Below are 60,139 nucleotides of genomic sequence, written 5' to 3' on the forward strand. Positions count from 1 at the left end.
TAAAACAGATTATACTATACTATATCATCTACAGTATAATCAATTTTATTTTGAAATAGTTGGATTGAATGCAAACTATTGTGTAAAGAAAGGCTATCTACATGTTTTAAACAATTTTATTTATAAGGTTTTTTTTACAGTGCAATTATAATATAAAACTGGACAATTTATTTTAAATTTCAAATTGTGTTGTAGCTGTTAATAACAGGTTTTCACTATTCAATTGTCACCACTCCAACTTGTAATAGCCGTACTTGTTGATAATCATTTAGGCCTACTGTTTATTAGTGTGTGTTTTGTGTGTAGGCATTTCTATTTTATACACAATTGTTGACAGTGTAAATCATAACCTCACATTTTATTCACAATTATTTAGTATATATTTTCTATCATATTATTTTGTCGTGTATAAAATATATCTAATAAAAATTTTAAATCAATAAAATTAATCAATTAAAACTTAATGTCTTTTATAAAAAACATTGTATAATACTAATTTTTAGCATTGCTTTGATATACATTTAGGATCTATGAAATAATAACAGACAGTATGTTATCATAATCATTGAAAGAATAACAATTATTATTGCTATTATACTATGTTATACCGACTGTAGTCAAGTACTAAGGAAAAATTAGATAAATTAGGCCTGAACATAACATACTAATTATGTGCCAGTTAAATGAACAAAAATTGTTTAAGCTTTTATTGTGATTATTTGCCATCATTTATAATAAGTTTAATTTGTTGATTCAGTTAACTATTTATTAGTGTATATAGTGATAGTATGTCTTAATTATATTATCACAATTATTATGAATTGTAATGTATACCATCTACCAGTCATAACCCTAATCTATTTTATTCCAAAAAATTAAATAAGATTATTATAGTTATACACAATTTTTTTTCTTGTGAACTAGGTTTGTTTATTATCACTTTCACAGTGCTAAAATATTTATAAAATTATCTCATAAGGTTGATTATTTAGTACATCCATCGTGAAATAAATTAATCCACAAAATCCCTCTTGATTCTCTAAAAGAATGAGGATAAACATAGTTCTTGGTATCGATTTCTATAGTTTATTTACAATGTGCCTACTGTGTAGAGTTCACCAATAACTTTAAATATTTCAGAATCTGAAGGAGTTTCTCATACATTTCAAAACTAAATTTCAAAAACACAACATAGACACAAACATGCAGTACAATAATAAATATAGAACAAAGTGATAGTAGACTAAAACAACATTATATTAAATATCATTTTTATACAATTTTTAAAATGTTTAGAGGATTAATGTTTAATATATTAAGATTTGAGTGTCATAAGGACTAAATATCAAACAATTTATTTGTAATTTAAATATTCTTATGTTTCCTCATCATTATTGTTTCAAATTAATTAATCAAATTTCAGCATATCACCGGGCGGTTTAAAAATCATGTTCTAAGCCTGTTGTGGTTTATCTTTCTCTCATGTTGCTCAATCTTAAGCTATGTCTACACTATCACTACATAAGTTTGACAAAAAAAGTGTGCTCTATGCCCAAATATCATCATCACACACCATATATGTGTGCACATCACATTTATTTCTCACATAAAGTTTGATAGTGGTAGACAGAGCTTTATAATGATCTACAGTAGTTCAAAATTTTGAATGTTATGTAATATTATATAATGGGTGTGGCTTAAGTAATGGCATCATTATATTGTTCAAATTATATTTTATATAGTTCCGTGGTTTTGTACATGTCAGCTTTAATTTAATACCAAACATGCCATATTATTTGATTTCTTAAACTTTCCCACGAAGTTATGTAATATATAATAACGTCATTATATTGTGAAATTATATTTTTCTCATGCTAGAGGTATTTTACATGTCATAAGCTATGATTTGATAACAAACTTGACATATTTATGTAATTTATATTTTTTAGATATTTTTACATAATAAATTATGACGTCATTAAATTGTTCAAATTTGTGGGCACCCTTCTAGAATTGAGGTCTAAAATAGGTCCTAAAGAAGGTTTCTGCCAAGTTTGGTGCTTTTGTCACGAAGTGCACAAAAAAAGTGCTAAGCGCCTAAATTGTCATCGCCTTTTTAGAAAACGCATGGACAATGGAAATTAACAATGTACTGTTCACTAATTTAATTAAAATCGCCGCCTAAAAATCCTACCTAGGCTAGGCCTAGTAGGAGACGACACATGTTAGTGGTTAGCCTAATTTAGCCGGACGAGACGACATCGTGCACCGAATAGACATCGGAGTGGAGTCTAGTTTCGGCGGCCTAGGCTTACGCTAAATTATTTACTCCTACCTTGGCTTAGCAAATTATAAATAAGCCGACGTAAACATAAACAAAATATATGCAAAATCAATATATTCCATGTTAAGATTTAACATAGGCTAGTCCTAGGCCCAATTATTACGACATGTCACTGTGTAAAGAAAATGGCCCTAGTATTCTGTAGCTACGTATAGGTACTGTTAATTTGGAGAGAGAGTATCGCGTTTGATGTCATGAGACACAAAATCTTCGTCGCGTTTTCCAGGCCTGCCATAATATGAAAAAAAAAAATTCTAGGTCTGTGCGCGATCGACGTTCCGATAACTATATTTAGAATGTTAACGATCTTTTGTTGTCGGCATCGTTTCTGGTTCGACTGGACGTTTTATTTTTAGAAGTTTGCCTAAGCCTATTTACTACTACTAGTTCATTGTGGTTCACCGTGTGGTGCCATAATGCCTCTACCGTGGGAAATTTCAATTTATTTATATATTCGCCATCAGTCGAGTAGATAAAAAAACATTTAAACGATTAATAATATTTATTAATAAATGCTTCCGAGTAATTTACAACTTGGTCCTCTGTCAGTCAAAATTGACTCATTAATTTTGCACACCTTGTTACCTCACAAAAAACATCGTAGGGTTGTCTACGAAATGCATTTTTCCGACCTTATTATGAAATGCGTGGGTTTGGCGCTGACCACCACTCATGACATGCTTGAGCTGATAGGGTTTGATTTCAGCCTCAAGAAGCAGTGGGTAGTGCACCAACATGTTGATAACTACTACAAGTAGTTTGTGTCAATATCTATATTAATTTGCATGATTGGTTCATGACGTATATTTTAAATAGGGAAAATGTTACATGTCAATCATTAACATTGATGACTGTCATTTGCCTCAGATGGACATTGATGTTCTTATTCAATGGAGTAACATGGAAAATTAATTTTCAAATTATTTCTATATCACATTCTAAACATCTCATCACATATTTTTATCAGTTGAATGGTTGTATCTTTGAGAGAACACTAACTGATCTTGGTGTCAAAATAGCATCATCAGCTTTTAATATGTTGGGATGATCATATCAACAAAATTGTTAATAAATCCCAGAGGCGGATCCAGCCTTGAAAAATAGGGAGGGGAAAAGGGGTTTGTGACAAAGTTTGAACAATCGGCCTCAGGAACTGGTGGGGGAGGGGGTAGCAAAAGGCCTCCAGTGTTCTACCATGTTTTAGGCTGTTTTATTTAAAAGTGGTTAGGTTTTGTCAATTTGTTAATGTTATGGTACATTTTATAAGTGGACAATTGAATTGTTTGTTATGGGCCCACCGTTTCAAACTGCTGTGTGAAATTCGTTCTTTCATATAACAAAAATACAAAAGCCGATGAGCTAAATTACTTGCCTTAAAAAAGTAATCTATTTTCAAAAGAGAGAGAGAAAAATAGGTAATATTTGTTAATATAAGCATGAATGATAATGTAGGACTTCAATTTAGTATAGAGCTGAATAATAGTGTGTGTCGTACTATTTCACATAAACCATCATACCTATTTTCATGTTACAATCAGTGGCTGATTTAGAGAGAGAAAAGCGTGCAAAGCACAGCATGTGTAATTATGGCCATCTATGATATTCATCTTGATAATTTTGTATAATTTAACTTTTCTTCTGAAGGCTACAGGGTTACCAGAACTGCATCTGTTTGTTCTTATGTCTCTTTATAAGTTTCATTCAACATTTATTTATTTATATTTATCAAGAAATAAAAGAAGCATACATTTACAATAACTTAAATGGTAACATTAAATAAGAAGTCTGTGAAATGTAAAGCTAAATCCCCTAAATTAATCATATTTTTCAAAGGATTATTCCCATTTGGAATCTACTAACGTTTTGTATCAGATCGAATAATATTCCACAATTCATTAAACTATATGTAAACTTTACAAGAGAAAAATTGTTAAATAACTTTGACCCTGACAATACATGCACATGGGTATTACCTTTTCCCATTGTAGGTATATTATTTATTATTATTTATTCAAGCAAAAGATACATTTTACAAAATATAATACAAATCAACAAATTAAACAAACACGATGCAAGAAGAAAATATAAAATCATAGTCACTAGCTGCCAGGAAAGCACAAAAGCAGCCTAAGCCACTGTCACCAATTAGATGTGTACCTACATTATGCTTGTTGTGGCCAGGTCTTAAATGTTGCGCTTTATATATGAAACTGAAAATAGTATAATTTCAGCTATTTTTATATCTTAAATGTTTGTGTTTTTATGTTTTGTTATTTGTACAAGGGGTCCAATGTGGATAGAAGTGCTTGCCACCTGTTCATAACTTTTTTTCACTGTCTTGTGCCTTGTATTTTTCTTTCAGTGATAAAGTTTAATAAATGAAAAGTATATATTTCTACTACTCTAGTATGATGTTAATAAAAGTTTGTTTAGTTATCAGATTATTATTATAATATTAACAGATGAATAATTATATCATCGTTCAGATTCTGAAATTAATTACAATTACAGGGGATTGGGTTACCAAGCCATTATTCAAATCCGGTATTAGCCAATCAAATTGTCTAAGCAAATTGTACTGAAAGAAAGAGTACTCAATTATATTGACAAACCATCTAACAGACAGATAAGATAAGATATAAACACACAATATACTTTTTAAAACTAAAAACTGAAAAAGAAAGAAGTGAAACAATTATGTTGAAAAAAAAAATATGATGCTTTTAACAATCAGTGTGAATGTTTACTGCAAATATGCAACCAGAGAACAATTATAAAAGATCTTAAAAGATCTTAGTATTGATGTACTTTAATTAGTAATTTAATGTTGTATATCAAATTCATTACAAAGGAAAACAAATTGATGTATACCTGGTCCTGGCTATTGACAGCATTGTTGCTAACAATGAAATGGAAAATTTCTTCAGCAGTTTTTTCCTCTGCAATCTATGAAATAAATCATATAGATCAATATGCATTCAGTTACATTTTTCATTAAAATACATATAATATAGTAAACATAGACAACAACATACATTCCATGTTTTATTAAATTACAGTCATTATATTATAATATTATCATAATAATAATAATATAAGATTGCCCAAATAAATATTCTAACTTTTTTTCTTCTTGTTTTAACTTTTACATTAATTTTGTAGACATATTTTTATAGGAAAATGGTAATGAAATTAATTGTTTATTTTATTTATGAGGGGTAGCTGGTTCATTAGAGTTACAGCGATGTATTTTGCTTAAGCTGCCCTTTCCTAGCATTTTTCATCCCTATGTAGAATTGTATGTTATTGTATATTGTATTGCTACATTATGCTTGTCAAATAAAACAATCGGATTAAATGAGCCAACAGTGCATAAACACTACAGTGATTATTTTGATTCATTGTGCAATGTAAGTTGTTGTCACTATTTAATTTATTTAGTTACATTTTTTGTATCTCTTTTGTTTCCAGCATAAACAAGCTAGTATTGCTAGTTAATTGTTGTTGGTTAAATTGTATTATACTAAAACAGTGTAAACTTGCCTACCTGAATGCCATTGAATGCACAAATATCAAGAAGGTCTTGTTTGAAGAGATCCATTGCAATTCTGCTAAATTGAAAAAAGGGCAGAAACAATGTATAATGTTTAAAATGAATTAAAATAAAAACAATTTGTCAATTCAAAATTTGTAGGGTTTATATTAAAGTAACACACACATTAAAAAATAGATGATTACGAGTTACTTGAATATTAATGGTAGATACTTAGTGATAACAGCTCATCACAACAGCAAAGGTGATGAAGCAACATATCATTAGAATCATCTACAAACTGTTATGGCTTTAAACCACCTCTTTCCTAAATAAAAGCATCCCTCCCTCTAATTTTGAAAGTAACAAATATAAATATGGTACAAGTACTGAACATGATGTTGAAATAGAGTAAATATATAATACAATGTCTCCTCTATCAACAATTTCCTCAACCAATGCTTCCTCTATCAAATAATGTTATAATATTATTTAGACCTAAAAGTACTACATACACTTACAGTACAGTGGTATAATGCTAAAATAAAAGAAATCCAAAAAATATAATGCAACGTTTCCTCTTCAAAAGTTGAATGCAAGTGGTTGTTGTACAGAAGACCAAACACTTTTATATCATTATTTATATAGTGATAACCAGTGCAATTCAATGTATTCTATACAAATTACAACATAGCGTGACTTAGTGTTTGCTTTGTTCTTATCATTTAGTTGATTAGAACTACAAACCAACGTGAATTTCCATTTTAGGTAAAGCAAACACGGTGTATCAAGGCACGCCAGGTAAACTCTAACAATGATTAAATAAGATCTTGGAAAAATTATGCAATATATTTTTACTTGAAATTAGACAAAATACTATAATACATTAAATGAGACGAGGATCATACAAGGTATTAGTAAATAAACATTATTAATGATATTAGTACAGTAATAATAGGAACTGAGTATTTCCATATTTAGTTTTACAGATTATTGTTTCTTAAATTAAGATAATGGTTACAACATGGAGGCAGCGGCACAAACAATTTTGCAACACACTTTTTTGGCTATTCTGTATGCATAATCATAAAACTTCCTCGCGATCTGTGTGAAAACACCCTCTCAACCGTGACGAGTTGTAAACAATCCTAATTAGCATCATGCATAATGCATACTCATGGTTTGAAATCTTTGTTTACTTTCGCCAACGACGATTTTCCAGACAAAATGTAATCAAATTAATTTACCTGTTAATTACGTAAACTTTTTGTTTTTGGCTCGAATTTTCGACTTAAAGTGAATAACTTTTGATATGGCCAATTTAAATTTAGAATATTTTGACCTTCATATTTTTTGTTTCAAGGGACAATACATCTTTAAACAAAATTGTATGTAAAGACAGAAGACAAACTGAAAAAAGTTTATTGTGAATTTTAGAGTGTTTATAAAAGTATAAATAAACATACTATATTTAATGCTACAATAGTGCAACAAAGCCTGGTTTAATAATTGCTGTAAGTTTATCAGATGATATTACTAAGGGGAATAACAGGGTGACAAACAAACAGTAAACTAAGGCAAAGGTTAGTAGATTATTGTAGTTTAAAGCCCGTATTCTTAAACCGGACTTTAGCCGTATTTCGAAGTTCGACTTGAAAATGTCGTAGTTTGAGCTATTACTTCAAATTCGATTCAAAAAATGAAATAGTTCGACTTAATGAAGTCGAGCTTTTAGTCGAGTTATACACGCCTGGGTAACAAAGGCTATACATTGGCCAATGACAAGAGAGTATTTGAGGAGCAGACGAAATTTTGCGCATTGATATCACAATTTCCATTTTCTTACAAAACTGTTTATGCATCAGGACTATACATGAAAAATAATTTTAATCGTTTAATTAATTTAACAGTGAAACAAAATCTTCAAAATATATTTAGGAACCATGGCGGTACGGTAACTTTCATATTTTCTAGGCCTCCAACAATGTATGATCGCGACAAACCACGCACTTCATAGCATGACAAGAAAGCGCTAGGCCCCCTAAACATTCCATCGCGTGGTGAATTTCCGCATCTGCCACTGTCGCTATGGCGTGACGTAGTTCAAGTCGGACTTGCGCGAAGAAAATAATTCATTCTTCAATATCTGGCCAATATAACAACTCAATGACTGTTAGGTTTTTCATAAACATCGTTTAAAAATCATTTAGTCGACCATTTAGCCTGCCCCCTCCAGGCCTAAAAAAATCGATCAAAATCCGTCTCGATTTAGTCGAGGTTGGCCTGAATTAGTCGGCGATTTAGTTGAAGTTCGGTTTATGAATTAAAATGACGTCATTTTTAAAGGTTTAGCTCGAACTACGACTAAAGTCCGGTTTAAGAATACGGGCGTAAGTTCAAACAACAGCCAGGGCCAACAGATGAACACAAAATATAGTTACTTTACATCATGTTTGCCACAGTTCATTAAAATAGATAGACCAACCAACATAATATAAGAGTTAAAAACAATACTGTATTTGATACACTTTATTAAATAGAAAGCCACAGATAAACCAACATAATATAGGAGTTAAAAACAATACTGTATTTGATACACTTTATTAAATAGAAAGCCACAGATAAACCAACATAATATAAGAGTTAAAAACAAAACTGTATTTGATACACTTTATTAAATAGAAAGCCACAGATAAACCAACATAGTATAAGAGTTAAAAACAATACTGTATTTGATACACTTTATTAAATAGAAAGCCACAGATAAACCAACCTGATATAAGAGTTAAAAACAATACTGTATTTGATACACTTTATTAAATAGAAAGCCACAGATAAACCAACCTGATATAAGAGTTAAAAACAATACTGTATTTGATACACTTTATTAAATAGAAAGCCATAGATAAACCAACATAGTATAAGAGTTAAAAACAATTACTGTATTTGATACACTTTATTAAATAGAAAGCCATAGATAAACCAACATGATATAACAGGTATAAAACAATACTGTATTTGATACACTTTATTAAATAGAAAGCCACAGATAAACCAACATGATATAAGAGTTAAAAACAATACTGTATTTGATACACTTTATTAAATAGAAAGCCATAGATAAACCAACATAATATAAGAGTTAAAAACAATACTGTATTTGATAAACTTTATTAAATAGAAAGCCACAGATAAACCAACATAATATAAGAGTTAAAAACAATACTGTATTTGATACACTTTATTAAATAGAAAGCCACAGATAAACCAACATAATATAAGAGTTAAAAACAATACTGTATTTGATACACTTTATTAAATAGAAAGCCACAGATAAACCAACATGATATAACAGGTATAAAACAATACTGTATTTGATACACTTTATTAAATAGAAAGCCATAGATAAACCAACATGATATAACAGGTATAAAACAATACTGTAGAATGTATTTGATACTTTATTAATTAGAAAGGAACAAATAAATTCACTTTAAAATGTATAAGAATGTTTAGAAGTTTAAAAGTTTAATGTACATTTAATGTTCAATTTGTTCATTTAATTACTTTTGTTGTTGTTTTTGTTTATTCTTTTTGGATGCACTGTGTGACACCAGTACCACTGATATTAATGACGGGAGGTGAAGGGCGCCCCCGTGGATTTGAGATGTTTTGTGCGGATGAGGAGAACGCACGAGAGGGGAGATGAACACGACGAATGGAGTTGAGTGGACGTTTCCGAGTAATAATTGATGTTTATATTACTTGTTAGTTAATAATTTGATGTTTAAGAGGTATAATACGACGTTGGAAATAGAATTCGAGTGTGAAGATGTTTACTGTAGTTCGAAATATACATCGGTTGTAAAAGATTTCATAGATTTGAAGTAGATTATTAGACGAAAAGTTTCAATGTTTTCAATGTTATAACAGACCAAGATCGTTGGAGTTTTACCGATATTGGGATTGTTTTAGTTTCAAGACAAAGAATTGTTGATACTGTTGAGTACTTGCTTATTAAACTGTTGTAAAATTGTATACTTATCGTATTCACTTTATTTGGATTCTTTACGATCTGAAGGGGATATACATATTAATAACCCCACACCCCACATTACAACAAATGGCGACGAGGATGGGATGTAGCAGTTTTTAATGACAGTTCGATGACATTTGTTTAATGACAGTTCGGCGATTGTGAAGTGCGCCACCTAGTTACGATTGGACTATAGTATTAATTCTAATTTGGAATAAGAGATCGAGTTACGTGTGGATATACTTTTGTGCAGATATTTTGATTGTGAAGGACGCCACCTATCAAGATTTGGACTATATTATTATAATTTGGAATAAGAGATCGAGTTACGTCTGAATATACTTCTGTGCAGGTTATTTTGATTGTGAAGGACGCCACCTATCAAGATTTGGACTAGTAATACTGTATTGTTGAAGCTAGAACTATTTTGACTTTTAAGCACTATATTTATGAAACATTTTTATTTGTTGATTGATTGGAATTATTTTGATTGATTGATGGTATAAGTGTAATATTTATGGTAGAATAAGGGTAAAAACAAAAATTATATACATTACCCAATAGATGTTTCTTAAGATTTTGGTGCATTAAGGTACATGTTAGAGATAAGCTCAGTAGTATATAATATTGTGTAAAAAGAATTTATTTGTACTGTAAGAGCTCAGTCTGCAATTATGGCAGAAGAACCAGCTGAAGATCAAGCGTCCATGCAGGGGATGATGCAGGCTTTGACTGATATCCTACAAGGGTTAAGAGTTCAACAAGCTCCACCTCCGGTGAAAATAGCCAAGTATAGAGGGTCTACAAAAGCAGATGGAGATTTGTCACTAAAAGAATGGTTAGATGACTTTCAGAGTTATGCCAACCACTATAACCTGACAGGAAAAGCAAAGGCGCAGTCATTATTGGATCATCTAGCAGGCTCAGCGAAAGAAGAGATTCTTTGCAGAGAAGGAAACGTGAGAGAAGACTATGACCAAATAGTGACAGTGTTAAAGTCTTTGTTCGGACCAATAGAAACAGTACCTTCTCTAACTCGAGAATTCCACAACCGGAACCAAAAAGATGTTGAATCGCTAGCAGATTTTAGTCGTGTTCTAATGAGATTATATACAAAGTTGATAAAGAGAGCTCATGAGATAGTGACGAGCAGGCTTAAAGAGGCAGCAAACCGAGAAGCCGCACGACATGATGGTCGCACTACAGACTTTAAATTGGAGGTTGGGAATAGAGTGTTGTTGAAACGAAATGTGTTTACTGGACGTCATAAGTTATCAGATAAATTTCAAGAAGTAACTCATGTGATTATAGACATGAATGAAGAACAGGATATTTATGAAGTTAGACCAGCAATGGGTGGAATCTCCAAATGGGTAAATCGACGTCAATTGCACCTTGATCCACGTGGCCAGGAATCAGATGCCTTGGAAGATCATCTTCCTATATTTGTATCAGATGAGAATAGTGAGGGTAGTGAAGAAGGAGATGACGAGGGTGATGCTTTGTTACAATTAGTGTTTACTCCTTCTGTAGAAAACAAAGAGATAGACAATATGATTATTTCTGTAGAAAACAAAGAGATAGACAATATGATTACTTCTGTAGAGAACAAGGAGATAGAAAATTAAGTTAAGAATATTGAAGATAGGGATAAAGGGTTGAGACGATCAAGTAGATCGAATAAAGGGAAACATGGAAATCCATGTCATTTGCCGACATCGGCAGTAGGGGTTCATGATTAAAATTGTATGCTACTCTGTTAGAAGATCACTTGAGTATTAGGGATTAGCTTGAATTATCTTTAATAGTTGTTATGTTGATATTGCAGATAATTTATGAGGTTTACGTTACATAGATGACAAGTAATTTGAAATTTTTTTTAATTTGTTTTTTTGTTAAGTTTTTAGAGAAACATTTTTTTTATTTGTATTGTACATTCGGGGACGAATGTTTTTCAAACAGGGAAATTGACGGGAGGTGAAGGGCGCCCCCGTGGATTTGAGATGTTTTGTGCGGATGAGGAGAACGCACGAGAGGGGAGATGAACACGACGAATGGAGTTGAGTGGACGTTTCCGAGTAATAATTGATGTTTATATTACTTGTTAGTTAATAATTTGATGTTTAAGAGGTATAATACGACGTTGGAAATAGAATTCGAGTGTGAAGATGTTTACTGTAGTTCGAAATATACATCGGTTGTAAAAGATTTCATAGATTTGAAGTAGATTATTAGACGAAAAGTTTCAATGTTTTCAATGTTATAACAGACCAAGATCGTTGGAGTTTTACCGATATTGGGATTGTTTTAGTTTCAAGACAAAGAATTGTTGATACTGTTGAGTACTTACTTACTAAACTTTACGATCTGAAGGGGATATACATATTAATAACCCCACACCCCACATTACGACATTAAGGTATCATTTTCAATAAAGACAAGAAACAACTGGGTAAAATGTAAAACTTAACTCTTTACTGTACAAAATGTTTAACATACTAATAGAATGTAAAGACAAGCAGGTAAACCAACATGACAAACAGCTACAACACAAATACTCTATAATGAACATTTTACTTTTAAAGATATGAAATGAAGACCAATACTGGACAAGAATTGTTAAACAGCTACATCACAAATACTCTACAGTGAACATTTTACTTTTAAAGATATGAAATAATGAAGACCAATACTGGACAAGAATTGTTAAACAGCTACATCACAAATACTCTATAGTGAACATTTTACTTTTAAAGATATGAAATAATGAAGACCAATACTGGACAAGAATTGTTAAACAGCTACATCACAAATACTCTATAATGAACATTTTACTTTTAAAGATATGAAATAATGAAGACCAATACTGGACAAGAATTGTTAAACAGCTACATCACAAATACTCTATAATGAACATTTTACTTTTAAAGATATGAAATAATGAAGACCAATACTGGACACGAATTGTTATAAATTGTCTGCGTCAATCAAGTATTCAAAGTCGCATGATTTAATGTTTGCTTTGATTTTATCATTGCCCTACAATTTCAAATGTAATGTAATATAAAAGACAAGGTAAAATAAATAGAAAATCCAAAGGTCATAATATCAGATAATGTCAATGTCAAATAAATTGTTCTCTTATTTGTATCATGTTTGTTTCTTGTTATCCTGATTTGTTAATTTTGTATAGATTTTTCATTTTGTATGATTTACCATTTCAACTATTTTTTACTATTGTGAAACTTTACTTCCAATTCTGCCGTGTGCTATAATGACATTTTAATAAAAGCATCTTATACTACAGATGCATATTGATTTTTCTTTTTGATCATGTCACATGGTGAATAAATTAATCAAATAAAATGTTTAAAAATGAATTTAATGATTTTATTGAAAATTGATTGAGTGATTGTATAGTCACATGACAGCAAAGCTCCAAATGTGCAAATTACATAATAGTCAATTGTTTACAAGTCTGTATTGAAGGAAGTTCAATAACATTGGACTTTGTGTCATACAGTAGCTACACTCACTCACACCCTGCAAAATAAATATGAACAGTACAAAGTAATCTTTTAAAACGTTTGACCAATTAACAACACAATTCTTAATAACGCCCTCTAGGCCAAAAAACAAAATAATGAAATGTTTTTGTCTGTAATACTTTATCAATAAAAGAAGAGATTTCCCCACTTTCTGTATCCCTTTTGTCCATTGCAACTCTCTTAAATATTCTTTTTTAATGTCATTCCAGCCATTTGGAAAAATCTCTCAATTCACATTCGTAACTTTGTTAAATCAATTTAAATTTGCAACCTATCAATTTCTTTCAGCAAAACTTTAAATAACAATTGAATTGAAAAACTTCCGTCTAATTTAGACATGTGAATAAGCTTTAAGAATCCTTTGTATAATTTAAGTAAAACAGTATTAGATTAGGCTCAACACTGTAGGCAGAGAATCCATAAAAAGGTAATATTTACACTTTAACCTTTGTATTGATTACAAATATAGAACAGCAAAGATAACAAATAAGCTTACATTGGTGGCAGTATTTATAAGAAAGAAGTGATCTCAAATGTTGGGACACTGGTGGCAGTATTTGTAATCTGAGTTTAAATTTATTGATTTAAAGACCCCTTACCTGCAATTTTGGACGTTTTTTGGAAAATAATACATATATATCACTTTAAAAACATTAAACCATGTCATTCCTTGTCTTAAATGTACGTTTTATGGTAAATTATGATAAAAAGTGAGAAACAATGCACTACCTAAGTAGCTCGCGGTGATCGATCTCTCGTGGACGGTCTTAGGCCTAGCCTAGCTAGGCTTAGTTTTGTAGGCCTAGCTGGTAAACATCGGTAACGTACGAACATCGTACGCTAGCTATATACCTAGCCTGACGTTGTATAGTTGCTGCATTAATTGTCTTTCTATTTTTGCTAGACTCCGTTGATACAAATTGGGGAAAACCCGGTATTTTCGCTGAAAAGTTAGGAGTCTTCCATTTGTTTTGGCCTCACGATCGATTGAAAAGTGGGCGAATTATAGGTGAAAAACAAAAATATCAATCCGCGCGCAATGCATTTTGGGATTTATAGCGGGCCGCTATAATTATTGGAATCGACTTATTTTTCACATTTTTAACCGTTTAAAGACGAAAAAAGTTATCGCAATAGGACCATATAGTATTATTTTTACATTAAATATAGTTTGTGATCTTAAATTAGATATAAAAAACGTAGGGAAGGGGGCTTTAATTTATTTCATTAAGTGAATTTTGTTTCACTCCACAAATAATGTAGGCCACTATGTAATTTTGTGTCATTTTTTTGTTAAAAGCAAAATTCCAGCTGATTTAGTGTCTTTAGGATGTAAAGTAATGAAAAAAATATGTTGCCATTTTTTTAAAGAAGCTTAAGGGTATCAAATCCAAGATGGCCGCCAATACGTAAAATATCCAATATTTGTACCATATTGGACAAAGTAACACCCATTATGAATAATATTTTAAGTTCATATGGGTTCTCTGCTATATAAGAATTATTATAAACCTATATTCATTAGTATTCTGACATTTTAAATTTCAAAATGGCCGCCATTTTTTTAAAATGGATTAAATTTCTTATTAAAACATGTGCAAGTTATGACGTTGATTGAAATCACATAAAATGATAGGCCTATGACAACAACATTGGTGATTAACACAAAATGGTGGCCATTTTGAATTTCAAAATGGCCGCCATTTTAAAAAATGGGTTAAATTTCTTATTAAAATGTGTGTAAGTTAAATAAAATTAGATTGAAATACACAAAATGATATGCTTATGACAACAACATGGTGATTAACACAAAATGTTGACCATCAGGAGGTCTATAGTACTGACAGTACACTTCTTCATATTAAAACATCTCATAAACTTCTTCAGTTAAATGACAACTAACTCTGCCAAAGTCCTTCAATGAAATATTTCTAATCTTGAATGCAATACAGTAAGTTGACCTTCCTTCGTTTTCTACTACTGTATCCATCAAACTTCAACAGACTGATCTGCAATCCCAACAAGCTTGTTCAGAAACAAATTGGCAAAAGTACTGCAATACCTCATTTCACCGCCAAATAATCTCTATAGGAGTCCTCTTTTACTTTGATAAGTTTGTCACCTGTATTCACCGTCATATATATGTTTTGCCAATGTTCGTCTTATCTTAGGATCCCATATAGACAGTTTGCCTTCTACAAGACTTTTACCAATGCCTCAAACATTTTCTGTCCAATTTCATCATCATGCCATGGCCAACAAACACCTTTGTGCGAATTGTAGCATTCTTCATTAATCGGGATATCATCTCTCTTTAAATGTTGGCTTTCAAACTCATCAACTAGATTTTCCAGCTCTGATGAAATCATTACTTTATGCTCAATGACCCTGATCAATTGATGTAAATCCAGCAAGTCCCACACATACATGTCCTCTCATAAACTCCAATATCTGTAATTTGTTTCCGTAATCTGTTGAAATTGATACAGCGGAAGTAACCGGTCGTAGTTCAGGTGGTCATGAGCGAAGAAATATTTGATAAAAGCGTGTGTACTTTCCATGTGTGCAGATATCGTTTTCTTGTGTCTTCTCGGACATATATAGGGATATAGTTTAACCACATCATTTAGATTTCGTCGACTCTCTGTATTCAAGTTAATATCTTTATGATCAGCCTCTTTCAAACAAAATGATACTTCACTTAGAATCTCTGTCTCTGTCTGTATTTGTAGAAGCAAGTTGTAGAGAGAAAGCAGAATTAGTGTGCGTCTGTCCTTTAAAGATGTTTTCCATTTAAGATATTTGTGTCACTGATTGTATAGGTAATACAAGTTCAGTTTCAACAAAAGCACTGGCCTCAACACTATTTTCACCATGCTACATGTCCAAAAGCCATATAGTTCACCGGGTTGACATAATAATTGCTTCTTGATGTCATCTCTGTCCACCTCCACTCATCTCGGGCAAGAGTTACCAGGCATTCTTGTCTTTCCCTAGTACAAGAGTTTTTAAACCACAACCATGTGCACTCATCAAACCAGTGTATAATGGTGGTCTATCTGTAGGTGGTACATATCTAATGAAATCGGTTGAGATTGTAGAAGATGAGTAGTAGGAGTTAATGCTGCCTATGAATCTTGTGAATGAGCTGTATCTGTATTGCCTTCAAGCTTCTGCCAAAGGTTGACAGGTTGAAAACTTACCAACCATACTGGTGACTATGGCCCTGAAGGTTCAGACATTGAATTACATAGCAATAACGCATTTATTATTTAACATCATATTTATACAGGATTTCACAATAAGGTATAAATGCACTTGTTTTATATTGTGGTCCTGTCTCCTGTCAAGTTTCAGTTTCATGAAAAGAAATGAAATCTGTAATTTAGAATCTATATATAAATTATGGTTAATTCTGACATAGGCAAGCACAATGGAAAAACTTTGGAACAAATCTCTGCCTTGGATACCTACCTGAACTAGGCCTATCCCAGATGTACCGCGAAATGTAAAACAGTTTTCACAATTACGATATTGTTCCATATTTCTATCTTAGGAATATATTATAAAAGAGTTTTAAAACTTTTCTGATTTCATCGGTAGAATTTCAATTGTACGCGGTCAAAGTAATTTCCAGGTTCACGATGAGTTCACAGGTTCACCTTGCATCTACCTGGTTTCAGTTAAGTTGGTCGTTAGTGTCTATAGCCATTTTAGTTTTTTGTTTATTTTCGGATCGGACCGTGCGTGTGAAGGTACAGTAGTAAAAAAATAAAATCCCGATAGCCGAGTTTTATTGAGTAAGCTGGCAGGAATAACTGTAGGCTATCTGTGTCCCATTAGGGCCCATATTGCAAGCCATCTAAAACATCTTCCTTCTTGGGCCGAAACGGCCTACACTGTCGCGGAAGTTAGTTTCAAAAGATGTTTAAATTAAATAATGTATTATGAGATGGTTTTTATTTGAATAAACGCCTCCCCAATAAAACATCACTTTGAATAATAATCGCCTACACCCACCTACTCAACTATCTAATAAACGCCCATCCACATTTATACACACAATATTGTATTATATTTATAATAACACAATTATACTATTTGTAATAGAATTCATCACACTGTTAACTACAATTTACAAAGCATTTGTTATTATTTTTTATTTGATTATAAATGTTACGATATTATTAAACTAAAAAATCCCTCGAGTAAGCATCTCCCTCTAATGAACTCTGCCTCCCCACCTCCGCCCTATAAGGGCCCTACCAAACAATAAATAGTATACTTTAAAGTGTTATTAATCATCTAAGACACTGTGAAACAGAGTAGGTTTAGTTTTTCGAATGTCAAGCATTTTCAATAATGGTGACCGACAGAAAACGTACAAGGAGAACGTCCTTCTAAAACCTTTTTACCCGAGTCATTATCATTCCGAGAACCATCGTTTACACTTCCTAGAGGAAAGCGAGCGAAGCGAGCTCACCCTCTAGTTAGACGTAATTGTTGTTGAATATTTGATATAAATTGGTAAGTTGTTCCATACTTTTGCAACTCCAATTTTGAATGATTATTTAATTTAAGAGTCATAGTGGGGTATTATATATCTGTTATATAGAGAACATTGACAACTTTAGACAGCCTTATATTTAGACAATCCTGTGAGAAGTGACAATTTTAGAACATTGTGTACAAACAACAATTTATGCACACATATTTAAAAAAATGTATTTAAAGAATTTAATTTTTAGTGGCGGCCATTTTGAAATCCAAGATGGCCGACAGATTATCGCTTTACATAGTTAAGATTGCATAATGGGTACAGTAATACCATCAAAACGGACTTGTTCCACATTCATAATTTGTATTATTGGTGATATTCTGATTTTTAATAGGGTTATTTGAATGTTGGCGGCCATCTTGAATTTGGTCCTTTAAATGTCTTTTGAAAAAATGGCAACATATTTTTTTTCATTCCTTATATTATCAAGATATGAAATAAAGTCAAAGTTTGCTTTTAACAAAAAATATACACGACATTCATATAAACGACATACCAGCCTACACTAAAAGTGCATTTTATCATTTCATTTACAGTGAAGGTGGCAAAATCTATATGATAAAGTTACAAATTTAAACTGTTATGATCATTAATGATGTATAAGAAAAAAAGTAATGTATACAAATATTTATTATGGTTGGATAACAAACCATCAAAACAAATATAACACAATTACTGTATTGACTTATTTACTATGTTAATAAATATTTATATAAAATTTGACAAATTCTATATATGAGTGTTTATAATAATGTAACCTTATTTTTAGGGATTTAAAAGTTAAAAGTTAAAAAGGTAAAAGAGAAAAACAAATATTATTAAAATCAATCCAGATGACATGATCAAACCCCAATAAGCTGACAAAGGCTATGAAATGATGATGATGTACACATTGTGACTTAATTTTTTATGTTGTTTTTCTTGATTTACAGTTTTTAATATTTTTTTAAACCATATTTAATGAGTGTGATCCATCCAGCAATTGCTGATCATTAGGGACCCTCAGAGGTTCACAAGACAAACATATACACAAGATGCTCTACATAAGGCCGCTGGAAATACATTACATGGTTCTCGTCACCGCCCGCTCGCGATTTTAGGCCCCGCACCAAAAAAGTTCATCTTTCATCTTTGTGTATTTGTTAAGAAAAAACAGGGGTAAATATGGGAAAAGTACAAATTTTGTTATATTTTCTTTCATGAAAATCCAACTCACCTCCCGTCGATTGTGAACGCTCAAACCATTGTGTGATCGCACGATTTCGCAACATAAAGTGTGTATATGAATCGTTGCGGACCGACATAAATCCGTATTTTGAGCCTATTTTTGTCCGGGCGCGCTTGCGTTGAGTGTGTGTTTGTCGTATCCACACGCGATATCAATACCTTGCATATCATCAGAACGAGGTCTACCGCGTTTTTTTTGGTCTGCTGCTCTCGTACATTTCGCGATCGATCGTTGTGCCTAGCTACCTCTCTGCCTACGGCATTATTGCATTCAAGGTTTATTTCACTTAATTAAAATACTGTGATGAAAGATGAACGTTGAAAAAAATCCCTCACCAATTTTTTGATAAGTGCTGACGAGAACCATGTAATGTATTTCCAGCGGCCTAAACAAAGTCTTATTACAATACAAGTCTTTGGGAGTGGAGTTGTAATTGTGTCCTTAGAAAAATAGAAATGTGAGTGTGTGTGTTTACCTGGTATGCTTTGTCATTCTGCCTGTGATGTTGATTTGATTTAATAGCTAATTTGGACAGAGAGTACAGTATTACAATTAGCTTTCTTAACAACAGAGCTAACTATTCTGTGCCACCATTCATTAACGCTGTGAATTTAATCAATTTTGATACAAAGATGTTTAACAAATTTACTTCCTTTATTTATAATATAAATATTATATTGTTTGGCCCCAGTCCTAAAACCATCTTGAAACCTTTTTTTTTAAGTTTTTTCGTAATTCCAGTCATGAAAACTGATGATCTATAGTAAGCAAGACAGGCCTAGCTAGGCTATGCCTAAACAGTACCTAGCTCGCTATAGTATAAGCCTAGTACTAGGCCTGGGCCAGCCTTACCTGTTCCTCCTCCTACTATCTATTACTCTAGCACCCTTTTTGTCTAGTATAGCAATAGGCCTACATCATACATTCATCGTACATACTACATAAGTAGGCATATAGACAGACACTTAGGCCTAGGCCTAGGCTAGTTAGTAGTATTTAGGCCTAGGCCTAGCCTAGAGGGAGTCCGCCTAGGCTAGAGCAGTTAGTAGTTTTAGTAGAGTGTACCTAGGCCTACATTTATTTCGCCATTTTTTCCTATCAACATTCACTGTACTATAAATTATTAATTACCATAAAATATTACCGGTAACAAACGTAACAACTTGTTTACCAAATAATATAAATACAGGTTTCACTTTGAGAACTTTTTTTGATGAGCCATCATGCCACACGTGTGCTGCTGTTGAAGAAGGGTGACTCTACATACTATTACTATGACCAAAGAACTTATAAGTTCTTTGCTATGACCTGGATCTTAAGAAGTACGTACCTGGAAAATGACTTATATTAATTAATCCAAATTTTTAAAAATGTTTGCTTTTTTATTGTAGGCCTACATTTTAATCTTTTCATTAATATTGCCTTTTGCCATTTTTATCCCTTTCTTGAGTTTTATTTTATTATTATTACTTGTATAGCGCACATTTATACAACATTTAATTATAATCAGCGGCGCTTCACATCAATTAGTATCGTAACATTGTTTGAAATATAGTGCTTTTAAATGTTTTTTAAACTGATTATAGTCGTCTAAGTGTTTAATGTGACTTGGTAATCTGTTCCAAATTTTGGGTCCTGCTACGGCGAACGAACGGTCAGCAAATTTTAACTGTATAAACTTATTCATTCTTTATGTTTTGTTGTCGTTTTGAGCCCCCCACCCCCCCCCCCCCCATATAAACAATAGTCTAGACAAACATAAAAATCAACAATTTTAAAAAAAACCTTAACAACTAATATATTTTATATTATTTTTTACACAGACTACCTATTTGTATATAAAAATTAATTGTGTGTATTTTTACCTAAATTGCATGCTTAGAAAAATATGTTGTATGCCTATTTTACTTACTTCTTACTACTGATAGGCCTATTGTTATCGATTTATAGAAAATAGTATACGTTAGTTGTGGGGTTCACGTTTTATTATTTTCCATGCTAATTTTGACCAATGACAAGCGACAGTTCTAGTAATCCATCACTTAATGCTCATGCAATCAAATTACACTTCATTGCGGCCATATAGTTAGTAGGCATACTAAATTAATTAAATCTAAGAAATTTCGGTTAAAGATGTATTGTCCCCCTGAAAAATAATTTTTAACTTTTTTGTTGTTGAATATGCCATTTAATGTCACATGATAGTTATCCACTTTTGGATAAATTTGATCTAAAAAAAATGTATTTAAGCAAAAATGGTCAAATTGACTGCCAACCAATGGATTTTTAGTTGAATTTAACCATTTATTATGTTGTTTTTTAAGTGAAAACATTATTTTTCTTTCTACGGAAGTGTTTAACTTTATTAAAACTACAAAATAACCTATTCAAAGTCTGATTTAATTAATCTTTAATTTTCATGTTATTGGGGGACAATACAATCTTTTAGCAAGACAAACATTACCAATGATTTTAGTTAAAGATGTATTGTCCCTTTGTCAAATTCCAAAAAAATAAAAAATAAAAGATTTCGAAAAAAAGTGGGTCATTTTGAAGTATCATAATAGTTATTAACTTTCACCAAAAATTAGTCGAAAAAAAAATCATTTAACTGAAATACAGACGTTTTTTGGTTCAAAAAATAACTTTGACTTCCAGTCAAAGTTTTCGATCAAAACATATCTCATAATGCAACGTGCTTATTTGGCTACTCTGTATGCATACTCATAAAACTTCCTCGCGATCTGTGTGAAAACACCTTCTCAACTGTGAAGAGTTGTAAACAATCCTAATTAGCATCATGCATAATGTATACTCGTGGTTTGAAATCTTTGTTTACTTTCGCTCACGACGATTTTCCAGAAAAAATGTAATCAAATTAATTTAGCTTTTAATTACGTAAAATTGTTGTTTTTGACTCGAATTTTCGACTTAAAGTGAATAACTTTAATATTACTTTGATATGGCCAATTTAAATTTAGAATATTTTGACCTTCATTTTTTTGTGTTTCAAGGGACAATACATCTTTAAAGTAGGCCTACTAGTATAACAGAACAGACATAAAGTTTGCATTTGTTTCCTAAAATAGCATTTACACAATCATAGACCATCTTTACAGGCCTACTGTAATTTTCAACTCACTATCACTTCTAAATACACTTTGCTAACAAATAGTATATCAACACTTAAATAAACGGAGAGTGTTTGAATGTCTGATAACTGTTATCACTTACGTTCCAAAATATTGGTGGCGTACTTGCCGCTTTGTTGTGTGACATGACAAGTTCAGTTTTGAAATTAAAGGCTTAAATAATGAGGCATGTTAAATGAAGTTGTCTATTAATATATTTGTAAATTGTTTTTCTTGTTTACAGGAATGTTTTTCAATTGTAGTTGCTGGTTATGATATTTTGGACTAAATTTGATTTATTGACTGGTATGTGATATCTATATCTATGTACTAAAATATAAAACGATCAGTGACTGTTGTTTTAGGTTCTTACTGTGAATGACTGCATAATGCATACTACAATCTCATTGGCCCGTATTCATGATTATCTTTTGCCGATTTTAATATTGTCCAGACTAAATCCAGAGATAGTCCAGTCATTAATACGGACCTTATGGGTCTCAGAGTAGACTTAGCAAATATTAGAATTATTATATCAAATCAAATAAACATTTATTTAAAGTTTAGTTGTCTGCGTCTCTGTATGTGCGTGATCGTACGTTAAATTATATCAAAATTAATAATATGTCAAATATATTTCTTTTTTTGATATTTTATCCAGTATAAAGTAGGCCTATACTGGATACTGTATAGGCCTAAATATTAAATATATCATCAATTGTTCATTACAAAAATAAAAATATATATAATCTGGTTTTTAAAAATTGTATTATATAAAATTGTTTAGAAATATACTATTTAAAAAATGGGTTCCGATGTGCTTTGAATGAATAAATTATCAAGCAACAATGGACTGTGGAACAAACGACATAGCGTTAGGCTAGTTATCTAACGCCACGGCCGTGGCGTAGTAAGTGGCTTCACACGCAAGGCGTAGGCTACGCAATGCGTAGATTAATGCTTACGGTATTATGAATGATTACTATAGCCTAAAATCTCATTTTGTCTGTGATTATAATTACAAAAATTTGAATTATTATATCAAATCCATTATTTAATTCTTCTAATCAAAGTAAAAGTTTACCAATCAGTTGTCTGCGTCTTTGTATGTGCGTGTGTCAAATTATATACAAATAATTAAAATCATATTGTAAATCATATTTCTTTTTATATATTTTTTCCAATATACATAACAAATACATTATTTTCATTAATACCAACTATATAGAAAAAATATAAAACCTGGTTAAACATTGTATTATTCAAAACTGTTTCAAAATATACTATAAGAAATAATGAAGTGATCCGGGAGTGCTCTCCATGAATAATAATATAGCAACAATGAACGACTTATTAAAGATGTAGGTAACCTGTACGGATTATGGATGGAATAACGTTATCTTCTTTGTGAAGCAGCTGATACATTTTGCAGATTGCGTTTTACCAAGACAACACGTACATGCATCCTGTTTAAATTCAAGTATAGACATCAATTCAAATCCTATGCCCTGCCCTTCTGTTCCAAATATAGGCTTAGTAGTATCTCGACAAAAGAAATAACACTAACAATTAGGCCTACAGGCCGATACATACAACTAAGAGTTTAAAAAGTAAATTTTCCGAAGCAAAATAGAGAAGCTCCTTAAATGTAATTATGTCTACACCAACCAAGCTTAATCAAGTTCGCAAGTGATTAATTTCCATATGTTAACATTTTTCCTGGTGTGCATCTTGTAGTTAAATATGACAACTTGAATCAGGTTCACGTTCAGGTTCTTGAGTTCATTTTAAGACAATATCACACACTAGTTTGTAAAGTGGACCACCTCATTACAATTATTGTCGAGAGATCGGTAATTTGTAGTTATAAGCTTACAAGAACTGTACAGTTGTTTTGATTTAATCGTGTGATCTCCACTGTATTTTAAATTACAGTTGAGTTTTATCTCTTTGTTTTGTTTCAAGCTGTACCGTTTATATTTATTTATTTGTCTGTATTGTATAGGTCACATACAGCGAACATGGGACATCAAAGGACTGCCGTAGTAGTTCTAATAATATCTGTAATTTGTAAAAGGGGGAAGGCGGAATACTCATCAAGTCAACCGATACTGTGGAATCAACACAAATAATAACACGCTTCCCAAGACTTGCCAGCCTATACATAGATTCTTTATTCGTTCGTCATTCCGAAGTTTAAAATAAACCATACTATACTGATCTTGCATTTGTTTCGCTTTTGATTCTCGCACTGAGTGGTGATATAGCATATAACCCCGGACCACTAAGGATCCATTCGGTTTTTGTACTAAGTGTGTCAGATCGAATCAACGCGGTATTCAATGCGACGATTGCAACTATTGATTCCATCTGAATTGTACCAACTTTTTAGAGGATGAGTTTTACGCTCTCGCGAAATCAGTTGACATCTGGTACCACACCCATGTTCTTTGCCTCAGTTCAGTGACTCCTTTTTACAGAATCTGTTGACGGTGAATATGCCCTCGACTCTGATAACGAACGTGTTGATTAGAGCGACCATGTAAACCACCATTTAAATTGCTAGAAGCAGAAAGACAGTCAACAAGTTTAGAGACTTGGAAGTAATCCAGTCATCCCAAAACACGACTCTGACACGTGGTTCAATGATTCTATATCTGACACTGAAATACCTCAAATCGGTTATTTCTTATATAGCAAAGGCCGTTTACTCGGTCCAAAAATAGTGGTGGTCTTGTACACTGTGTGCCATTAGGTCGTCTCTCATATCAATCAGAAGGCATGATTTTGAGCCCAACGACGATATCATAATAACTGAACTAAGACCATGCCTCTTACCAAAAAAAAGGCATTTGTTCTGATGGTGATAAAGACGATTTCACTATAAATTAACTTCAATTCTTAATGCTCTTAGACCTCTGTACAACCAAATTCATTTAATCGGCGACTTTAACCTTCCCATGCTCAATGTTGTCTTGGTGAAATAGTTTTACCCCTGTTATAAACAACATTCTTAATACTCATTTCAGTAAAATCATCATCAAAGATACAACTGCTCCAGATTGGATAGATTTTTGTTACCATAGGGTGATCCATCCAGCAATTGCTGATCATTAGGAACCCTCAGAGGTTCACAAGACAAACATATACACAAGATGCGCTACATAAACAAAGTCTTATTACAAGTCTTTGGGAGTGGAGTTGTAATTTTATCCTTAGAAAAAATCCTGACATGTGACGGTACTTGAACCCAGGACCCTTGGAGTGGTAGCCAAGCATCATAACCATCAAGCTCCACTCCAAGATGGAGGTAAGGCAAGAAGTGTTCAAATGTTTCTAAAAGTTGTTTAAATTTCAAAGCTTATCTATTAATACATAAGAGATTCGATAGTATTAAATGCCGGGAGGAGATTTTTAAAAATGAAGATCTGCATGGGACTTAGCTTTGTCAGATGAGCCAAAAGGATTTTAAAAATAAAAAATCGTCATCCACCCAATTAGCGCAATATACAAACTGATATGGATCCATGCAGCGTCTTACACTGATAATGATAATGATAAAGCAGTCAATTCATGTGAACCTAAAATTATCAATTTGGAAAAATTAAATATACCGGGAAGTTTTATAAAATTATGTCTAAACTATAAAGTGCACTATTATAAGTCTAAAGGTATTGGCATTTATAATAGTAAACATGATCTCAGGCAAGCCAAATGTGGAAATTATGGTTGCAACTCATTCTTTCACTTATTAAACAATTGATTACAAAATTAACTTCTTGCTGATCGATATTAGTATGTTTTAATGATCTCTTTTTCTATCTAGAGTGTAGTATAAATTATAAATATCTGGGTATAACGTGATCTAGTATAGCACTTCGGAGAGAAACATTATTAATTTATTATTATAGCATAATAGATCCTGCATCCTGTTGTTAGATTGCCTGGACTTCGGAGAGAAACATTATTAATTTAACGTGACTTTGTATGCAACAGTACACATAAACACTATGCACTTTTCCTCAGCAATAACATTTTAATCTATGTTGATAAAGATCATGGAAAAACAAAATTATAATCTCAGAGCTAGCTTGCAAATGTTAGTGTGGTGATAGTGTATGTTACCTTTTCAGTTATCAATATTTTTCAGTTAATATTATATATACTATAGTTTAAGTTATCATGATTATTTTCACTTATTACCCTAATATTGAATGGTTTTTTATTTCAGTGATGTGTGACTACAACAGAGATCGAGTCGGTTGGTTTAAAATTAGTTGTTCCTGTTTTCACGTCATTTATTTTGTATCCGTTTGTTGTATTGTTTGTATTCTTTATATGTTATTTTGATGCCAACTATGTAAAGGTGTAGTTTATACCAACTATGTAAAGGTGTAGTTTATGCCAACTATGTAAAGGTGTAGTTTATGCCAACTATGTAAAGGTGTAGTTTATGCCAACTATGTAAAGGTGTAGTTTATGCCAACTATGTAAATGTGTAGTTTATGCCAACTATGTAAATGTGTAGTTTATGCCAACTATGTAAATGTGTAGTTTATGCCAACTATGTAAATGTGTAGTTTATGCCAACTATGTAAAGGTGTAGTTTATGCCAACTATGTAAATGTGTAGTTTATGCCAACTATGTAAAGGTGTAGTTTATGCCAACTATGTAAATGTGTAGTTTATGCCAACTATGTAAATGTGTAGTTTATGCCAACTATGTAAATGTGTAGTTTATGCCAACTATGTAAATGTGTAGTTTATGCCAACTATGTAAAGGTGTAGTTTACGCCAACTATGTAAAGGTGTAGTTTATGCCAACTATGTAAATGTGTAGTTTATGCCAACTATGTAAAGGTGTAGTTTATGCCAACTATGTAAATGTGTAGTTTATGCCAACTATGTAAATGTGTAGTTTATGCCAACTATGTAAAGGTGTAGTTTACGCCAACTATGTAAAGGTGTAGTTTACGCCAACTATGTAAAGGTGTAGTTTATGTCAACTATGTAAAGGTGTAGTTTCAATAGATTATTATTATTATTATAGCATGATAGATCATGATCTATGATCATACATGATTTCTCTTTATCTTACTAAATGTTATGATGGTAGATCATGATGATTTAGTCTACGCTATAAACTGTGGTTCAACTTAATAATTAGATAATATTTTGGTACATATGTTTTTTGTTTTGGCATCCTGTTGTTAGATTGCCTGGACATAGCATAAAAAAGACAATAAATACAGACTTGGGCAAGTCTAATGATTGAATTTGCTAAACTATGTAAAGCATGTTTATTCTCGGTAAAGAATCATCGAGTTTACGATTGCCAAGTATGATTCAGATAATACATCTCAACACATTGTGTGTTCAGTTCAGTTCAGTGATACAAAAGACTATTTGTTCTCGGACATCAATCGAATTAGATTTATCTATGTTTCATTTTTGGTATTAATTAATTGAATTAATAATTTATTATATGAATTTACTCATAGATTTATTTATAAAGGTGTTTTGAATTAATTATAGTTTAAAATATAAATTAATTAAACATTAGTTTTCATAGATTTAAAAGAGTTGGCCTATATTAAGGGATTTTAATCTTTGAGAATTTTAACTTGTACGCCTATTGTTTTAAGAAACATTCAAGTCAGCTTTCTGCTGTAGTACAGCTGTTAAAGCTACCCTCGTAAAACAATGTTAGATAAATAAATATGATTTATTATCAGAGAGATGTATAATAATCTCACCACGTTTTGTATTGTTTCCGGTTTTGGTATCTAAATTAATTGTGTCTTTATTTGTTTACTCTTGTCTTTTTTATTGACACAAATAAAATGAATAATTATGAATTTATGTAAGGCACGGTACGGCAAACAACTATGACGTAAGATGAAGTTGTTAAGCCAATCATGGAGGAAATATACATATATTTCCTCCATGATATGTATATTTCCTCCATGAGCCAACGTAATGTAGAATAGAATAGCAGAATAATCAATAGAATACTGAGAATAATGAAGGTGTATTTGTTCCAATGCCATTATTACTAGGCCTTGTTTAAATAAGTAGGTTTGAGATGATGACAACTATATTTGACATGTTATGAATAATAAGACTAATGAATATACATGAATACTGCATGTTATTCATATTTACACCATCAATCAAGCAACTTATTATTGCTAGACAGGACGGCAAAAATACATATGACGTTGAATTAGCTATTGTTGATATACCACAGTAGCGACACAATGAAATATCAATGTTGAAAAAATGGTATTTATATCCCATTAATATTATTATTGAAAAAAATGTGTATTGTTGACTTGCGAACCCGAATGTAGAACCCGTGAGTTAAACTAAAACAAATTTTTAAAAAGGGATAAGTTAATAAAACCCGAAAATCGCAAAAACATCATTAAAAACATATAAAAGCAACAACAACAAAATCATTAATAATATTTTGTTGTTTTATCACTTTAGTTTGTATCCTTCGTGGTTCAAGTATTTATTAATTAGTTTCACAATAATTTTCACTATTGTTAAACACGGAAGTCATTGTACTTTTTTAAATTTATATACAAATTCTGTATACACATACATTTCTATTCAGCACCTGGTGGTACGTCTCAGTTCATGTAACATTAATTGTTAATAGAAGAAGGCTGAGCTCCGGAGATCTGTGGCTACAACGACACGATCAGAATATGTACATTGTATTGACAGGGAGGAGTGAAATTACAATTTCACTCTACACTGATTGTATAGTACTGGTGGTATTTGTCGCAGCCAGACATAAGATCAAAGGACTGTTACGAGTTCCTATCTTGGCAAAGCGAGCTCAGTGTCCTGTTTTTAGATTACCTTCGTGTAAAATATTGTTTTGTCCAGGTATAGACAAGGAAACTAAACAATCTACTTGCGATTAAAAACTGATTGTAATTTCCTGAATTGAATACATTTCACAATGTGTTTTCAAGAATTGCCAAGCAATGGTGCTGCTAAAAATAGAACATTTTGTAGATTGTTTCTATATACTGTAGTATGCCTACTACTATAGTACAGAAAATCACATTTATTTACGAAAAATACATAATCAACCGTTGTTTTACACTATGGTCGTTAGTGAAGAAAAAACCTAATACGTGAATTGAAAACGAGAAACAAAAAATATAACTGAAAATGAAAATAAATACAAGAAATCTCTTGATGCCTGACTACGCGGGCACAACATTAATTTGGAAGAATTTTGAATAAAAATGTACTTTTCGCATCTGTAAACTGTTATCTGGTATGGAATAGAATTCTGACATATATTATTTTGTTTTTCTGTACTACTATTAAAATTAAAAACACTTTGGCAAAATGGGAACTACGCAGTTATTAGGCCTACCATATCTCTAACTTGTGCGAATAGTTCGCCAACTTACCCAGGTAAATAACTAAATATTGGTTCTCACTTAAATGCAACGACGTAGACACCACGCATGTGAGTTGACTTGTACATGCTTTGTCCCCGCGCTACAGACGCAACAAGGACGTATAGCACAACGCAAGTGAATTGACCAATCTCAGGCGATGGATTATTCTTATACTCACTTGTCATTGGTCAACTTGCTTATTGTGCTGCGTTTTAACGTCCATGCGTTGCGTCTTTAATGCTGCAGCTTGGTTCCCACTAGGACGCATCGCAAAGACGTGAGCCGCATTGACCAAATCGCAAGCGTCAGTTCGAATAATCAATCAATTGTCCTTGACTTAAGTCTCTAGGTGGAGCTAAGTTTAGATATAACAATAAGTTGATGGAGCTGTTAAGCCAATGTAATGTATACAATAGAATAGCGGAATAATCAATAGAATACTGAGAATATTGAAAGGATGTATTTGTTCCAATGCCATTATTACTAGGCCTTGTTTAAATAAGTAGGTTTGAGATGATGACAACTATATTTGACATGTTATGAATAATAAGACTAATGAATATACATGAATACTGCGTGTTATTCATATTTACACCCTCAATCAAGCAACTTATTATTGCTAGACAGGACGGCAAAAATACATATGACGTTGAATTAGCTGCAGTTGATATACCACAGTAGCGACACAATGAAATATCAATGTTGAAAAAAATGGTATTTATCCCAATGATATTATTATTGAAAAAAATGTGTATCGTTGACTTGTAAACCCTGATGTAGAACCCGTGAGTTTATCTATTTATTTAATACTTCATCTTTGGTATGGTAACACATTATGGCACTAACGAACTAAAAACCTAAACTAAAACAAACTTTTAAAAAAGGGATAAGTTAATAAAACCCGAAAATGGCATAAACGTCATTAAAAACATAAGTACAACGTTGCATTTACAAAAATATATAAAAGCAACAACAACAAAATCATTAATAATATTTTGTTGTTTTATCATTTTAGTTTGTATCACTTCTATTCTATCCTTCGTGGTTCAAGTATTTGAATTAGTTTCACCATAATTTCACTATTGTTAAACACGGAAGTCATTGTACTTTTTAAAATCTATATACATATTCTGTATAAACATACATTTCTATTGTGCACCTGGTGGTACGTCTCAGTTCATGTAACAATTCAAGTTTATTCGTCATAAAAATATGTACATAGGTTAAAATACAAAAAAAACAATGTATGGATTATGTATAGGCCTAAATAACATAATAGTATAAAACAACCAATTCCATATAATGAGAGGGAAGTCATAATTAAATGTTTGAAAATTATTTGATCATAATCAAGTATTCGGAGTTTATTTATACAAATATGTTCAAAGAAAATAATAGATGAAAATGAAAAGGACCTAAAAAACAAAATGAAATGTAAACTAGGACTATGTCTTAATTTTAAAAAGTAGCGCACAACACACCAAGTTGCGAATGTATAACTTGCGTGTTTTTTTAATGTTTCTATGCAATGTCTGGTATATTTCAAGCACTTTTAACCGCCCACGTTTCCTTCGCAATTAATCGGTGTTCAGATACTGAATTCCCCACGCTGATTTTGTATACCTTTATATCCTGTTATGTCGAATTGGCCATGATACAATTGTATTGTGCGTTTCCTACTATAGCTTTATTTCTGATTCTATCCAGTTCATTGCACGAAGTACAATGATCTGATCTATAAATACATATACCTATTTATTCCTACATATTGATATAGACCTATCATATCTGGTAAGATTTGTTTTCACCTTTTATCAATAATTAGGCCTAAACCTACGTCTAGAAAAGGATCGGTTCTATGACTTTGTGGGAGGACTGTTTTCGGCTTCCATTACCAAAAATGCGTTTCGTCGGAAGTATGAATTGGAAGGAGGATAGCTATTGCTCAATCCCCAAATAGGTTGGTGCTCTGTAAATAAAACTGTATACCTATTTTATGTTATCATGGAGAAATAACTAATTTCTCTATGTTTATAGTCACATTATTATTCATAGTCGCTCGCTATTTTGATTACTATGATTGGTCATTTTAATACCAGGGCAATACATGCGCGCGCAGTAACAATCTCGGAAAAAAAAACAGGCCTCTCGTCAGTGTGTTTTCTCGGACCCCTGTGAAATCTTGGGATGAATTTTGGCAGACACAAACACATGCTGACTGACAAAAATATACCAATGTCAATGAGAAAGAAATTATTTAACCAATGTGTGCTATCAACTATGACATATGGTTCAGAGACATGGGCAATAACAAAGGAACTTGAACAGAAACGTACAACTACTCAAAGAACAATGGAAAGAAAGATGATGAACTTATCGCTTCGAGACAGGGTAAATCATACAATCATCAGAAAAAAGACAGGTGTTACAGATATAATGGATAAAGTAAGACAGTCAAAATGGAGATGGGCTGGGCACGTGGCAAGATTTTAAGATAATAGATGGACATACAGATTAACAGAATGGCAACCAAGGGTAGGAAAGAGGAAAAGAGGAAGACAGAAAAGAAGGTGGAGAGATGATCTAACAACATACATTGGAACGGCTGCATGGACTAGGACAGCAAGTATTAGACAGAAAAGAAGGTGGAGAGATGATCTAACAACATACATTGGAACGGCTGCATGGACTAGGACAGCAAGAATTAGACAGCGATGGAAATGTTATGAGGAGGGCTTCATTCAACATATGGATGAACTATGCCTAGATAGATAGATAGAAACTACCAATTTCGCAGAAAGAGATTTGAAATATGGAATCATGCATGCGTATAAGCTGTCGTTTTCGATTACCGCTTAGTGAAAAACCGGCTTCAAACATTAGGTTTTGGTGTGTCAAATAAAATCTGGTATCTTAATCCCACCTTCATGTCTACAATATTTAATTATTGTAGAAGTGTTCCGGTTAGTCTTCTTCTGTGTTTTTTAGTTACCCTCATGTTGATTAAATACTACTAATGTCATGTAAGTTATGGAATAATCATAATATATTTTAAATATGTAATAATTCATGGTTATCATTCATTAATCCATGGCTATATTTAAAGATTATGGAAATCATTTAAATATCCTATTCGGCTTTTCTCAGAACTGAAACTCGGCGTGATAAATCAAACGTTATACATACACAAAAGTAATTGTGTTCTATTTGTGTTTAGTATGCTGCTATTGTTATTGTACACACACTGGAATCGGTGACTTATAATATTGGCTCTTTTTAGATTAGTGAATATTAAATCGAGAGAATGACAACATGATATGGATGGGTGAATTGATTGTTAATGGTGTACGTTGTTTCTAGAGTCGGTGCATGCTCTTAATGGTGTACGTTGTTCCTAGAGTCGGTGCATGCTCTTAATGGTGTACGTTGTTCCTAGAGTCGGTGCATGCTCTTAATGGTGTACGTTGTTTCTAGAGTCGGTGCATGCTCTTAATGGTGTACGTTGTTCCTAGAGTCGGTGCATGCTCTTAATGGTGTACGTTGTTCCTAGAGTCGGTGCATGCTCTTAATGGTGTACGTTGTTTCTAGAGTCGGTGCATGCTCTTAATGGTGTACGTTGTTCCTAGAGTCGGTGCATGCTCTTAATGGTGTACGTTGTTCCTAGAGTCGGTGCATGCTCTTAATGGTGTACGTTGTTCCTAGAGTCGGTGCATGCTCTTAATGGTGTACGTTGTTCCTAGAGTCGGTGCATGCTCTTAATGGTGTACGTTGTTCCTAGAGTCGGTGCATGCTCTTAATGGTGTACGTTGTTCCTAGAGTCGGTGCATGCTCTTAATGGTGTACGTTGTTTCTAGAGTCGGTGCATGCTCTTAATGGTGTACGTTGTTTCTAGAGTCGGTGCATGCTCTTAATGGTGTACGTTGTTCCTAGAGTCGGTGCATGCTCTTAATGGTGTACGTTGTTTCTAGAGTCGGTGCATGCTCTTAATGGTGTACGTTGTTCCTAGAGTCGGTGCATGCTCTTAATGGTGTACGTTGTTTCTAGAGTCGGTGCATGCTCTTAATGGTGTACGTTGTTTCTAGAGTCGGTGCATGCTCTTAATGGTGTACGTTGTTCCTAGAGTCGGTGCATGCTCTCAATACCTCTGGTGAGTCTTATTTCCTCTTTGATTTTACATAGTATTCGGAGTTACTTTATTTATGTGAGTGTTTTACTATAATATTAATATACAGTTTAAGAGGATTGATACTAATAATTGCCTAGTCGGCCCTGTATCCAAACCTCTTTGAGTAAGTATGATCATGTTATTAGTAGAGGACGCGTAGGCCTAATTAACTGAGTTAATGAGACTTAGGGCCTATCAGTATGACTGTGTTTATAAAGTGTTGGTTAGTAGGAAGGCAAACATAATGGAAACATAGTAGGTGTTGTATTTAAATCTCTATAGTGAGATTATAATGTAGTTAGGCCTAGGTGTAAGTGCTATACCCTACATTTAAGACCTGTTAACTAAGTTATGATAATTATATAGTAGTACATGATTTATACCAATAATTAGTTTATTATTATATAGACATAAGTCAATACCACTTCGTAAACATTCTTTCGCAATTTGTTTTTTAAGTGCTATCCAATTAAGTTAAGTTATGTTTATCTTGATGTTGTTTCTCCGAATAAAGATGCTTTTGATAACATGTGCTAATGACACAGTCGGCTCACATTTATCGGAATTATATAAAGCGTTATTGGAGTTAATACCTATAGAGACTTCTCTGTTATTGAAGGCACGTTTATAAGCCTATTTTTATTCGTTATGTATGTCACCGTACATGATCTGCAATAGTTCGGTGTAAATAGTCAAAATATATGTGGATAGCCTACTGTATAACAATTTGATTAAATTAATTAAATGTGGTTTTATAAATGTGGTATTTATTATAAATGGTAATTCATAGTCGGTGTATTTTATAATACATATTTGGGACACATGGCGTTTCATACAAAAATCGTGGATTGTGTTGGATTATAACAAGACGCAGGCCACGTCTAGATACGGTACTACTCATACAGTAGCAGGTGTTAAAATGCTATATATTTTGTTCAATTTTATAATAAGGTAACGGTCTTCACGTACACGGATAACGAAATGACACAATTATCCTAATGGTACTGCCGACTTTTACAATAATTTACATCATAATTAGAAGTGTGTTTACACTGGGTTAAAGTAATCTCGCATATTACCATGATTGCATTATGAACAGGATATACATTTTAAAATACGTCAGTGAAAATAAAGCTTAGTTCTCCTCTTGGACGTAACGCAAGTACGTAAGCGAAACGAAGGTAATGTGATCACTCGCATTAGATTGTCATAGTATTGGTTAGAAAGTTCAAAGAATGGGCAACTAAAAACACCTAATTAACCTTAAAGAGGCATACGATGATTCTTTATTTATATATATATATATTTTACTTGTGAAGTTTCTCTTTCTGTATAGCTATGAAATTATGCAGATATTGCATGCTTGGTGTGTTATAACATATGAGATCCTCCTTCGAGAAAATCATATTTTTAGTCGCGTGGACGTGACTCTATAGTTCACTATGTCGATCGGTCGGTCGGTCTGTCTGTCGGTCCGGTATCACTATGCGTTTTATCGCTTTCTGACTTTATCCTGATATCAGTTTAATCCAGCTAAGTCAATTTTTCACAGTATATTCCTTATGGCCAGGAATCGATGTGGTTATGTTTTCACGGTGCGCAATAAAAAATTACGCGGTCTACGCACGATTTAACGAAATCACGTTTGTAATCATATCTTCACAACCATGAATCACAATTAAATAAAATTTGGTACTCATAAATTTCAGGGCATAAATCATCATATGGCAATACAATTACGTGCGTAGCGCATGTAACGCATGCGTACGCGCGCTTAAAATTTTCAAAATTTATTTTCGATGAAATAAGAGTACGTTTCAGGCAATTTTAAGCGTTTACAAAATTGCGCGTTAAATGTTATTGCGCACTCTTTTTGCCCGATTTCTGTTTTCTTGACTTACTTTTCAACTCGAAATTACGTTATACGAGCACGTCAAAAGTGACAGGCTACGCACGTGTAAATTAAAAAAATATAAATATTTTTTAAACATTTCAACATTTTTAAACATGTTCAGTAATTTCGGTCAGTTGGTAGGTTGGTCGGTCGGTCGGAAAACACTAATGAGCACGCGACTGCAGCCATCTATATGGCCTTGTTTCTGAAGGGATTCCTATTTCCTCGAATCGCGTAGCGCTTATGGAAATTATAGTCTGGTGAGAAAAAATATTGACTATTAGGCCTAAAGGAGGATCTCAAATGTTATAGAATATCTTTTAAATAAGGCAATATCCGTTATATTACATAAAAAAGGTTACATTTGCCTTTCAATAAGAATGTTTCCAGTCACTTAGAGTTAATGTTTTTATTTTGACACTCTCATTTTAGTTTGTGTACTTCGATGATGTCATACTGTACGATTATCATTTAGAACGATCATTCCGATCATTTATTTCGACCAATCACGTTAATACTTTGTATACTATCATTAACAACTAGCTTTTTATTGTTCCAAAGACGATGGCAGAACTCTCTTACACATTAAACATTTCATTGAGGACGTTCCAGATTTTGATTATTTTGACCACTGTCTGCGCTTTCAAAGTTACATCATGTAAGTAGACACCAACATTTTGTTTATTTTAACTATTTAACTTAAGATTAAATTCTGAGGAAACGATGGAACTTACTTCTTATAATACACCTATGTTTCAAAATAGAAATATTTGCTTGATACGTTAATAAATCTTCTTTATAATGTTAAACAAATAAAGACTTTCTTTTTTCAATTTTTTCTTTAATAAACATTTTTGAATTAACTATTTCACTGTCGTTGTTCTTTACAATGTTACCATTATTTTCTTTGTTGTACAGTAATTGTTGGGTGCGGACACAACTATATGCTGTACGTACTTAAACTTTTTTTTTATTGCAGCACTTAAACTGACGCCCGTTGATCCATATTCGTTGGCCGGTTCCACCCTGAACTTTACATGTACGTTAGATCAAACAAAAACATCGTACAATGCCTCGGATATTGAATGGAAAATTGACGAAGTACCTATTAATTCAGGAAAAAATACTGCCGTAATCTCAAGTACAGAAGCCATTCTTACCTTAACAAACCTAAACATGACAGGTCATGAACATTGGATCGATTGCTTTTTACTTGTAGAAAAACAAAATGGAAGAGTAACGACAAATAAATCAACATCGTCATTAACAGTTGGTAGTAAGTCAATGGCATACATAGTTTTGAAAACATGATTTGATCCCATCAAAGTTAAAGATGTATTGCCCCCAAAAACATGAAAAATGAAAATTAATCAAATCAGACTTTGCATACGTTGTTTTGTAGTTTTAATAAAGTTAATCACTTCCATAGAAAAAAAAATAATGTTTTCACTTTTCACAAAATAAATTGTTAAATTCAACCAAAAATCCATTGGCTGGCAGCCAATTTGACCATTTTTTGCTTTAAATTACATTTTTTTTAAATCCAAAGTGGATAACTATTATGTTACATTAAAATGGAATATTCAACAAACAAATGTATAAGAATTATTTTTTCAGGGGGACAATACATCTTTAACGATAATTGATCCATGAAGCCAACTTACGGGTAATTATGAACGAGGTTTAACTTGAATGTTACCTTTATGAAGTCCTAGAATCTATTTAATTACCGATAATAAAAAGAGATGTCGCGGCGGTGCATGTAGCAATTGGCGTGTATGGCCGCACCGTCCCAGATTAAACATGATATATTTAAACCATTTGTTTTCGTCTTTTATTGTATGTGGCTGGAGACTGAGATGAGATTTATTATTATTATAGAAAACCACTCCTTACATGTAATAAGAATCCACAGAACAGATAGTTATATACCTTACTATATTTTGTATCCTTTAGTCGTACCATCGTCTCCAACATTAAACTGCAGATCGACAAATATTGTTGATTATTTGTGTACATGGGGAACGGAATTCACCGGAGTTATAAGTGTCTATACATTTCAATTTCAGTAAGTGATTTGTATTATTGATAAATAACACAAATAATTAGAACCATTGCTTTTCTCACAAATAATAAATGTCTTATCATACCTAAAGAAATGTTTCATTTCTAATACAGAATGCATAACCTTGCCTTACCTCGGCTCCATCATAACACTGTCGGATGTAGCCCTCCTCAAGCCTTTGACATTCGTTTCTGTTCTGTGCTGGCCTAGCCAAAGTTTTTTTTCTGTATTAGAAATAATGTCGTCCCTCTGCGTTTTTGTCTTCCCTTCTGTTGCCGGTTCTCGGCTGCCATTCTTACTCTTCTCTTATCACAGTGTCTCGTAATGTGACACCAACCATTTGTCTGTCTGTTTGTCATCGCTCCTTTATTTAAATTCAACAGCTGCAGGTGCATAATCAAATATTATGAAAAAAGACAAAGTAACAAAATAATACTATTATGTTAAATGATTACAGATTATTGATTAAATATTATTGAGTTATTGAGTATTACTGATTACAGATTATTGGTTACAGATTATTGATTATAAATTACTGATTACAAATTACTGATTACCAATTAATGAATACCAATTATTTATTACTGATTAATGATTACAGATTACCGATTACAGATTATTTATTACTGTTTACAGATTACCGATTACAGATTATTGATTTACGGATTATTGATTACAGATTACTGATTACTGTTTATAGAATTTTGATTACTAACAATTAATATTGAATTATGAATTCTTTTAATCCCCTTAGAAACAGTTCTAATGTGTGGATCAACTGTTCTAATAAGCTAAACGACAGCACGTGCAAAGTTTCAGAAAATGATGGTAATCCAATGAGAGCACATCTAGTACGAGTAGTTGTTGAAAATATGTTTGGTACTGCCAATACAACATCCACATTTGATTCTAAGAATGAAGGTCTGTAGGCCAATATTTAGCACAGGTTTGGAAAATATAGATCATTACCATCGAATTATTTCATAAAATATACAAGCACCACAGAAGATCAAATGTCTAATCCCTTTTACGTGACTTATGTGATTTATCCGGCGGGGATACGGGTTTCGTTCAATGAGCTTTTGAAGTATAACATAACGAAAATCATAATTTTTAATCTTAAATAATATCTAAATTGTTTGAAGATTAGCATGAGGAATAAACACTAGTAAAGTTAGGTTTGATTTGTGTCTCCTAAAAGAAATAATGTTCGGTAACCTTAGAATGTCTTAATGATTCTGTTGTTATGCTACAACCGTCTTTTGATGTACGGCAGACGTTACTTATCTAAATTAAAGATTCACTGAAGTAACTCTCATGGCTGTACGCACGTTCTAATCGTTTTATTTTGTTGTATTTTCAGCCGTACCTTTGTCACCATTAATTGATAGAGTTTCAGTGGGGGAATCAAACGTCATAGTATTCTGGAAATTACAAGAAGATTGCTATTATTGTAACTCGCTATGGTTTCAACTTCGTTACAGACGTTTAAGTGAAACATGGACAGAAGAGGTAATGAAGTTACAATCATTTTCACTATTTGTTTTGTCATATTTTTATCATCAGGAGACAACGAATTGTGGAATAACTATCGTATATCACGAATTTACCAACTCATTAAATTTGAATGTAGTAAAATCGGCAATAAATATATATTTATTACGTTTGTGTATAATATATATTTCAAATCGTTAAACAACATTTTTGTAGAATATTTTCGACTCACTTCCTTCAAAAAGATTACGTTGTTTGGCTTCATTAAACAAATCTTCAAAATAATAAAGCACGCTTTTTAAAAGATTGTTATTCCGTTATGCAGGATTTATTTATTTTAATTTATTTATTAAACCTAAAGGCAAATTACTAAAAAATGACAAGACTGTGACTAGATCTCAAATGGAGATGAAAAATATAATAAGCAAAGATCTAAATCAAAATTTCGGGTAGTACTTGCCCTCCATCAGCAGTGCAAGTGAAAATACTTGCACTGATTTTGTGGTAAGCTACTGTGATGACATGACAATAATAATTCAGTCATCTTCTACAACACATCTGAAACATTTGACGCTCGTGATTATACAGTTTCGTTAGAAAATTGAACGATTCTTAAACGTAACAAAATGCTTCAAAAGAAAATAAGGTCATGTAGCTCCCAATGATTGACAAGGTTACTAAAAGCGAATTGTTTTTATTAGATTGAAAAACAGCATAAAAAGCAGATCATTATTGAGGAGATTACGACAGCGGTAGCTGAATATGAATTTCAAGTGCGATCAAGGTTTTCATTAGGCCTACATCACCAGTTCAGTGATTGGAGTCCAATTGTCACACTACCCAGTGAGTTTTAAAGTCATTCGGAATACGTATACCTATACCAATTTTACAGCTGTCACTATAGTGTATTTAATCCACCTCGAGTTGTATCTAACTGACTTACAATAGTTGGCTAGATAGTATCTGGTGACAGCTGCAAGATAAAGTTGTCATTATGTGCTCACTAATCATATCTGCATTAATAATGACCAAATGAAATGAAATATCAAAATCCTCATAATGTATATAAAAAGAACAGTTTACCTTCTCGACCAATATATACCGTACGTGACTAGAATATTTTCTTTTTTATTGTCTAAAAATAATGGAAAATTTGTTTTTGTAGTTTCTATGATCATAGACGTGAACGCTACATCGTCAGAAAACGAAAACGTCTTGTCACTACAATGGGAAACACCAAATGAAGAAAATCAGTATTTTTACCGCATTACGGGAAACTATACTGGACAATCACTGAATGAAAGTGTTGAGGAAGAATTAACATTGAATAACATTGACATAAATGTGCCGTGCAACAACATCACAGAGAAAACCACCATTGTCTATAATCTAGAGCTAAGGAGTGTTCAGGTAGACACGTTTGAAGTCGAAGTCGAAGGTCCTCCAACCAGGATATTATATGAGTTCAAATGCTTGAAACAAGGTGTGTTGGCCTATGTCTCTTTATGATACCTAGAGGGTTCGCTTGTGCATGTATTTGGAAAACACCCATATTCGGGGTAAACTTTGTTTTCATCGTCAATTAATACTTAAACAACTAATAGTAAATAAGGGTTTCAATATATGGTTAAATCAGAACCAAAAGTATGCACCATTTTTCTGTATCATTGAGTAAAGTAAGGAAATCATTTGGCTTCTTCTCAAAAGCTACGGTAATATTCTGAAAAGTGCTCAACACTTACTTTACTTTAATGTTGGCAAATTTTACTTCATGACATAATGTACAACTAGAGATAGACATTAGAGCCTCATATTTACCAATTTCATTTTTTTTTTAGGTTTGGTGACCGAGAGACCCGTAACTCTGAATACAGTTGCAGTGCAATATCAGCCTAGTATGTGAAAAAACAATTATTACAATTTAGAATAGCACACATGTCGAGTTTAATTGCGACAATGTTAGGCCTACTTATTGTTGTTTCTCTACTACTGAATGCTTAGAAATAGCCTCACTACTGCATATAATATCTTCTCATGGCAAATTTACCAATAGCCATACGTTAATCTGAAAATAGCGTAATTTTACTACCTGCTTGAATAATATTTTGGGTGCATTTGTGTGATCAAATTAAGGAAGTTGCCTCTATTTTTTTAGATGTGATCGTATATTCAAGTAAGTAAGTTCATAATCCATATAGAAAAAAAATGATTGTTTCTCTTGTTTTTCTTTTACAATGTTCATGTTTTCAGAAAATTTGCAACAATTCATGATATGTTGTACTTTCAGATGAATTTATCATTCCGTTTCTTGTGGTGGGAATTATTATCTTATTTGTTATGCTGTTTTTTGGAGCTTTTAATGTGTATATACGTAAGCGAATTTTCATTGAATGGCCTGAACCAAAATTCTTCAAAGTGGTAAATATCATGTCTTTATTGTTTTCAAGTTAAAGATGTATTGTCCCCCTGAAAACATATTTTTTTAAATTGTTTTGTTGAATATGCCATTTTAATGTCACATAGGCCCTAATAGTTATCCTCTTTGACCAAAAATTGGACCGGAAAAAAAATGTATTTACCTGAAAAATCAGTAATTTAAAGCAAAAAATAGTCAAATTGGCTGCCAGCCAATGGTTTTTGGTTTAATTTAACCATTTATTTTTGTCATTTTGTAAGTAAAAACATTTTTTTTTCGTTTTTTTTCTATGGAAGTGATTAACTTTATTAAAACTACAAAATAACCTATCCAAATTCTGATTTAATTAATCTTCATTTTTCATGTTTTTGGGGGACAATACATCTTTAAGAGTTAGGCAGCCAAGATGATTTATTATTTATTTGTCATCTTTAATAAGGATAACCCGTGAAGATCCGTCATTAAAAAATGATATTAAAGGGTCCTCTACCTAAATGATGTAGGTGTGTATTTCACGAAATTCAATCCACTTTGCGTGGTAATGAAATGTTGTTTATAGAACCACGCATTCACTGTATTTGTCCTTATAGACGTGAAATAACATGTTTAATAAAGATATCTCTTTTATTTAGGAAATTAGCCCCGTTCGTCCACGATCAGTAGAAAAGGAAGTTTTTGATGACTTGAAGACGAAGAAGTCGGACTTACCTACATCGTACCGCAGTTCAACAAGTTCTGATCAAGGATTTCATGAGTTTAGTCCTGATTCTCAGATAGAAGGGAAAAACATTTACATGGTTGTACCGTCTATTGACCAAGTTTCACCAGTTACGAAAAGTGGTTTTATAAACTCATCACCAGTTACCACTGACAAAATGGCAGTTAAAGAGAAAAGCACGGCATACTTTCGCCTGCAACAAACAGGTGATGATGATGCACTGCAATTGTCTCCATTACTCGTGGAAAGCACAAGAAATAAGCAGGACTCAAATCCTTACACGCCAATGAAGTCAGTTTCCTCAGATAAACCTCAGAAGTCAGAAAAATGTGGACGAGAGAACGTTACAGATCCTTACTGGAAATTAGATGAGGTTCTACGTGTAAAAGTAGACAACGCACACGCTGGTTTGACGGAGTTTATTCCAGTCTCTACATGCGATTATTACAGCAGAGAGGAAGACATAGGGGACATCATTGGAGAAGACGAAATTGATAATCTTCTGAATTGTATGCCACAGACAAATGTAGAACTTATTGAAGATGGCCATTTTATATTCTAGAATTATTAAATGTTTTAGTGTACGGTACTGACTTTATTTGTATATAAAATAATTATTGGAATTAGGCCTGTATTTTGTCTCGTTAGTCACAGGCTAAATTCTAATTTCATGATGAAACATGATGAACTAAACAGGCGTCTCCTTCCAAAGAACTAAATCGTTAATGATATTTTTTCCATTGACTAGAGGTTATATCCTTATTTAACCTTTTGAAGACGTGATCCGTTTCCAATACGGGGTAATTTACTCTCCCAGGACGCGAGGCCCGTATATGTACGGGTTGACTTTTGGGGGTCACTGAAATTGCACTTTTTGAGCATTTGACTTTGACCTAGGTAAAAAAATGACATTTTTCGGAAGGCAGAAAGTAGTTGCAGAAAGTTACAGTTAAAAATGTATTTTGAATTTTTCCTAAACCTATTAAAAATACCTTATTTTAGCCTCAGTGACTTGGGGTAGAAACCTCGCGTCTTCAAAGGGTTAATCTTTATTTATAACCTAAGAAGGGTGTCTATATATAAACTCAGATCTCGGATATATATCTCAGATCTCGGATATATATGAGTTTCTAGATTCATCTAGAAAACTCATAGGCCAACATCTGTGTTTTTCTAGATTTAATTAAGAATACTCAGATTTTCTAAAATTGTTTCCATTTTCTAGAATTCGAAAACACGGGATCCATATTAACCAGAGGGTATATGTCTAATCTTTATGAAACGAATTAATGGTAATGTTTTAATTAGAACAATCAATAGTTATTATATTGTAAACGATTTCTAACTATACCATAGGTAAATTAAATTAATCTATCACTCATTCGGAGTGTGGGCCAGGTCTAGTACTGCTGCAGTAGTATTATGATACTTTCAGAATGGATTTTTTTGTTTTTTGTTTTTGTTTTTCTATACTGTATGTATCTTTATATGGATATTTTAATCAGAATGAATTAAATGAACAATGTATATATATTATAACCTATGGCGACATAATATGTAATCATTTACATTCTCATCATTGTCACAAAACAGAAAAGAACTTGGTGAGGGTAAAACTAATGCGGTTCGTGCGGACGCATGTATACAAACACCCACTAATGTAACAATCTACCAATGTAACATTAACCACTAACGTAACAAAAATTAACAACCAACGTGCGTGCGCGTAACAAACTCCATTAACCACCAACGTAACAGTAAAAAAAAGGTTAAGAAATCTTAGACTTTAAAAACTGTTTCGTCATATTTTTTGTTAAGAAAGTTGACAATTTTCAAGTTCAGTTATGTTTTTTTGTTGGATGAAGGTGGGTGAAGTTTAATGATGCGTTACGAGGCCTAGCCTGTGGTTCCCATCAGTCTCTTTCATTTTTCTCATCATTTCATTCATTCTACTACAACCATTTTTTATCCTGTTACTCTTCTGTACTGGTATATGGCGGATATATTACAGTCCATTGGGAATTTATATCCTTTCTTTTTACAAGTCCTATTTCACAACCTTCTCGTCGGTACGGTACCCGCTGTAAGCAGCTACTATTGCGACTAGTGAAACTGATGTGGAAAGGGCTACAGAAGAACAGGAACCCGATAGAAGGTATCTGGCGCATGGCCCACCGGAGTGTGGACACGCCCTGGCCCACCTACTGTATGGGCAAATAGGCCTGCCTATGGGTAAAATAGGCCTGCCTATGGGTAAAATAAGCCCACATATATGAGTAAAAATGCACACCTATAGGTCATTAGCACCCACTACCTTGTGGATTAGGCTAGGTAAAGCTAAAAGCTAAGGGAGTTAACTGCAACAGAAAACTGAAACAGGATCGCATCATCCTTCTATTGAAGTCAACTAATGATAGCAAATCGATGCTGCAACCAACCTTGTACCAAATGTATAGCATCGGTCTTTTTTGGAATTCGCAGGGGAAGGCAGAGAGAGGACTCGTGGCGCTTGGGTAACCCATGGATTCTTAACATCACCCAGGCAAACACACACCGGAAAAGAAAACTCTGGCATCTGAGGATGGAAACAAATCGAGAAGTAATTGTTACGAGTTATAAGTCTAGATTGTATTGGCGTGACATTTGGACGCTACGAATTATTTCTGACGGTAGGAGAGGTTATTTAATCCCAGTGATTAGTTACCGCCTGCCTCAAGCTGAACAGCCCTTGACCAATTAGGTACTGATCCGTCATAGTCCGCCTTCTCTGATTGGGTGGTTAGAGATTAGAGCCTGCAAAATTGGCAAGTAGACCGCACTATAACACTGAATGCTGAACTGAGAAAATCATCGATAATCGATCAAGAATTACAGCGATTAAATATCGACTTAGCTGCACTCCAGGAAACCAGACTTCCTGGCCTTGGTTCAATTGCAGGAAAAAAACTATTGGCCTACCCTTTTCTGGAAAGGTGCAAATAATGGAGAGAAACGAGTAGATCTATCCTGCCATTTATAGAACTACCTACTGATGGAAATGAACGGACGATCTCAATGAAGCTTCACACCAATCTTGAAGTCGTTAGCCTAATTAATATCTATGCTCCGACTATGCAAGCTCCGACGGAAGTAATTGGTGGGTTCTATTATCTATTATTTCTATGGGTTCTACTCAATATACTGTCATGAAGATCCTGAAAAATGAACAACTACTTATCTTTGGAGATTTCAATGCACGTGTTGGGGCAGATGTTCTATCCTGGTCCCCTCACAAAGGATGTTTTGGTGTTGGGAAATTAAACAGTAATGGACGTAGACTCCTTGAATTCACTGCACTTCTAACGCCGGTAACAAGGACAAACAGCATAGATTTCAGTCTGAGTTCCAGAAGAAATTACTAAACACAAAAAACACAGACAATGTTAACCATCAATGGCAAAACATTAGCAAGGCCATACACATTGCAGCAATTCTATCTTTTGGGAAACAAAACCCCAATTTTAAAGGTACGAAGATTCTGCCACTGTGCTAAATCCGCTTCGAGAAATCAAAACACAAGCATTCCTTCGCAACAAATATCATCCTCCTACCAGAGGATAAATAATAGTGTTAATTTTAACTAAATTTATTTATTTTTTAGTCGCGTGCAAAGCCACTCTACAGCTCACTATGTCGGTCGGTTGGTCGGTAAACACTAACTTGAGCATGCGACTGCAGCCATGTATATGGCCTCGTTTATATCATACTGACAACGTTGGTGTGTCTATCCTTCAATGTGTTGATCTTTAGACGTATGGTGTGTTGATTTACAGCTGAAAATGTAAATTTCAATCTTAAAACTTCAGTCTATTTTAAATTATCTGTCTTAGTCCGACGGGCAATAAATGTTGTATCCGTAAGACACACATTGTATTCCGTATGGAAACCTTATTGTGATGAAGCCGTTCCATTTCCATTTGTATATGTCCAAATACTTTAAACTTCAATGGCTGGACACTGTTTGATAGAGAATAGACAAACACAAACGGACGGAAACTGAAGTTTAAAAAAAAGATTTTTAACTTACATGAATTTTCTACTGTTGTTACGTTAGTCTGTTGTTTTGTTAAGCATGGTTAATGAAGTTTGTTACGTTAAGCAGGGAGATTTTTTTTCATTTTACATCTCCCTGCGTTAAGTTACGTTATTAACCTGTTGTTTAAAAACTGTTGTTACGTTGGTGGTTAATGAAGTTGGTTACGTTAGTGGTTAAACTGTTGTTACCTTAATGGTTGATTGTTATTATTATGGGGCATGTTTATAGTCTGATGGGAGTGCAACTCTCTCAACGTTGACAGGAAAGAAATGTGATGGTAATTATTTATAATCACACGTTTTTAACCGGTTGTTTTGTTTTTTTTTGTTTTTTGTTTTTTTTGTTTGTAGCGAAAACAGAACCTAATAAGAGCCCACATTTAAAAATGCATGACCTCCACTATAACGATACGGTAATAATGTATACAAAAAATATAAATAATTATGACGACAATTTTTGTTTACAATTACACAACCGTAACTGTTAATTCAAACAAACTTCTATTATTTAGGCTCTCTTATTTGTGAAAAACGGAAGGAGATTACAAGGTCAAATGTACAAAAGAAGTTGATATGGTTGAATAATCAGATCACGCTCATGAATGATATTCAATTGACTCTTTGCACGAACTTCGTTGACATTAGCATTGCAGCCGCTCCAGTCACTTGATAATACCAGAGAGTTGCAACTCCCTGATAATACTGTAGAATTAAATTGTTCTACTAAAGCTAAAGATGGCTTTAACAGTGTATTATAATCCATTATCTCAACCTAGTCGTGCCGTAGTATTGTTCTGCAAATATAACAAGATACCCTACCATGAGAAAGTCATCGACTTGGCAAAAGGTATGCTTTTTTATTTTAGTCACTATTAAAATATACTGTTGCTTTAAACGTATCCGGACAACTACCGTACCCCTAGACAATTACCACCCGAACAACTACCACCCGGACAATTACTCCCATAGTACAACCACCACCCGGACAATTACCCATAGGACAACTACCCTATAGGACAATTACCACCCGGACAATTACCACCCGGACAATTACCCCCATAGGACAACTACCACCCGGACAATTACCCATAGGACAACTACCCTATAGGACAATTACCCATAGGACAACTACCACCCGGACAATTACCCCCATAGGACAACTACCACCCGGACAATTACCCATAGGACAGCTACCCTATAGGACAATTACCCATAGGACAACTACCACCCGGACAATTACCCATAGGACAACTACCCTATAGGACAATTACCCATAGGACAACTACCACCCGGACAATTACCCCCATAGGACAACTACCACCCGGACAATTACCCATAGGAAACCTACCCTATAGGACAATTACCCCCTAGCACAACTACCCCCCCCCCCCCCCCACCCATGTATGCTGCCTTGGCAAGTGAAACATATTTTTTAGAAACAGCACTCTAATAGATCACATTCCAAGTTATCGTAGCATTTCTCAGCTCAAAAAGAAAAAATGAGTTGACGGCACGTATGTCCACCTTAAAAATCCTGAATCAGGGTGATGACGGAGAGGGGAAAAAATAAGAACCCCTTCACTTTGCGTCCAAGACCAAGACCTCCTCACCTCTATTGTGAATACACATGTGCACATGAAATAGTTATATGGAGTTTCTAAAAATACCCAGACAAATTTGCTTAATCATGCTTGAGTCAGTGATTTTCATTTATTCATAGGAACAAGGTTTACAATGAAAACCCTATAGTATGCCTGGTTTGATAATCAGGTCTACAAATATTATAGGTCTAATTATCGATGTTACAGGTCCCTTTGCTGTGGTTTTTAATAATAGTCAACATTTCAGAGCCACTAAATATTTGTTATCTCAAGGATAATCAAAATTGCGGAAAGAATCAGCAAAAAGAATATTGTAATTTTAAACATTCATTTCATTATATAATTATTCATACATTTACTACAATACTCCAATTATGTAGGTTGTCCAGAATATAATTCTTCGTGATTTAAGGTCCGGTTATACTACGAAAGATAACGAACGACGATAATATATAAAACAAAGATATTTATTTTAAAAATAAAATTAGAAAATTTTCGAAACTATAACACTTATGCTGCTGTCTTTGGCCTAAAATAAGATTTTTTTTTTAATCAAATGAAAATGACGTCATGATCAATAAGAACAATAAAATTGTGATATCGTCACGATAGTATTGCTATTACAAATCATGACGTCATTTAATTGAACGAAAATAGAAAAATAGCAAAATGTATATTTACCTTTGTAATCGTCCTAGTACAATGAGCCTTTATTGACTGAATGTAGTCCACTGTCTTAAAGTTGTTTAATTATTTTCAAAAATTGTATTAGACATTTTGTATATACTGTAGAAAATAATAACGTATAATGTTGTTTGACAGGTGAGCATAGAATGCCGGAATACACTGCAATCCAGCCAGCTCAGTCAGTACCAGCAATTAAAGATGGTGATTTCACACTTGGAGAAAGGTATGCCTTACTCCCCTTGTCCAACCTTGTAGGCTACATTGTAAAGAATAAAGCAAGTGTGAAGAAGTTTTTTTTTTTAATTTTATGGATCATTTTCTCCAATATCCCCTAATTGCAGGTGATACAACACAGAAATTACAAGTTGACAACATAGTGTTTACTAACGAACACTTTCCCATATCTATAGGCCTAAACATTTTAAACTTGGTAACGACAGTCTATAAATAATAAGGCCCTTTTGAATTCTGGTTTGTTTCTTTGTAGTACTGCAATAGTGAGATATCTGGCGGCAAAATACAACGTAGCAGATCATTGGTATCCTAAAAATATTGAGACTCGGGCTGAGATTGATGCCTACTTAGCCTGGCAGCATACAGGTATTAGGAAAGCGGGAATTAACGTCATGGTGAATGAGGTAAATAACAATGTAATGTTTCATTTCAATGTTATGCTGCTAATGTGTGGTATGAAGAACTAACATTACGGTCATATGACTAAATTCGGGAAGATGACGTAATTAAAGGGAAAATGGGCTGGAATAAGGCGAAACCTAAGTCAGTGTCCTAAACGTTATTATTTTTCATAAATATTGTTACTCAAAAACTACAGTCATATCCGAGTTTTTAGATCTAGAAAAGCCAGATATCCGAGTTTTTCAGATGTATCAAAAAAGATATCCGACTTTTGTAGATCTAAAGAAGATATCTGAGTTTTTATAAGAAGAAGAAATCTCTAGAAAAGTTAGATATCCGATATCATAATTTAAAAGTAAAGTTTAAAACATACATAACTCATGCAACCATAAAAAACGCTTGTTACAAAAACGACGGCTAGATTAATGAGATATACGGGAGCAACTTAAAACCTACACAACCAGTCAAAATAAGACCACTGTTATATTTGTATACAGATATTTGTTCCAAAACGTACCGGGAAACCAAAAGATCAGGAGGCAGTCGACAAGTTTGTCAAAGAAGCTGAAGAGTCCATCGGCAAGATAAATAGGTTATTTCTCAAAGGAAAACGGTTCTTGTGTGGAGACGAGATATCTGTTGCTGACTTGTTTGCTATTTGTGAGGTAATCACTAGATTTAAAAGAAATTTAGGTTGTGGTTAATATTTTGGTTTGGCATGCGCAGAATCAGATAATGTGCATGTTACCTCAATACAAAAATAAGTAATTCGAAATTTTGATCATTTTCCTCCAGAGTTGTACATAATGTACCATACATTCCACTGTCTGAATCAAGTATCGTTCATTAGGCTATTCATCAACCATCAATGGACAACCTTCCGACGGAGCTATAGTTTATTTTATACAATACATTCCCATTGTCCAAATCATCCAATTGCTCTTTATCCATAACCTATTAACAGACAACATTCCGACGGAGCTAGCTGATTTTATACGATACATTCCCATTGTCCAAATCATCCTATCGCTCTTTATTCATTAACCATCAACGGACAACCTTCCGACGGAGCTATAGTTGATTTTATACGATACATTCCCATTGTCCAAATCATCCTATCGCTCTTTATTCATCAACCATCAACGGACAACCTTCCGACGGAGCTATAGTTGATTTTATACGATACATTCCCATTGTCCAAATCATCCTATCGCTCTTTATTCATTAACCATCAACGGACAACCTTCCGACGGAGCTATAGTTGATTTTATACGATACATTCCCATTGTCCAAATCATCCTATCGCTCTTTATTCATCAACCATCAACGAACAACCTTCCGACGGAGCTATAGTTGATTTTATACGATATATTCCCATTGTCCAAATCATCCTATCGCTCATTATTCATTAACCATCAACGGACAACCTTCCGACGGAGCTATAGTAGTTGATTTTATACGATATATTCCCATTGTCCAAATCATCCTATCGCACTTTATTCATCAACGGACAACCTTCCGACGGAGCTATAGCTGATTTTATACGAGACATTCCCATTGTCCAAATCATCCTATCGCACTTTATTCATTAACCATCAACGGACAACCTTCCGACGGAGCTATAGTTGATTTTATACGATACATTCCCATTGTCCAAATCATCCTATCGCTCTTTATTCATTAACCATCAACGGACAACCTTCCGACGGAGCTATAGTTTATTTTATACGATATATTCCCATTGTCCAAATCATCCTATCGCTCTTTATTCATCAACCATCAACGGACAACCTTCCGACGGAGCTATAGTTGATTTTATACGATACATTCCCATTGTCCAAATCATCCTATCGCTCTTTATTCATTAACCATCAACGGACAACCTTCCGACGGAGCTATAGTTTATTTTATACAATACATTCCCATTGTCCAAATCATCCAATTGCTCTTTATCCATTACCTATTAACGGACAACATTCCGACGGAGCTAGCTGATTTTATACGATACATTCCCATTGTCCAAATCATCCTATCGCTCTTTATTCATTAACCATCAACGGACAACCTTCCGACGGAGCTATAGTTGATTTTATACGATACATTCCCATTGTCCAAATCATCCTATTGCTCTTTATTCATTAACCATCAACGGACAACCTTCCGACGGAGCTATAGTTGATTTTATACGATACATTCCCATTGTCCAAATCATCCTATCGCTCTTTATTCAACAACGGACAACCTTCCGACGGAGCTATAGTTGATTTTATACGATACATTCCCATTGTCCAAATCATCCTATCGCTCTTTATTCAACAACGGACAACCTTCTGAAGGAGCATGGTTTGATTTTATAAGATGCATTTTTGTCATATCATTGTTTATTCATCAACCCGAAACAATATATCGATTAAAAAAACGAAATTCTTGGAAATATTTGGAGTTTATGTTACATGATTAGTGCATGCATTAGTAAGAAAAAATTTCATTCGTTCCAATTAAAATATTTCATTATAGTATTATAGTATATTCCATTATAATAGTAGTATTTTTAAAATTCTTTCAGCTTGTTCAACCGTTGGCCTGTCCATCTGGTAAAGGTTTACTGAAGAACCAGCCGGAAATTGCTGACTGGATGAAACGTGTGGAAGACAAATTGAATCCAGATTACGATGAATTGAATAAACCATTGAAAGCAGTTTGCCAACAATGAACTAAATAGGCCTCTGTAAGAGATGGCCGTTTATGTTCTTTCTATCATTTTCAACAATGAACTAAATAGGCCTCTGTAAGAGATGGCCGTTTATGTTCTTTCTATCATTTTCCAACAACTAAAGTAGTTTAAGTTTCTTTCATTGTTGTTTATTAAACATTTCCAACAATATGTTACAATTAGTTCTTCTTTCGTTTTATTAAAACATTTTTCTAACAATTTTACAATCAGTTCTTTATTTTCGTTTGTTTATTAAAACATTTTCCATCAACAATATATTAATTACTTTTTACAATTATTAAACAATAATTAAGCTTATTTTCAAGGAGTTTTTTGCACAAGTGCCACTAGTTTGGAACCAGCTTTCACTCCATACCCGTCAATGTAAATCTCTTAAGTAAATCAAGTAACTTCTAAAATCTCACCTTTTTAATAATTCTTGTTGGTCTTTTAGCGCTGTAAAACATCAGTAAATAGCGCTTTATAAAAGTTTATTATTCTTTTAAATATATAATATATATTTATAATAATATACTAATGTATATACAGTACTATAATAGTTCTCTTTAATGGAGACTATGTTTTCCCATATTCTATCTCCTCCTAAACCTCACAGTCGACACACTTTTTCAAACAAAAAACGCTTCAAACCAATGTCTCTGCTACATCTTTATGCCTTAACCATTCTTGACATCCTTACATGTCACATAGTTAGGTCGCAGAGAGGTCATAATTACACATGTCCATTGGAAGAATCTTGTAAATATATTATTTGAGTTGTAAACTTGTTGACCTATGCATTATAAAGTACAACAAACATCGACAGTTGTATTTTCTGGTTGAGTGAATCCATCTCCGAATCCAACAGTCTTAATAAGTTCAGGTTTATTATCACACATTGGACACACTTTATTCCTTATTTTGGAAGATCGCATCCAAATAATTAGATTGTACCGTTCACCATCTGCTACTGGAAGAGCACCGTGCATGTGTTGTCCTCGATGAATTAAACCATACGTTGGCTTGTGGCAATATTCAGTACGCTGTGGTTCTTCTATTCCTCGTTGCTGTTAAAAACAACACAAAATTAACAAACCTGCTATGTTGCTATATAAAAGACAACCATGTCAATTCAACAGAGGTATACAAAAGCCAAAATGGAAGCCTAGTGTGCAATATTTTATATGACTAATGTTAGACTGGCTTTAGACTGCCACCAGGAAATGACATTAAGAACATCTTGTCTTGAGTCCTTATCATGTGTATGAACAGAAAAGTTCAGGTACTCAAAACAAGCATCTGAGGGTGGTTGGGAGAATATATACAATATGATTGTCACCAATATAGCTACATTTTTACTTTAAAAAATTGTATTCGGGTCATAATAACAAAATTGTATCGGTCATAATAACAAAATTGTATCGGTCATAATAACAAAATTGTATCGGTCATAATAACAAAATTGTATCGGTCATAATAACAAAATTGTATTCGGGTCATAATAAAAAAATTGTATCGGTCATAATGAAAAAATTGTATCGGTCATAATAACAAAATTGTATCGGTCATAATAACAAAATTGTATCGGTCATAATAACAAAATTGTATCGGTCATAATAACAAAATTGTATTCGGGTCATAATAACAAAATTGTATTCGGGTCATAAAAACAAAATTGTATCGGTCATAATAACAAAATTGTATCGGTCATAATAACAAAATTGTATCGGTCATAATAACAAAATTGTATTCGGGTCATAATAACAAAATTGTATCGGTCATAATAACAAAATTGTATCGGTCATAATAAAAAAATCATATTGGTCATAAAGTATTACTTAAAATAGAATGTAAACCATTTAATTATGGTGTTCAGTGCCAAAATTATACAAATCGTTGCTTTGTTTTTTATAACCGGATACATTCAGGCATTGTTTTTACTTACATGACGCATGCCTCCAAAATACAATGAGCCCTCAGTGAAATCACTTGTAAGTGATATATTAAGAGTGACCTCTGCATTATCATAATGATAGTTAAGATCCAAATCTTCTCCAATCTTGTACTTTACAACAAAAGCTTTGTGAGAGTCTAACAAGTCTCCACCACAGTCTGGATACAAGAGCCTAGCGAGTGGAGTTATGTAATTCTGACGTAAAGGTGTGATGAAGTAGTCATCAAATCCCAATTCATTCATTAATACCTACAACAAAATACATTTTGAGAATTTTAAGCAGGTCTATGCTTTACTAATAGTAGTGGCTTTTATTTTATTTTTATTTATTTTCAATCCTTCTACATAACAAAGAAATCAAATAAATTATTTAAAAACAAAATCAATATCAAGAAGTGATAAAATACAGTAAAAATCACAATGCTTGGTCAATTGTAGATCATGGAAATCAATGAATTCTACTACATATTATACAAATGTGTTATAATACAATATTGTGTGTAATGCATGTGGTGGCATTTATTTGAGGAAAAAAGTAAAGGTTATGGGCTGTTTATGAGAGGGCATTTATACCAAATGATGTTGTATGGGGTAGGGGGAGTTAATTTGAGGTGGGGGTTTGAGTAGTTTATGCAAAGCAGGGCATTTATGGTAACCACACTTACACCATAATTGTTCATTGTATTTGGTCTTCCTTTTGGTAAATCTGTGTTTTCAAAATGTTCTATTTCTTCTTTAAATGAATTACAAAACTCTTCAGTAAAAATTGGAAAAGAGTAAATACGCTCTCCTACATAAAAAAAACAGTTAAATGTGAAACATGAAACGTAATTACAGTAAATATGCAAGTTTTTGAATGCCATTTTGAGTTATAGAACTTCCATGGTTCACAAAATAACAATGCAAAAACATGTAATTTTACCATTTTCTGGGTGCTTGACTTTCCTTTAATGTGTTTGAAATATGCCTTTTTGTCAAATAGTTTTAATCATATAGGAAAGCCTACTATACTAGTGTGGAGCTTTGATTTTTATCTTTTTCGATTACTGTTCAATGGCAGAATGAGCTTCACAATGTACAGTTATTATATGGCAATCAGAGAATCTTTTACTAACTTTTTATAGAATTTGATTACAATAGGTCAACTATCAACAAACCTTTTTCAGTACTTATGAGTTTTATCAAACTTTGCATTGATGCATTTTTCTGCTTGCTATGTTCAACCAACTCCAGAAATGTTAGGCTCAGAAATGAAATCTACAACAATTTTAACGAGAAAATATAATACCATAAAGAAGAAAAACTTTCCAACAATTTTAAATATTTTTAGTCAAGATATTTAACTAAAAATATAACTAAAGGGGGAAGTTGTTCTTGTCAGTTGTAGTGAGACAAGTAGTCAAGATAAACGTTTGTTGTAATAGTTGGTCTTTACAAAATCAGACATGCATTCATAGTTGTATTCCGTCAGCAAGGTGTAGTTAACAGGTAAAATATTCTTTTCATTTTTGTACTACTTAATTCCATACCTGTAGTTTGTATATCTCTTGATTGAGTGGTGTGTAATGTTTTAAAATTGTCTCTTTTCTCTTTAAATAATCTCGGCCAAGTAATTTTCTACGTTCTACTTCTGTTTTAACCTGAAATGAATTGTTAGTGAGATAACATGTGTTTAATGGTATGAAATAAAATAAAGAAAATATAGTTTTGCATTTGAAAGTCCCACTATGAGGAAAATTGTCTGCATGAGCCAAATTCTGTTTTATTCCTAGAAGAGTTTATTGACAATTCACATTTACTGATATATGTTTATAATATACTAATTATCACAACTTGTCTTCATTCATAACTTGTCTACGTTTCTTGTTTGTTACCATTATTCTGCTACACATATACAATTATTCTGCTACACATGTACCGTATTCTGCTACACATGTACAATTATTATACTACACAGGCACTGTATTCTGCTACACAGGTAATGTAATCTGCTACACAGGTACCGTATCCTGCTACACAGGTACCGTATTCTGCTACACAGGTACTGTATTCTGCTACACAGGTACTGTATTCTGCTACACAGGTACCGTATTCTGCTACACATGTACACTATTCTGCTACACAGGTACCGTATTCTGCTACACATGTACCATATTCTGCTACACAGGTACCGTATTCTGCTACACAGGTACCATATTCTGCTACACAGGTACCATATTCTGCTACACAGGTACCGTATTCTGCTACACAGGTACCGTATTCTGCTACACAGGTAACGTATTCTGCTACACATGTACACTATTCTGCTACACAGGTACCGTATTCTGCTACACATGTACCATATTCTGCTACACAGGTACCGTATTCTGCTACACAGGTACCGTATTCTGCTACACAGGTACCGTATTCTGCTACACAGGTACCGTATTCTGCTACACATGTACACTATTCTGCTACACAGGTACCGTATTCTGCTACACATGTACCATATTCTGCTACACAGGTACCATATTCTGCTACACAGGTACCGTATTCTGCTACACAGGTACCGTATTCTGCTACACATGTACACTATTCTGCTACACAGGTACCGTATTCTGCTACACATGTACCATATTCTGCTGCACAGGTACCGTATTCTGCTACACAGGTACCGTATTCTGCTACACATGTACACTATTCTGCTACACAGGTACCGTATTCTGCTACACATGTACCATATTCTGCTACACAGGTACCATATTCTGCTACACAGGTACCGTATTCTGCTACACAGGTACCGTATTCTGCTAAACATGTACACTATTCTGCTACACAGGTACCGTATTCTGCTACACATGTACCGTATTCTGCTACACATGTACCGTATTCTGCTGCACATGTACCATATTCTGCTACACATGTACCGTATTCTGCTGCACATGTACCGTATTCTGCTGCACAGGTACCGTATTCTGCTGCACAGGTACCGTATTCTGCTACACAGGTACTGTATTCTGCTACATATGTACCGTATTCTGCTACACATGTACCATATTCTGCTGCACAGGTACCGTATTCTGCTACACATGTACACTATTCTGCTACACATGTACTATATTCTGCTACACATGTACCGTATTCTGCTACACATGTACCGTATTCTGCTACACATGTACCATATTCTGCTGCACAGGTACCGTATTCTGCTACACATGTACTATATTCTGCTACACATGTACCGTATTCTGCTGCACATGTACCGTATTCTGCTACACATGAACTGTATTTTGCTACTTGTACCATTATCAGCCAGATAACTTAACATAATTACATAAATTAAAACATCAATTACTTACGACTCTCAGAACGTCTGTGAATCCTTCTTCATTGTCACACCCTTTGTTTTTAAGAATCTACAAAATAATACAAACAATTCACATTTTATTATTAATATTATATGTACTATACAGTAGCTCCAATTTGAAGCTTGTTTCTCTCTATTTCCCATTCACATTTAAATTACATACCATATATGTACTCACTCAGTGTTTCAACGGAGCACTTACGGAAACTACTACCATCATAATGTATAATTTGTTAATTTTGACCTGTGCATGTAAATTATAAAAATACTGCATACCCTAGACTAAAGGCCTAGGTCTAGGGTAGGGTTAGTTTAGACAGGCCTACTAGTTCTACTTAACTAGGCTCTGCTGTCTAGGCCTAGTAGCCTAAGTGTCTAGTTAAAAAGAAGATTTGGTAGCAACAGGTTTTACCGGTTTCCAAATATCAGCAAATATTTTATCATCTATATACGTCACATGCAGTTTAAACTTAGGTAAAAATATGTTATGGGTGTAGTAACAGCTACAAACATAGAAGCTCTTTCTATCATCAAGACTCATTATATTTTCTAGGCCTACGTAACTGTATGCTTACTGTTCTGTAGCAAGCTTGGCTTCTATCTTGTTGATTGATTGATCGCAAAAATCATAACAAAAAAACATGTGTAATTATAGCTGTTGTTTATTTTAAGGTCATCGAGTCATAACAGAGAGGGCGGTACACAGCGGTTTTTTTCAGAGCCATATTGAGAGAGTTACGACTTCGAATGGATTAGAAGCCATGTTTGTGTCCAACTATTCCTATGTAGCGTATGGAGTTGAGTCTTTTGTTTTGAAAATGTATAACGTTGAAAAGGCTTTAATTATCGAATTTAATATCAAAACAATCAATTTGATTAAAGGTTTTTGTTAAAATAATAAAAAATTATAAAGTTACTGCGAACATGATTTAAAACAACAAAAATAGCAATTTCGGAACGGCTCTGGTTGTGCGCTCCATGCACGCTCTACGCGTGCGCGTTTAGTTTGTACAGCGATTCTCTATAGTAATGCATTGTTTTTACATTTTGTTGTTTAAAATCATGTTCGCAGTAACTTTATGATTTCGTTATTATCTTACCAAAAACCTTTAAACAAATTGATTGTTTTGATATTAAATTCGATTTTTAAAGCCTTGTGAATGTTATACAATTTTTAAGCAAATGACTCGACTCCATACGCTACATAGGCATATTATTTGCTGCCCGATCGTCTTGGGCCCAGAAAACGTGGTCCCGATCGTCTTCAGCGTTTGACCCGACCCCAATCGTCTCATGCGTTGGCCCGACCCCAATCGTCTCATGCGTTGGCCCGATCGTCTCATGTGTTAGGAACCATTTTGGTCTCTATTATCGTCTCATTTGCTGGGCCCGATCGTATTAGCGCAGGGCCCAATGCGGTAGTTTTATGTTTGATATATGGTAAAATCGATAACGTTTTATTTTGGTTCCGATAAAATCGGGTATTCGGTATGGAGCGTTGCTGATACGCTTTTGTTTGGTATAAGGGATGAATGTTTATTTAGGCTTAAGCTTTTTGGGCTATCCTGCAAAATTTTTTATGTATTATTTTTAATGTCAGTAATTTATGTTATCACTTTCTTTTGTATGTATTTTTTATGATGATTTTCCTAATAAATTCAAATCAAATCAGACCGACTACACTTTTCTGCAAGCCTAGCCTGGGCCTAGTACTTAGTAGGCAGGCCTGTCTAGGCTATAATAGTAGTAGGGCCAAATAACCATTTAAATTCTCCGGGTCCTAGCTAGGCTAGGTCACAGGTGGTTATATGTTTATAAAAATTTGTTTGTACAAATTTACCATTTCGCTATTTTTTTTTCAGATTATTACTAAATCTAGGCCTAGATGCATTCCACCCCAAGTTAAAAAGAAACTAGCATGTCTTTTCAAAAAGGTAAAGGAAAATGCTGTTGATATTCTCTCTGTCATGCATAGTAGGCCTACTTTAGTAGACCTGAAGTGAACATTCTGACACCTTGGCACAGTTATTCATTAGGGTATTAAAAACATGGAATGAAATGGTTGCCCACACATTGGCTGGTTAATTTACTAATTCCATCTGTGTAAGCCGTTCTTTAAGTCAGTAGATTGTTTAAAAATAATACGTACATGTGCAACGTTTCAACTTGTTTTCAATAAGTCTTCATCTGGCAACTGACTAGATGTTAGTGGTTGCTAGAAGTACTGTGTAGCTTTGCTAGTTGTAGATTAGCGCCCCCTAAAAAGGCAAAGAACTTCGGAAAATCACAGACTAAGGTTACAAATAGTCATTGCCAGACTTCTTAAAAACAAGTTGAAACGTCACACGCGTATGTATTCATGAATGGTTTAACGTAAAGAATTATATATACAGAATAATTACTATTAGATCCTTCAAAATGAAACACATCCTCTTTTCAATACATATTAATTAGGCCTCAAAGCTCCAAATGAATTCTTTAGAAAGACATGTACTGAGCGCTACAGAAAATAATTTATTCTGAAAGCTGTAAGACTTTACAACAATTACTCTTTAGCAATAATTTATAT

At 33.3% G+C, this 60,139-nt stretch overlaps 3 protein-coding genes and 1 long non-coding RNA gene across 4 annotated transcripts; 3 read left to right on the plus strand and 1 right to left on the minus strand.

Moving 5' to 3' along the window:
* Positions 1-31,257: 31,257 nt before the first annotated feature.
* Positions 31,258-33,132, plus strand: LOC144836309 (uncharacterized). The gene is made up of 3 exons (XR_013611169.1): positions 31,258-31,598; positions 32,914-32,999; positions 33,088-33,132. It is a non-coding gene; the product is annotated as an uncharacterized LOC144836309 (long non-coding RNA).
* A 780-nt stretch (positions 33,133-33,912) lies between these two features.
* On the plus strand, positions 33,913-44,187 carry LOC144835759 (uncharacterized). Its single transcript, XM_078690841.1, has 11 exons — positions 33,913-33,954; positions 36,428-36,524; positions 36,846-37,142; positions 37,823-37,934; positions 38,686-38,852; positions 39,295-39,443; positions 40,127-40,268; positions 40,591-40,908; positions 41,264-41,320; positions 41,713-41,843; positions 42,474-44,187. Exons 1-11 carry the CDS (start codon positions 33,937-33,939, stop codon positions 43,119-43,121), a joined length of 2,136 nt encoding a protein of 711 aa, XP_078546967.1. The 5' UTR covers positions 33,913-33,936; the 3' UTR covers positions 43,122-44,187.
* Positions 44,188-47,217: 3,030 nt separating this feature from the next.
* Positions 47,218-52,485, plus strand: LOC144835171 (glutathione S-transferase theta-1-like). The gene is made up of 5 exons (XM_078690232.1): positions 47,218-47,480; positions 49,057-49,144; positions 49,409-49,559; positions 50,055-50,222; positions 52,124-52,485. The coding sequence occupies exons 1-5, from the start codon at positions 47,369-47,371 to the stop codon at positions 52,268-52,270; spliced, it is 666 nt and encodes a 221-aa protein (XP_078546358.1). The 5' UTR covers positions 47,218-47,368; the 3' UTR covers positions 52,271-52,485.
* A 329-nt stretch (positions 52,486-52,814) lies between these two features.
* Positions 52,815-58,144, minus strand: LOC144835147 (2-oxoglutarate and iron-dependent oxygenase domain-containing protein 2-like). Its single transcript, XM_078690204.1, has 7 exons — positions 57,983-58,144; positions 57,563-57,619; positions 55,754-55,864; positions 55,382-55,481; positions 54,890-55,014; positions 54,216-54,473; positions 52,815-53,337 (listed from the first exon to the last, which is right to left on the minus strand). The coding sequence occupies exons 1-7, from the start codon at positions 58,109-58,111 to the stop codon at positions 53,071-53,073; spliced, it is 1,047 nt and encodes a 348-aa protein (XP_078546330.1). The 5' UTR covers positions 58,112-58,144; the 3' UTR covers positions 52,815-53,070.
* Positions 58,145-60,139: the final 1,995 nt, after the last annotated feature.

The sequence above is a fragment of the Antedon bifida genome, chromosome 2, assembly GCF_963402885.1.
Source record: "Antedon bifida chromosome 2, ecAntBifi1.1, whole genome shotgun sequence".
NCBI classification, from domain to species: domain Eukaryota; kingdom Metazoa; phylum Echinodermata; class Crinoidea; order Comatulida; family Antedonidae; genus Antedon; species Antedon bifida.

What these genes read in the sequence shown, in the direction of transcription:
- LOC144835759 (XM_078690841.1), top strand. An exon ending in CGCTTTCAAAGTTACATCAT is followed by an intron (nt 36,525 to 36,845) that starts GTAAGTAGACAC and finishes TTTTTATTGCAG; the next exon opens with CACTTAAACTGACGCCCGTT. An exon ending in GTGAAACATGGACAGAAGAG is followed by an intron (nt 39,444 to 40,126) that starts GTAATGAAGTTA and finishes TGTTTTTATTAG; the next exon opens with ATTGAAAAACAGCATAAAAA.
- LOC144835171 (XM_078690232.1), top strand. Translation starts at nt 47,369, where the DNA reads ATGGCTTTAACAGTGTATTATAATCCATTATCTCAACCTAGTCGTGCC. An exon ending in AGTCATCGACTTGGCAAAAG is followed by an intron (nt 47,481 to 49,056) that starts GTATGCTTTTTT and finishes GTTGTTTGACAG; the next exon opens with GTGAGCATAGAATGCCGGAA. An exon ending in GATTTCACACTTGGAGAAAG is followed by an intron (nt 49,145 to 49,408) that starts GTATGCCTTACT and finishes GTTTCTTTGTAG; the next exon opens with TACTGCAATAGTGAGATATC.
- LOC144835147 (XM_078690204.1), bottom strand. Translation starts at nt 58,111, where the DNA reads ATGAGTCTTGATGATAGAAAGAGCTTCTATGTTTGTAGCTGTTACTAC. An exon ending in ACTCATAAGTACTGAAAAAG is followed by an intron (nt 55,015 to 55,381) that starts GTTTGTTGATAG and finishes TTTTTTATGTAG; the next exon opens with GAGAGCGTATTTACTCTTTT. An exon ending in ATACAATGAACAATTATGGT is followed by an intron (nt 54,474 to 54,889) that starts GTAAGTGTGGTT and finishes ATTTTGTTGTAG; the next exon opens with GTATTAATGAATGAATTGGG.